This window comes from Vanellus vanellus, assembly GCF_965231255.1.
Source record: "Vanellus vanellus genome assembly, chromosome: 7".
Classification (NCBI taxonomy): Eukaryota; Metazoa; Chordata; class Aves; order Charadriiformes; family Charadriidae; genus Vanellus; species Vanellus vanellus.
Window position 1 is genome coordinate 894124 of NC_138912.1, and position 70711 is coordinate 964834.

General features: G+C 44.9%; 1 protein-coding gene across 15 annotated transcripts; it reads right to left on the bottom strand.

The window, feature by feature from the left end:
- Positions 1–7927: 7927 nt before the first annotated feature.
- JAKMIP3 (Janus kinase and microtubule interacting protein 3) lies at positions 7928–46595 on the bottom strand (the record flags this gene model as incomplete). Of its 15 annotated transcripts, none has more annotated exons than XM_082486555.1 (21): positions 7928–7978; positions 8941–9006; positions 9356–9559; positions 12493–12570; positions 12673–12741; positions 13202–13267; positions 16007–16060; positions 16150–16248; positions 17226–17324; positions 17720–17782; positions 20677–20760; positions 22807–22935; positions 24423–24551; positions 26030–26089; positions 27575–27610; positions 28089–28220; positions 29074–29220; positions 29669–29779; positions 31409–31624; positions 42747–43244; positions 46461–46595. In XM_082486555.1, 21 exons carry the CDS (start codon positions 46593–46595, stop codon positions 7928–7930), a joined length of 2526 nt encoding a protein of 841 aa, XP_082342681.1. The 15 variants fall into 15 exon arrangements, with proteins under 15 accessions (XP_082342681.1, XP_082342680.1, XP_082342682.1 ...); XM_082486554.1 differs by having other exon boundaries at positions 16001–16060; positions 22813–22935; positions 29669–29782; XM_082486556.1 differs by having other exon boundaries at positions 9356–9517; positions 16001–16060; positions 29669–29782.
- Positions 46596–70711: the final 24116 nt, after the last annotated feature.

Sequence of the window (70711 nt, forward strand, 5' to 3'; positions counted from 1 at the left end):
TGATCTGCTGTGCCCGGGAGTACTTTGGAAAATGAATGATTAAATGAATGATTATCTTTAAAAACAGCTCCGTGGCCCAGGCTCTTGCAATGCAACTCTCCGTTCTGTATGGAGCTATGCTGAGTGCGTATTTCGATTATAATTACTCATTTGTTGTTTTTCCCTAACAAACCCCCCATGTTGCTGATAAGATACAGATGCGAAGCGGTCCCTGCGGAGCGTGTCTGCTCGGTGCCGCACGCCAAGAAAGGGTCAGTTTATGCAGAAACGTCTCAGTGGGGATTTGGTCCGAACTCTGGGCTCTGTCGGGAGCGTGCCTGCAGTTTTCTTTCCAAAAGAAAAACACGGGATGGAAGGTCCTGAGCTCTTGAGGGGGAAGCAGACGCGACACGGAGCTGCCGCCGCCGCTGTGCACGAATTTACGGGATGTTTACACTGAGAAAACTCTTTGCTGCTCCTCACAGATCTAGGAACACCCGTATCAATTACGCTGTAGATCAGGTACCCCTACAAGAAAAGAGGAACGGGGGCTTCTTGATTGCAGAGAGAGTAAAGAATTGTCCCGAGTACTGCCCTTTCTTAGCCTGTCCGGGAAGCACAGTGCAAAGTTACTGCTGTAATAAACCGGATGCTCTACTTGGAAGGAACATCTCGGCAGCTCTTCTTCAAACTGTTGTGCTGTGGGAGTTAACAAAACAGACCACAGCGGCCTCTTCATAACCTGCGTCCTCTCCGGGGTCAAGGAGCTTTCCCAGACACGGCTCGCACCCGCACGGTGCTGAAGCTCTCCTTAAGCACCAGTGAAGCTGTTCCTGCCTGAGGACCCCGTCTCATCTCCTCTCAGCTGGGATTCCGACTGACATTGTCATTTCTATGCATTTCACTTTGTGACAACCCCAGAAACATTAAAGCAGAAATATTGTGCAATGACACACTCTACGCTTTTATAGAAACTGACGATTATTAATCTGCCAGAAATCACTTCTTTATTACTGAGCCAAATTCTGCTCTTCACTGAGACCAAGAAAGTTACACCAGATTTACAGGGCAGTGAAAACGAGCAGCCTTTGACTCATTTTCTCTATGTCTTCCCAGGAATGCTGTTTACTCAGTTGCTCAGGCTTCTTGAAGCCTCGTGTTCCCCCTACTCAGTTCACTTTAAACAGAGATGTTTTGGGTCAAAGACTCGCCAATTAGTATTCTGATAACGTAGCTCATTAGCCTTATCTCCGTACCCCTGTGAAGAAAGCCATTTCCAACTCCTTTCAAGACGCGTGAATATATATATGTGCAGAAGGCAGCTGACACAACATTACAGGAAAATTTAAGCTCCAGTAGCTCATCGTCTCCCCTGTGGTTCGTTTCTGGAAAAATGTGCTGCTGACCTTAAAAAAACCCCAACCTCTTCTGACAAGGAAAGCACACCAATAAAAAAGCAATTTGATTATGGGATCAATGCATAAAAGCATTTAAAGAAAATTAATTATCTCCAAAACAACCAGGCTCACGTGGGGCCCAGCCCTGCTGTGGAAGAAGGTGACCCCAGCGGGAGCCGCGCCGGTGTTTGCCGGGAGAAATGCCGCCCGCCCCGCCGCACCGCACAGCGGTCCACAGCCAAACACCGCGGTCACATTCTGAAGGTTTGAAGTTGGTATTTCGCTGCCTATAGTAGGAAACGCACTGTATATTCTTTCTTAAAAAACATTAAGACCACTTCTAAAAAGAATTCATGCTGAGGTAAGACATAGAAGGGCCAGAGGATGTGAAAATCGGTGGGGTTACTGTCTGAGCTGGGTGCCCACGCTGAGCCCAAGGCTGGTTTGCTGCTGGTCAACATCACTGGTGATTGTGGGGGGAGAGACACCCCCCCGCGCTCCTGAAGCACGTGCTGCTCCACAGGCGCCACCGAAACACAGCCACCATCTTTTAGACTGAGGTCCTCCTATCACTGAAAAAATGTAAATAATCTTCTTTTAATATTAATATTTTTGATGTTTTAATTAAGATTAAAATAATTAAGATTGTAATTGCAGTACTATCTTCTATTGCCAACAGGAAACCTTACAGCCGTGAACCAAAGTGGATCACCGCCCAGATGTGATCCTTCTTCCCGGAGGGAATATCTCTCCGTGAGGGTGAGCACAGGACCTGTTCTGGTCATTCCAACTTTTCCTGCGTCAGCCTTCGGTCCAGGGTCACCTGACGTAACGCCTCCAATGTATTTATCAGAAGGAATTTAGTTACAAAAGGTATTGTGTGGTCGTGATGGGCAACTACTCCTTTTCCTCAAAGGCACACATTTATGGACTCCTTCAAGGACCAGTCTCACACCTCTCCGTTTTACATACGTGCGCGCACACACACACACACACACAGAGCAGCTCCCGCTCGGCAGAGCTCACTGCGGCCAACGGCGCCGCGCCAGAGCTCTTCCTTCGTGTTCGCTGAAGTCCCAGGCAGGGCCTGGGGGCGACCGGGACTTTGGGGCTCTCTGTGCCCCCACAGCAAAAGCAGTGTGGGAGGGGGAGAGGACCGAAACTCCCTCTTCCAGGGACACGGCTCCCTGCTGGCTTGGGGAAGCGGGACACATCCCCACTGGCCTCCAATTCAGGTCCTTGGGGTTCCCCCTCCTGCCGCACCAGTGGCCCTGGAAGCCTTCGGGACCACGGGGGTTCCCCCGAGAGACTGGGGGAATGGCACTGTCAGTAGCCACCCCCCGCGGGGGGGTGGATGGGGCCACAGACCGGAGGGGTGCGCGCACCCTGTGAGGGTGAGGGGAGCAGGACAGGAAGCTTCTAGACAGCAGAAAAAACAGAGAACAGGGAAAATTACCTTCTGAAACCCAATAGCATCATGTCCTGAGCAATTCCAAGCGGAGGGACAGGTTCCCTGCTGGTGACGCGCAGGGTGTTGGGGGTTTGCACCCGAGCCCAGAAAGCCTTTGGGCCAGATACATGAAATGTGAGTCTAATGCCGGGATTTAACTCCCAACGTGCATTTAGGAGTCAACTGAATACACGCTTAGACATGTGCCGCTGAATTCCCAAAGCACGTGCATTCAAGTACATGCTCGGGCATCAGGTCCAGATTTTCCTTACGCAAACCGGGGCCTCAGCAAGTGGCATCTCATTTTTCTTGGAACCCCTTGAGATGTCTGTATCATAAAAAAACTAGAAGCGTACATCTTTCTAGCCATAACCTACATAAGCAGAACGGCAGAAGCATTCACGTCCAAGTTTTCAGGAAAATATGCATTTGCTTTAGCTTAGAGCCTAATGCTCTGTCATTTGCATATTTCAAAAAGGAGACATTAATTACTGCATTTGTCAGGTGATGGCCTCTGCAGCAGAACCTACTTCTATGTCTGACGTACACAGAAGAAAGAGCAGGTTTGTATGACAGGACAGTAATATACAGATTCCAAGTAGAATTCTCTAAAAATGCTACTTATCTATCAGATTTTTTTTTTTTAATTAAGAAATATCAAATAGATTTATAATAAATGCTTGGGAAAAATATCAGGAATTTTGGGATGCTCAAGCCCTTCTATAAATGTAAAACCTAGTATCAAGAAAAAATTTCTTAGTTTAACAGACAACTTACTTATCTGGAAATCTGGGAGCGCTACTGACCCCTGGGGGGCTCCAAACTCCAGTGTGACCTAAACACACACTAAAAAATAACCAAGATAACTGCCTAAAGCCACCTCCTAAAACTGCTTAAAACAACGAAACACCCGCTACCAGGGTCCCCACAGTTTCGCAGTCCCCTTTGCCCGCAGCACCCTGCGGTGGCCCGTCCCACCGCCGGTGCCCCCCACGCGCCGAGCCCCCGCTGAGTCCCCACCGAGCTGCAGCCCCACAGCAGCGCTTCACCCTGCACGGAGACTTCAATTAGGGGCATAACTAATGCACACGTTTGGTCATAAGCAATGCTTCTATAAAATATTTGAAACCTCAGCTTTCCCTGTGCTTACACAGATGTATGTATTTATACACACACACACATCAAAACGTTATTAACAGCACGTGGAGCAGTTAAGCAGTCATAAACCAAGAAAAGCCAAAAAAAAGGCACTTACTGAGCCTTGACGGGCCTTCCGTGCCGGTGCCATCTAACGCCACTGTCCTGCGCCGCCCCCCCGACCCTGGCACCCCTATTCCATACTCCCCCCTTCCTTTCCCATTTCTGCGGAGCACGTCCCAGCGCAGCACGGGCTGCCTGAGCCCCCGCAGCCCCCTCCCACCACCACCACCCACCGCCCCAGCCCCTCGCTGGGAGAGCATGCCGCGCTGCGATTCCTGCGGCACACGAGCACCGCTGGACCACGGCCGTGTAGGTGTGCTACAGGTACCATAACGGCGTTATCCTGAAAGCCTCTAGGAACAAGCACGCATTAAGATATACCAAGTCAGAGTCTATAGGTTGGCCAACCCCATGTGTGAGCACCGAGTTTTGCTTTAGCGAGTGTCTGAAACGCCTCCACGGAGCAAGCGGAGCAGTCTGAGACCCGGGGGTTCCCCACCTCCTGCCGGCGCTCCCCGAAGGGCTCACGCCGCGTCTCCCACGACAGACAGACTTGGGTAAGCCTTCCTTCTTGGTTTCAGTTTGCTGTCTTTGTAAATCTGTTCTTGTTTTCAAAAAGGCCTCCCATTGTCACATACGCACCGCAACCATTTCCTCATTTAAATTATTTCCCTCCTTTGACTGCATTAAGGCTCTTTTTTAGGCTACTAAACATATGGACCTCATTGATCTTGCTGCCCAGGAAACAACAGCCCCTCTGAGCCTGGCGTGACACCGACAGCCACGAAGGATTTGGACCCGCTCTGAAAACGAGCAGGGCTGAGATGTACAACCGCAAGTTTTGAAGAAGAGCAGGCACCGTCGTATCTAACCCGGGCATAGACTGCATCAGTGAGCACCGTGTAAGACAAATAATTTCTAAAAGTCCCTGTATGCACCCCTCTGTATGTCGGCATCCCACGGCTGACTGCTAGCAGCAATCCTATCCACAGCAGCAAACCAATAACCTGCAGCCAAACACCTGAAGATCTGAGAGGTGTTCAAACTCAGATTTGATAGATGTTCTGCTTAGAAAAACTATTGGGGGGAGGGGGGGGAGAAGAAAACTGATGGGATGAAGTGCAGAGAGACAATTCCTCCTTTAAAACAGAAACAAGTCCCATGAGAAGCATGAGATGTAAGAAGTGTAACGCTGACAAGTGCTGGGACAGCCCCAACAAAACTGAAAAAGGAAACGGCCTCCGAGCACTGTCACGAGTGCTCTGATTTGCCTCTTGGTTTGCCTGTTGGCTGAGTTATCCCGAGCGTTATCCACAGGAGTGACTGGAAAACAAGAGTTCTATTCCAGGTTGTTATTTTTTGGAGATCTGAGTATTTTCCCTCATTTGGGGAGGGAGATAAGGGAATCCAGCAAGCACTAGTCTTTCTGGGCATGACCAACTCCCCCAGGCTGTGGTAGCAGCAATTTCTCATCAACCGCCTAGCCGGGGTCTGGTCCCCCGTTTAGCGTCCCTGTACTCTTAAAAATGCTTGAAAAAAGACGGCTTCAGCAGTGCTAGGGTGACCACTGCTACTGTCCCCATCAAGTTTACCAGCCCAGTAACTCAGTACCAGCATGAATTAGAAAAAAAGTAAGTGAAATTGTGAATGAAAATACTTTTCTGGATAGTATTTATCTTTTCAATCCAAAATGAAAATTATTGTCATGTATTGCATTTAAAATATACATTTTAAAAGTACCGTGACGCTTGCTGTTCATACAAATTTGACAGTGCGTTTCATTACCTACCTAGTACTTCTCGTTAAGAGTGACCACTGATCTACAGCAATAAAGTAAGCATTTGTGATTATATCATACTGAAATTCAATGCCTCAATTACTAAAGTGAATAAATAACGTTTACATAAAGCCTTTGGTTATTTCAAAATTTTCTCTGCATCATCGTTAACTTGAGCGAGAGGGCCTAGCGGCCATGTGAAGGAAGTTACGTAGTAGTTACGATCATGACACAAGGAGTTGGTTTCCCGTTAATCAGTCTTACCTGCCAGGAGCTCTGCTCGTGCTTCCAAGGGCCGGGCAGTTCCCACCCGCCTCCTGCGCTCGGGGACCCTCACGACACCGCAGCCCTGCAAAGCCGCGGGTGGGAGCGTGTTCTCGCCCTTCCTCGACAGCTGGGGATTTGTGCGCTCAGCTGCAGTTCCCGTTTGGCGACTCACAGCAGTGGGATTTCTTCCGGATATTCCCTCCTTCACCTGTTTTTCTAGAGGATCCATCTCTCCTTCCTGGCTCCCGCGCCAGCCTCCTGGGCTCGCTCTGCGGTACTCGTGCTCCCTTGCCTCAAGGTGGTAAAATCTTCTGTTCCCTTTTGCCGCCTCCCCCTACCCAGAGCGTGCGGATCAGGGATAACGTGTTTTCCATTCACTCTTCTCCAGGGTGAACTTTTTGTTGGGACAATGTTAAGTCTTTTGTCATCATTTGGGGACGGCAAATCATAACTTATTGTGCCATTTTTCTCATCGTGCTGTGGGTCACGGTCTACTGAAAACTTCCCCCAAAATTCCAACTTGATTTCCTGAAGGGTTCAGACATACCTTCACCGTTTTCCCTAAAGCTGGGCTTGCGGGATATTCAACCAACCGTTGGGCATACCCTGTGTTATGAAGAAATACCTCGGAACAACACACTTCATTTTCATTCACATTTATCTTTTTGCAAGTTACTCCTCTGGAACTCTTCCTAAAATCTTCTTTTAAGACAGATTTTTAAATAACTATGAATAACAAATATAAATGCGCGACATATAAAACAGGACACGGGCACTTCTACAGAGAAGCAATTTACTACCTGCTTAGCAGGGAACCAAAATATATTCAGTTTATCTGAATTAGTATACTGCTCCTTAAGTAAAGGTGAGAGCTATTTCAAGCAGCAGAGCCAGGACTTCCACCGAAAGTTAGTTCAAGCAGCAGAGCCAGGACTCTGGGAAGGAGCCCGTGGCTGTAGGAGAGGGAGGGGGTTTTTGGCTTTCTTCTTTGTCGGCTTAGTTCTAGCTTTGCAAAACGCTCAGTCAAAGGTTTCGGCGGTGCAGACACCACCAGTGCAGAAATTTCCACATACTCCAGTTCAGCTTCAGTCTGAAAGGATCAGAAAGATTGCATCTTCCATTGCCAGGAGCAAAATGTGAGGGATATTTGGAGTTTTTGGAATGGCAATGTCTCTTTTTCTGTCTTGGTAATCAGTGCTGTCTTCCTGTTAATAACAGCAGAAGCAATTCGAGCTTCCTCGGGAGGCTGAAACAAGAAAAAGATACAAAAACATAGGTAAAAAAAAAAATTATCTGGGCAAAAATAACATGCGTGAAATTTCTGTAAGGTTTATATTTATAACTATCTGTTTAAAGTATACAACTGATAAAAAAGGGTTCGTGTTGTGTTCTATTGACTTTGATGACCAATAGGGAATGTTCCCCCCAGTGCCACCCATGATGTGGCAATTTCTACCGTCTCTGGAAGCACAAACAGATTGGCATTTTATCTCCCATTTACACGGGGAAAAAGGGCAGGGCTGGGCAAAAGCAAGGGCCCCAAGGCCCCATGCTGGGGAAAACACATATTTATAAATGACGTGCCCCCCCCAACCATTCCGGGTTTTAGCCTGAAGACAGGACTAGCCAATGCAAGGGGTTTAACCCAGCTGTGAACGTGTCAGACAGCCCGGCCGTGTGGGGAGAAGGAGCAGTGCCTTCAGAGATTTCCATTTTCGGGTTATCTGGGGCACCCAGGAGACCCCCCCGGTGCTGCTGCGGCCTGAGCAGCAAGGGGAAGGCTCTGGTGCTTTACGAAAAGAAGAGGGGAGACCAGAGGTGATCTGCGGGCTTACCTTTTGTGTGTGGCCTGAAGGACTATGACCAAAGAATGAAAGCTAAAGAGAAAAATAAGAACAAAAATAAAAACTGAAAAGGGGAGGGAGGAGAGGAAAAAATGGAAGAGAAGAAAGAGAATAAGAGTTTACAGTGTGTTTAGCTGAGAAAAAAGCTGTGGTTACAGACAGAGTGCAACAAAACTCTGAGTTGAAAAGAAATACAAAGTGAGAAGTAAGGCTTGAGGGCTCGGGGTCGGCTCGGCTCAGCCAGAGCCCAACGGCCCTCAGACTGATGAGAACCGTCTCCTGCCCCAGTGGAGCCCAGCCCAGTCGCAGCCAAGGGCTCCGGAAAAACGGGGAGGAAAAAAATCAGCTCAATTCTTCTGATACCAAAAAAAAAACCCCAAACCCCACACCGCTAAGGTTCACGCTTAGTTTCAGGTGAAAGTCCAGCTCAGGCCCTGCTGCACCTGAACAAGTTCTCCCATGGCAATTTCACTAGAAACAGATGGTTTCAGAGGAGGGTACTTATAGGGTAAAATTCAACAGTTATGGCTTGACCAGAGAAAGCTGGATGACATTAACCACGGCGACAGCGACTGCTGTGGCTGCAGGAGCGGAGAGGACAGGAGAGCGGAAGGAGCCCCCTCTGTCCCTCTGGGGAAGGCAGACCGGTGCAGCCGCACGCGCAGATGCTGGAGACGGGAGGGAGGAAAGATCCCCGGCTCCTTCCCCCGGGCAGCTGCGAGACCCCTCTGCCGCCCCACAGCTCTCCAGCACTCCTTCCCGGGGCACAGGGACCCCTCCATCCTTGCCAAGTCCCATGTTTCGGACTTTACTGAAGGATAACAGAAGGAAAGACCCAATTTAAGCTGGTGACCTTTCCTTCTCAGAGGGACTAATGCCAATGCAAGATGGTTTCCTGGAGCACTCTCACGTTAGCTCACTGCACTAACAAACACAGAATTTTTGTAAGATTGCTTTCTTAGCCAAGGTGAAATGAATATATGGTCATGTGCACATACAATAACTGTTTCATCTGCATTACCTTACCTTTTCCTCTAACTCTTTTATTTGTCTTTTTTGGCCTTCAATTCTTTCTTCTAGCTCTTTAATTCTCTGTCAGATTTCAAATAAAAAAATATTTATTAACCAACCAAATACAGATGTACCCAGAAGACGCATTATTTTTGGAGATATAAATTGTATGTGCTGTGCTTCTAAAAAAATTAAATTGGGTTTCAAGCTGTAGATGAGTCCTCCATGAATGTCACTACGCGTGACAAACACACGAAAATCAAAATGCCCTGTTTGTAGGGATTATCCATGGGAAATCAAAGTCTGGCCCCAGGACCAGCCGCTTCGGTACAGCTCTATGAGGAGAGGCTGGTGCTCACAAGTTCATTACATCTCTGTCTGAGGGACCGTCCCACCCCGAATCTGGCCGTGCCCGTGCGTGGGCGCCTACCTGCTGTGCATGTTGAATGAGCTCCATCCTTTCTCGCAGGATTTGGGCGTCCCTCTCCCGGAGCTCACTCATCACCTGCCGCTTCCATTGCTCTACGGCGCTCTTCAGTTTCTCTTTCTCCTCTTCTGAAAGAAGTTCGGAAATTTTGGCTCCAGCTTCTTGCTGCAGGGCATCATAGAGCATGGCTTCTAATTCCAGAATTTGCTAATCAAAAACAATATAAAGCTGTCAGCTTGACCTTGTCTCTGGTCGGATGAGGGTTTTGTGAGGAACTGAAAATCCTACCCAGGTAAGGCAACGGGAGCGGTAGAGGGGTTGTGTGCTGAGCCTCTCGCACAGGACAGTGCCGAAAACTCAAACCAGGGGGGAAATACTCAAGCTGTGGGGCTCGGAGCAGCACTGCAACTGGGACACCCCCTGGGCCCAGCCTAGGCTGCCTCCCAAAAAACACACGGGTCTCAACTCCTCCTTTCTGGAGATGGGGAGATGGCCGTGGGCAGAAAAGGCAAAAAGAAAAAAAAAAGGAAAGACAAATGGGAAAAGGAAAAAGAAAAGAGGTTAATAAAAGACTAATTTTGTGAGTTACAGATATTTTTTAAATGTAACGTTCAGTCTCTCGGTTCAACGTTCCCAGCTATCCTGTTCGCAGCAGCAGAGGGTACGGCAGCACCAGTCCACACTTCTGCCAGAAAGGAATGACTCCCTGTTGTGTGCTTGCAGCATTTTTACCAACAAGCTTAAAATGCCCCATGTGAAGGCGTTTCCAGCACTTCCTCTGGCAGAGCCGTCAGCTCCAAGAGGCTTTATGCTCGCGAAAAATCTGTCTGGTAGCCGGGCTCTGTTCCTGCAGTCTCAGGCTGCAGAGCCTTTGCTTCACTGCGTCAGAAAATGTCTCTTGCACAAAGACACATGTACCCTCCAGATTTATTGAGCTACAGAATTGTGTAGGAAATGCACTGGCAACGTTTCCCCAGGGCCACTGAGCCCAGAACCCTGCTAGGGCAGGTGTCCTTGCTAGAACTTCTTCTGCTTCAAAATCCAAGATGAATGTTATTCCTTCATGCAAGGCAAAACCAAGACAAAATCTTTTTCAGCAAGTTTGATACAGAGCAAGAGACAAAGCAGCACATGATGGCACCTTTGCACACCCTCTCCAAAGCCGGTGGCATGCTGCAGAGCTCTCCGTGGCTTCAGGAGAACAGGACTGCAATAGTGCGGCTTGAACCTCTGGACAGGCTGTTTGAAAATGCCATAGATGTCTGTTGTGACAATTCAGCTCAATTCAAAATGGACAAGGTTTTCCACCTGAGGCTGCTGGTGGTGTTTGCTTACTACGCCTTAGCAGAGCCAGGACAGAAGAACACAAACATTTACAAGAGTAGTGTCATGGCAGGAGTTATGGATACTGATGACAACTGAAAGGCAGCAACCACGCTATCGCTGCGGGGAGGATCAGACCAGATCTCAGAAGACTCTGTTTTCACTTTTATAAATAAAGCCAACATCCTTGCTAACCGTAACTTTCTCAACAAAATGCTGTTATTTGAAACACGGATTTCTGTTGGGCCCCAAACCTCGTTATACAATCGTTATCCCTCTCTGATTATATTGACTTGTGAAGAAAGAAGAGTGTGGGGAAATTCACAGTCTCCAGAGCAGCAGCAGTCGGGAGTCTCTGTGAGAGCCAAGCGCTTCTCGGAGCAAAATCCCCCGCCAGCAACCAACGGGGGTGAAAACCGTGCAAAAAGCTTAGTGGTTACAGCTGGTAATCTTGTTGGCTGCAGTTAGCGGGGGAAGATTAGCGGCTCCTCATCTCAAGGGGCACAAAGGAAACATGGAAGTGAAACAAATTACACAAATAAAAAGAGCTTTTGCAACTTGAATTTCGGGGCAGAAGAAAGTTTTCTTACTGCTTTCAGGCTGCATTTGTGCCTGGGAGTGAAGTCCATCCCTTTGCCTGGGGACATTGGCACGATGCGTTCAAAGAGTACAGGAAAGTGCAAATAACCCTCAGGTGCGTCGCATGGGCTGCAACACATCCATGACACACGTTCCGTCTCCACAAGCGGCAGAGCCAAGGAGCAGGTAGTTGTTGTTGGAGCCTTTGGTAAATTTGGGATCCTGGAACTGGAGATCCATCTCATGGGCGGAGAGCGGGCGGCTGGCCGGGAGCCACAGGGGTGCTGAGTAACTCCCTCATCGACAGCCGTGGCTCCACGGCTGAGTCCTCCTGCACAGCCCATGGCGTTACCAGGAGTTTTGAATGATTCATACGATTTTTCCCACTCTGCTGCTGTTGCAAGTTTCCGCATACTCAGATTTGTGGATCTGTTTCAGAACTTGCCCCAGACCCAGAGGATCACCTCTCTCGGGGCTTATCTTTGAAGATGAATCCTACAGGCTCAGCCTTCAGCTGCACCAAACTGCTTCTCAGAACAGCTCAAGGCTGCAGGAGATAATCTGGTTTTATGGCTGAGACCGCAGGTAAGGGGGAGCTTGTGTAATTTGCAGGGTTTCCACTGTGCATAGGCATTGGTTCCAGATATAGCTCAGCATTTGGCAAAATCAGTCTTGAAAAACACCCTTACAGGACAGAAAATGTACTGAGGAAAAGCTCTCCCAAATGGTTTGAGATACAAATAGATAATAGGTATCCAGAAAAAGAGGCATAAATACTCATTATCTCAAGAATGAGATAAACTGATATGAAAATTTATGCATTTATGTCTGTCATGAATATATATTGATTTTTTCTCTAAATGAGCTTTAATCTAAGATATAAGGGAAAGTCTAGGCTAAAATTTCTATTTTGGAAAGCAAAGAAGTTACTGAAAACATCGTTTTCTTATCAGTCATTTACCAAAACCTCTGCAAAATTAAAACTCCTGTTTAATAAGTTAACGTTCAGGTGCTAATCCTGCAAGGACCACCCAAACACAAGAAACTCTCTCTATAAGGAACTCATCATTAGCGCAGGGTATAGAGGATTTGTTCAAAATTCAGCCTATTTAGTCCTTGGGTCACTCCATGAGCAGTACTGACCAAAGTGCAGTTTTTCTACAGAGAACAGACTACACCTATTGCACGAGGTGAGTTAATCGAGATATCGTAATCTGGGCAAGACGGATTTTCCTCACCTTGTGAGCTTGGTCCAAGGACTGTTTCCTGAAGTCGAGCTCATCATCCAGGTAACCCTTCTGCTTGCTGAACAGCTCCTGCGGACAGAAGGAAGAGGCAGTCAGCGCAACAGCGGCGGCCCTGACGCCACTGCTCCTCCTGCCGCCTCTCCCGCCGGGTCGTTCCCCTCCTCTTGGTACCTTTTCATTCTCAAGATCCAGCATCTTCTGCTGCAGCGCAGACTCCGTCACTTCTATCTGCTGTAGCCACTGTGCACAGAAAGAGAGACCGTGTGCTTAAGCCTAAAGAGCAGAGGCAGCGCGCCCGCGCATTCAGTTTGCACCCTCACGTCAGGCTGTGTCAGCACACACTGACAGGGCTGACTTAAATTCACTAAATAAAAGAGGAAAAATTAACTTCATTATTACATCTTTTCTTTCATATATATTGGTAATGGAAAAAAGCATTATTTCCAAGCCTAGCCAGTTACCTCCTAACGTCATTTTGCTAACTAAGTAACATTTAAAAATAAGCAATGTCTGTCTGTATTGCCTCGATGTTACCTTTATTTTGACAAAAACTACTGTAAGTATGATGCCACATAAAGAATCGGGACATTTTGTGATGAAACTATCATTTACATCACCAGTGTCTTCAAGTGAGCTGTTGTGAGAGGGTCAGCTGCTTTCATGACACAGGTTTACTGATGAGCGATGCAATCGTTATTACCTTTTCAGCCAACGTGAGAACTGTCCTTGCTTGTATGACGACTACTTGCTCTTCGTTGCTCAGATTCTGCACCAAAAGCAGAATATAATTACAACAAATCCCGGTGTCTTGTTATTAATCCACTACTTGGGCTACTGCTGTGTTAAATAAATAGGAAATTAAATATATCCAGGGAACAATAAACTAAGGCAAAGAAAAACAGTATTGCAATGCAATATTGCTGTAAAAATGATTCTAACTATTCATGCTGGATTGTTATCATACATATACTTAATTCTTCTAAAATCCCCCCATTTACCAAAAAAAAAGATATTGATGCAGGATCTCATTTTCCCCCAGCAGGGAATAAACACAAAGTTACACAAGACAAAATCAAGCTTAGCACAAGGTGCCATTAAGAAAAGAGATGCAATCTTAAGTCCTCTGTGTCCATTATATGCACAGTAGGTTCATACACAGTCCTTATTCTGCACGGCCAATAGTCATGATTTTTGAAAACACTTGTTAGGGTGTTTGTTTTTCAATTCATATTTTGGTTTTTGGGTTTTTTTTTGTTGTTGGTTGGGTTTTTTTAAATGAAAATACCATAAGTATGTTGTTCATTTCATCCCAAACCTCGGTCATGCTCTGACCACATCTCCAGTAGCAGAAGTCAGCCCTTCTGGTTCGGGGCCCATATTTGCTCAGACCCAGAGAGCCGAGTCTGACGCGCTGCTCTCAGGTACAGGCGGGTGCGCCGGTCTCCGAGTGCTATTATTCTCGCAGGGTAATTAGGAAGTTGGTCGGAAGGGTGACTATGGTGAACTTCACTTTAATGCGCTGGGGACACTGAAAGTGCTATCCAGCAGGGATGGGAGGAGACCTTTCCTGAGAACCCCTAAAAATTGTCTCTTCAATAAATGTAAGTAATTGTTTTTAAAACAAGTGACGTCACATTAAAAATGAAACCATCCACACAGAGCGTTAGCGGCGCTCTCTCCTGTTCTGTGAGCTGTGCCCTGTCTGTGGGGACGAGGAGGGCACCTGTGCTCCTCAGCCCCTTCTCCGTGCCTGTCCCCAGCGTCCCCGGAGGCTGCAGGGGGGTATTGCCCCCCTCTGAGCTTTGCTTCTGCTCCGCTCCTAGAGGTTCTCTCTCCGGGGTCCGCCTCACTCACAGCAGTATTGGACTCGTGGCAGCCCAGCGGGAAGCAGGTGGGAGCTGCCGGGGCTCTTTACCAGGAATGCAAGTGAGAAAATGCGCAGGAAAGGCCGGAATCACTCGCACATGGGCGGGACACGGGTTCGCTTTCCCACAGCCCCTAACAGCCAGACACGGCAACGGGCACCCGTGGGGCTGGGTCTGCCATGTTAAACACGTGAAAACAAAAAGAAAACCAAGTGATAACAACAGTCTACAGCTATCTGAAAGCTATCTGAGGTGAGAACCGTGAACTCCCCCTTGTGTCGCATCTGGAATTAACTGACTGTATGTAATAGCAAAAAAAAAAAAAGCAGGAGGAAATAACTTTATAGACTAGAGATCATTGATATAAGTAAAGAAGCCGAGAGGAAAAGAAAGGGAATAGAAAACATGAGAAAAGCTAACACTTGCGTTTGTCTCCAAGCTGCCTGTTTGGGACACTGTCCTGAAACACTCCACACGGGACTAACCTGACATTAATAACGCCACTGAAGACAACATTAGCACAGGCATTAACAGATTAATAGGTATTATCTTTCCACGCATAGTAGGGTCAGTCTTAACTCATTGGTCATTAAGCTTATATGCATCTTTTTTTTATTCTTTGCACACAGAAGATTTTAGGATTCTTCAGGTTTCTGCCAGTATGAATATCATTAACTGCAGTGGTGAAGCTTATTAACTGCTTCAGCGTGTTTCAGCTCCTCCACTAACCCCTGGCTTGATTTTGTGGAGCAGAGCATGCAGGCGTCAGAGACTGGGGAGGGCGGAGAGAGGATGACCCAACTGTTCTAGACAGAGAGGTGGGCGAGGGCACCTCCAGGCTGCGCCCCTGGCGCTGAGGATGGCATTTTTGCTGGTGTCCAAACTGTGCAGCGGCAGGGGCAGAGCTGGGGCAGAGCTGGTGAGGAGCTATGGAGCGGTGGGGACCCTTCTGCAGACCGATGGCCGCAGCGGGGTTCCCCCAGGGAGGAGCCCCGCAGCACCCAAGGGCTCTGCGAGACCCTCCGCTCTCCTCTGCCCCGCGCAGCCACGGCGGCTCTGGGGCTCTGCCGGTACATGAGAGTACAGGGAAAAAATACACGAGGGCACATATATCCTCTATATACATGTTACTATAGGTATAATTAATCACTTCCACTTGCTAAAGGAGAAACACTTTCAAATTTCTTATTATTTGTTTCTTCTTTCCATGCTGCTGTTGTAACTTTTTGTTAATATCCTGGTTACTATCCAAGGTTTATGGATTATTAGACAAAATTAAAATACACAGCTGCTCAAATGCAAAAGCAAAGCAAATGCAGAGCAAGCAAATCAACAAACCGTGTGAAAAGCGACCAGAAAAAAACCCCAAAACAAACAAACCCCACACGAAAATTTCAAAATATTTTTCAAATCATTGAAAATTTAAAAGTGATATTGCGGTACCAAGATCCCGCATGGCACTGGTCAGAAGGCTATTAACAAAATCTTAAGAAGCCAGAAAGCGCTTAGCTCGTAGCCCAGGACTTTGACCACGGGGAGGACAGGGTGTGCAGTAGCAGCCCAAGAAGGCTTTGCTAACTTAACATGAGGACAAATATTTACCAAAGCATGCACAATTTATTAAAGGAACATACACTTACGGCGTTATCCCCTAAAATGTCCAATTTCTTCATCAGCTCTGCTACTACTATGTCCTAACAAGAAAGAAATGGAAAACCAGGAGTCAGAACAGAGCGTCTGATTTTGTTTAGGGAAAGGAAAGTACGAAATGAGAATCCCTTACTGTTACACCTTCTGCCTCGCAGTAGACCTGGAGAGGGCTTTTCCCCTCTGTAAAAGGACCGTGATGGAAGTTGATGGCAGGCGATCGTCTTTCTCTCTCCTGAAATGACAATAATTGCCCGGTTACCCACGATGGTATGTCACAAATGGCAGCTTCACCAAGAACTTGGTAAATACGGTCTGGAAAAGGCTCACCCTAACTAAGCACATTGCAAAGCAATGCTACCGCAGAGTGGCTTTGTATTGGGCACCGAAACCCTTCCTCCGGCACTCCAGCCGGGAGCAAGAGCAGTTCCTCTGGCCAGACCAGGTGCCTTTGGGATGGTTCGCAGGGCTGACGGGGAAGACCTCCACAGCTCTGCGAAGCGGGGCAGATGTACACATTAACAGCGCTACTATTTTCCCACCACGCTTCTCCACTGGGCACTCATCATCACCGCCTACCTGTTGTTTCAACTACATAATATATTTGAACAAAATTATACACTTACACCTAGTATAATATAAATAGCATTTAAAATTTTCTTGTAAGTGGCTGTTTTGCTAATGTCTCTTTGGAGAATTTGGAAAACAGTTTCCAAGAGCTTATAGATTCTGTTTATACAGGTAATGATATAGAGAACGGAAGTCTCAGTGGAGTAAACAGCGCTCCAGGCCGTGTGATTCCTTCTCTGCAGGTTTAGCAAGAGGTGAAACACAGCAGTGATCTTTGGCAATGAAAAAGGAGTTCCTTTTTTGTTTTCTTTCACACGTATGATCTCTTTTGGTTTTATCTCTTTGCATTTTCGGAACAGATGGAGTACAGTAAAATATGTATCTACATCATGAGCCAATCTTCTGGATCTTAAAGTTACTTAAGTAGTAAGACTGCCAGAACAACCTAGGAAGAATACCAGTATTGATCCCTGGGGGGTTGTTTGTTTTTTTTTTTCTATTTATCAAACCCTTTGGTCTCGTTCAATGCAAAGCAGCTCTTTAGAGTAAACGTGGGCGAGTTCCCACAGCTGCGGTGCCCCCGGCCCCCGCTCACGCAGCCCAGGGCAGGCAGGCGGGACTGTGGCCACAACGCGTGCTCACTTCAAGCTCCAGGATCCTGAACTCCAGGAGCTCGTTTTGATCCTTGGCGTCCTGGACATCATGTTTCAAGCGAGCTTCCTCAGCTTCCATTTGTTTTATCTGCAAAATAAAGCAGCGCATGTCAGCACTGTTTGCAGTGTCACTCGAGACCCGCTGTGCTTTGACCGTGCCGGGGAGACGCCGGGGCGAGCGCGAGCGCCGAGGGTCCGAGCCCACCCCCTGGGGTCAGCACGAGTGGGGGACGGCAGCACCAGTGCCGGGGGAGCGCGGGGCTTTTCCCCACAACCACGTCCTCACATGGTCCCACAGAGGGACATTTTACGGGGCAATAGGGAATGCCAGAAAACCACTTTTTCTGGCAGGTTTATAAAGATCTTGTCAATATATGTGAATTATTTCCAGTAGAGCTGTGTGACACAAATTAAAATATTGCATGTTCTGCATTCTTAAACTACAAATATTATTTGAATAATACAAATAGAAACATTGAACACCTTTTCTACCAGTTCTTGATTTCTTCTATACAATGCTTGCTTTTCCTCGATCCACTTCATGTCCTTGAAAAAGAAATAAAAACTGTAATTCCATTATTTCCTATGATACAGAAGCTCACCCTTTCTGTCTTATTTTAATAGTCCACAGTATACAAATGGAATAGAATCACTCCAATGACTAAAAAACAGCTTTCAGATAAAAGATTGCACTAACAGGGATATTTCTAGCTATGCAGTTACTGTTAAATTTCAATTATACTGAACATAAATTACATATTTCTGAACACTAGGCAAAATAAACCTTATTTTGAAAGTAATTTCTTAGTTTGATGGATATATAAAAGGCACAAACCCCAGAACATTATTTATCAGTAAGATTAACAATAATAAGAGGTTAAGCCGGAAAGGTGAGGATCAAATGATTTAGTATTATTTTAAAGTTCTCAAAAAAAACATTTTATGTGTCTGGTTGGGTTTTTTTTTCTGGTTTTGGGGTTTTTTTTGGTGGGTTTTGGGTTTGGGGTTTTTTTTTTTTTTGGCTTGAAAAGTAAGACACAGGCTAGAAACAGCCTGGGAACATTTGTTGTATTTCCAGCTGGGGGTTGGATATTTGCAGTCTGCAATATTTCATTCTCAGGGTTGTCCCAAGGCTACAGCTGCGCCTGTTTCTATACCACCTTTGGATGCCAGTGTGCGAGGTGCTTTTAAACTCTGTGCTCTTCCAATTTAAGGCGCGTTTTCCTTTTAACGTTTTCCTGTGTTATGCTACTTTATGCACATCTCCAGAGTGTGTAACCTCAGTGCCAGGACCGACGAGTGCACCCCAGCCACGAGGAGGGGGCGTTGTGTGGTGGAGTAGAGGCGCTTGGCCTGAGTTGCCACCCCGCTGCCAGGATGCTCCCCAATTTCGGTGGAGGATGCATCCGAGGGACCGCACAACTGCGCTGCGAGCATTCCGAGCCAGTCAGCTCTGCAGGCAGGGAGGCAGAAACTCCCAACTCCACAATGCCTTTTCTGTTTGGGGAACATTACGAGGGAGAATTTTCTAACACTAGTTAGGCATAGCATAGGACATATGTGAATGGCAAATATTTGGACCTCAGCACTGCAATCCAAAGGGACCGAAACGGCATGCAGCAGCCAGGAGTATGCTGGGGTCTGTGCCAGGGGCCGAACATGACCCACCGAAAGCTGCAGTGGCACCCAAACCTGCCCAGACCTCCAGCGGGGCTGGCCTTGCCGCGTGAGATCTCAAGCTCAGACCAAGGTGACAGACTACAGAGCCCGCCTCGAATGCGCCAGTGACGCAAAAGCAGACACCTTGCAGTGAATTCAGAAATTAAAATTGCTAAGTGTAAGCCTTAACACATCAAAGCAAAAATAAGACACCTTAATAAGGCTTGATGGGATGAAAAAGGCAGAGCTCAATAGATGTTTGGTTGAATGTGATGTGCTTCATGTTAATCATTTAGACTAAATTTCCTAGAGTGCAGTTTCATAGATTATTGAATTGTATTTCAAATTAATCCTTTTTGAAAGAATGACTGAGATGATTTGACAAGCTATTGCATGAACAGGCTGACTGGTGAGCTACACAAACAGGTGAACCGGACACTTCAAATAGCCCTAATCCACAAATTTACTCTGAATTTAAAGAAAGCATTCACAACAAAGTTTTTCACATGATGAGAACCCCATTGGTTTTGCTGAAAATCCACAACCTGTGCTGTGCACTTCCTCCTCCCCTTGAAATGTTTAACCACTTTCTAATTTAACACCTGCTTTTCTCCTGTTAAGGAAGGAGAATCTTGTGGAGCTACAAGGAAAGTTGCTGGCAAGAAAAGCCAACGTTTACATTCACTGAATAAACATTTCACTAGAAAATAAATATTCTTCCTTTATTTTACCTTCCCAATTTTCTCCTAGGTATCAAAAATACAGGTGGTCTGTGAGATTTTAAAGTACACCAACTTCTTGCCAAACACAATTGTTCCCTCTCTTTACCGTAATACTTTCTCTGTATTTTTATACGTCTTCAAATCGATAAGGGAACTGATCTGTCATTCCTTGATTTAATTTTCAGGAGATGCACAATAAAACATCAGAGGGCAGTTTTAAACTCGGGACAGTAAGGGGCAGAGGAGGCCTAATGGGCGCTGCCGTCAGCTGGATGCCAACCAGCACCCGGTGCTTTGGGACTGCAGTGACGACGAGTGTGGGAATTCATTTCCTCTCGGCTGCGCAGAGAAGTTCTCAGCGCCAACAGACTCATCGCACCGTTTTGGCTGTGGAAATACGGAGTTCAGGCACTCCTTCCCCAGCTGACTTTTGCTTTCCCTTACTGTAACATCCGCCTATCACAGCCCTTTCACGCAGGCACCGTCCGCTGTTCTCTCCATTACGCTGGAGCAAGGGAGGCATTAAGGCTGAGATCAGCAAAGATACGTGGGGCTTTAATGGGTGTTGGTTTCAGGAGCGGCATGTAAGCACTGACCGGGACTCGGGGCTTTGGGGACTGATATTTGAGATACCAACACATGTAAATGTGGAGAGTGGAGTTTTCAAAAGCCCTTGCGTGCCTGACTCTCCTTGAAACCAACTAGGCTGCATGTATTAAGTGCTTTCTTTTCAATTAATTAACACGTTTATTGAAACAGTACTCAGCAGGTTACATTAAAGCCTCCCGAATCAGGAGTGCAGTGGTGATGGGGCTCGTGCAGAGTGGGTCACTACAGCGTCCATTGGCAGGGACGGTGATTGCTTCCCCACCGTGACACTGCTTTGTGTGAAATGAAACAGCTATTGAAAAGTCGCATCAGGATCGTTCTATACATACACAAACACCCACTAGCATCTGCAGTACTACACGGTAACATGACCAGGCTCGTCTCTAGAGCCCCCTCCTGCCCCCAGCACGAAGACTGGAGAAAGGGCCGGTGACTGGCCGCATGCATTACCTGCCCCTGCTCAGCAAGAGCCTTCTCCAGGTCTTCTATCTGAGCCTGAGAGCGGTGTATTTCTGCTTGGAGCTGCTCACGTGTCTGTAGGATACGAGGGAAAAAGAAAAAAAAAAATAAATCAAACTTTCTCTAAAAGATGAAAGCTAACACAGGTACAAAAATACTTAGAACATCAAATACTTTTAACAAATAATTTTTGAAGTTCTTTGGCAGAATAAATTTGCAGGTAAGCATATAACATTAGTCATTAATCATAAAAAGAAGTCTGTAAGATAGGAAAATAATTTTGAGACTGAAGTCAAGATTAACATAAAGAGCATCCCCTTAGGCAGACAGTAGGACAGCAAAATATAAATGCCTTCTTGGAGCGGGTTATGGCAGTGTGCAGCGAGCAGCCTTCCCTGCCCTAGAGTAAAGCGTTTAAAATGCCAGTGTAAGGCAAAGATTCACTTCTCCATAAAGACAAATGAAAATTATCTTGCCACAATTCTGGGCAAATCCAATTCTTTTAAAATTTTGATGAGTTAAAAAGCTCAGAACAGACCCTAGATATGTAATGTTACCAACTGGCAAACTGTGTTCCTACTCATGCACTTAGTACCCTGTCTTATGGTCTTACTCTATTGTGTGTAATTTTTTACTATACTTGTATCTTCACGCTTATTTAAATATACATCATCTTCCTACAAATCTTTTCTGGAGAATAAACATAATTATTATTAGCTATTTTATTTGTTAAATATTGTTCTATAGAACATTTTATTTCCTCAAACCATTTATCTGCTATTTATCTTGCTATTTACAATGAAAAACATCTTTCTTGTTTGCATTACCTGCATTGCTCTCTCTTTTTGTCCTACTATGGAAAAAGTAAAATCGAGCCACTTTTCAAGTGAGGCATGTCTTGTTTCATTCTGATTGTCTTTACCTGTGCAATTCCTGTCACTTAAGAGCAGAGTGACTGCTTCTGGGAAAGTTAATTTTAATGCAGTCTGGGCACTGAGAGAGGGTGAGGCGCCCCGTGATTGCCAAACGGAGAGGTCGCTGCGAGACCGGGGATGCTGCTAAACCTGAGTGGCTGAGAGATACTCACCGGGGAGAGAGCAGTGAAATTAGCACCTGATTCTTTGAATTTTTCAGTGGAAAAAAATCAGGCTAGTTATATAGCTAGGAAAGCCCAAATATTATTGTAAAGCTGGAATTCAGCTAGAGGAATTTGGCCGTTTGTTTTATGTCTAATTGGAGCCAGGGAACTGCCCGCGGTTGGGACCGTCACAGCTCGGTGGTACGCGGTGCTGTGCCTCCGCTGCCGGAGGTGTTCCCGCTGGCGGCACCGGGTTGGACGGTATGGGTATTTCCCAGCATTGCCGTCCTTACCTTGACCTACAGTGGGCATTCCGGGATAACACGCTCACACAATAGATTTAGAGCCAAATTAAGACCTTGCAATTACACTTCTGTTCGACTTCAAACTGTTAGCTCAGAAGAGAATTCGTCCCTTTATTTACTACATTCACCCATGCATTCCGTGCACGGTAAGTCCTGCCAACTCCTTGTAATCTACAACATACTCTCAATAAATGTAACCCCTTCCGCCAGATGTTTGAAGCTGCGCGGGCTGCGTGAGGCAGACAGGCAGGCAGAATAGCATAGGGCACTTTGCAATTTAATTAAGAAAAAGAATCTCTCTCAGCTATAAGCCTTCTAAACAGTTTATGAGGAATCATGTAATCTCACAGAATCCAGAAGGAATTAAATACCAGGCATTATATATTTAAGGCTATCTGTCCTAGATTTTTATAGAAAAAGAGCTTAATTTTAAGGATTTTCCATAAAAATTCTGTCTGAATTTCTCTTCAGCTGATCAGAGGTGAAAAGACTAAAGCATACGAACGGTGGTTCCTCCAGGCAAGCAGCAGGTCGGGGGGATGCTGGAGGGGTGGCTGGAGCTAGAGAGCCCGGAGCCCACCTCGGCTGCCAGCCCAGCCCGGTCCCCTGCCCGCACCCGCCGCACGCTGGCGGGGCTGGCTGACCCCCGCTCAGCTTGGGAACTGCCTGAGCAAGTACAACTGGGAACCCCCACACAATGACAATCCTTTATTTTCATGTAATATAAGCCATTTAGACCTTAACTTCTCGTTCTGCATCCAATGTTCCTCCGACCTGTTCTTGCAATAGGGCGTATGCTCGTTGCAGAGCCTGGTACTCCATTGTCAGCTGCCGAAACCGCAGTTCTGTCTCTTCCTTGGCCATGCCCTGGAATTGAAAACAAATATGCATGGCACCAGTTGCTTTTTTTCTACAATGAAAGTGAAAAATACTGTAAGAGCGAATTACATTTCTCTTTCTCTAAAAAGTGCCAAAATTATTACTTTCAAACTGCAATTTGGGAAGCACAGTACTAAGGATCTTGTTTACTGCCCTCAGACTACTACTTTTTTGTGCCTTAAACATCTCTTGCATACACTTACTTCAAGAAAATGCAATACAGGAAAAGAAAATTAAATCCCCCCACCTTGGAAAGATAACAACCTGCCATCCACACAGCATACTGACAACTGAATTGCCCTTTATTGCTGTAATGGGCGAAGTCATCGCATTTAAAGGTGAAAATCCAACTTTCTCGAAACAACAAAAGGTTTCCAATCCGGAGAATAAGCCAAGCCTGACAGTCTCACTCAATTATTAAAACTCTAATCTAGAGTTAATACTTGTAGAAATGGTGACATCAAGATGAAAAGAGCCCTTCATCTTCCTGACTCCCCTTACAATATCCAGCACTGAAAGCTTTCTTGTCAGGTAGACCGGAATATTTCATTCGACATGAAATGAAATTAGACTGCTGGTTGCATGCATAAACTTCGTACTATCTGAACAGGGAAAAAAATGTCAATACAGGAATGAAAAATAAATAGGCTCATACATATAAAAATACATTCAGATTTCCTGCAGCGCAGCACGCGCCCAGTAACCACTCGTGTATCTTTTATGATGGAGGAATTCTTTAGGCTCCCTTTTAACAGATCTAATTACAACCGTGAAACAGGTGAAATGGCAGATGAAAAATTGCAGCCATCGTACCATAAAAAGGCTGCAAGTCATTCTTAGGAATTGTCTGATTCTTGTTAAACCCAGAAACACGTAATGGTGCAGTGATCTGACACACACTGGGGAATGCATTTGTAGGGAAGCCTGGCAAAACACCAGGAATAATCACTTGTCTTTGTATTGCCAGGTACCTGTGTGTACTCTGCATTCAGAGCCTCCAGAAAAGTCACGACCTCAATATACTGGGGAGGAAACAGCCGTTCCTCTGCAGACTGGTGCTTTACGTGACTGCTCACTCTTCCAGAAGCACAAACCTTACCGCTTAAGGCTGTGCTCTGTGCTGAGGTCAAAACAACAAACAGAAGGACCTGAACTACATGTGCACAAACCTGCAGTAAACCTCAACGTGAACAGTTCTTCTTAGGGTTGTCCAACTTCTCAGTCTTTTTAGACCTCTAGCCTATAAGCCCATTATAAATCAAATATTCTTAGCATATAGTATTTCCAGCTTGGTTAAAAGTTGTGAAATTACTGAAGACTTGAGATCCAGAGATATTAACCAACATGCACATTATTAAATTTAACATCAATTTTTAACTTTGTGGTGAGAGCTGACAGATATAACAGACCAGGAATTTAATTAAAAATTAGTAGCAAGGTTTCAAAACAAAATAACACATATTTTTAATGAATACCTCTTCCAAGTCATCTTCAGGAGTGCAAGGGGTTTGGTCTGTCCGGTCAGTTTGATATGAGATAGAGGAACCATCAGACTCCAAGGAAGCTTCTTCATCGTAGCCGAAAAATGTCTCCACAACCGGCTTCTGACAGAGACAAGGCGTCAGCGAGCGCAGTGCAGCGCAGCCACACCGCGCGGCAGCGGTGCCACGGGCTGCACCAGCCCGACGGTGTCGGGGGCACAGCGGTGACTCTGCACACATGGCTAAACTCTGCCCCTCTGTCGGGTTTGAACATACACACCTTCGGAGGAACCTCAATTCCAGATTATTGGTAATTCTCACTCTATTGGTTTTTGAAAAACGGGTCCAGTGCTTTACATGTGTATACATATAAAGTTTGTTCACCCCACGATAGTGCTCCAAGAATAGCCGAAACCGTTCAAATCCCTGAATTTTCCTATTTGTTATGAGGTATCACTGTGAAGCCTCAAAGCCCCTGCTTTTTCTGAATGTGTTTTCCTCCCGCTGTCTCTAGCTAAGGCAGAGCTCCCTTTTTACTTCCTCGCGTGTTCATCTCAGCATGAGGTGGAAGTTGTGCACCAAAATGTCTTTGTTAATCCATCGCCATCACCAGGATGCCCGTCCTGGCAGCACCACAACTGTCACATAAAAAGTTAGATGTGCAAGAAATATTCTACTTGAAAATTGAAGCTAATCACCACAGCAATGTTTTTACAGTTTGAAGAAATCAATTTTTCCACTCAGATCTGCTTTCTGTTTAAAAGAATGAGGGCAGTGCTGGTAAAAAAACATTTACAGCTAAATGCTTCAAAGTCAAAGATGACATTTCAGACACCACATTTTTAAAGATATTTTTATTGATGATTTAAAAAAAAAAATTCTAGATTTCGGCTTTTTTTTTTTTTTTTGATTTGTAGTGGATAACTTTTGAAGGAGACAGAACATAACTCTCCTTCAAAGGTCTGGTTGCCCTCTGCAGGATGACAGGAGTTAAGGAGTTAGCTCACATTGACCGCAATTTGTTATTCATAGATTCGTTAGCTCCATCACTGCTTTAATTCTTCATATGTAAAGCACAGCTTGCTCTCAGGTCCCTGACATTATACCTAACGATGTTGTGACAGTGTTAATATTTATATTAACATCCTGCCAAGTATTCATTAACTAACATTTTCTTTTTCCCCGAGCTCTAACCATCGCTTCTCGTAACCAGCAATTTTTGCATGTTACTAAACTCCATAATGAATTATTTACGACCTACATATGTTTTCAGGCAGTGCCATTAAAAGATCATTTTGAGATGTGTTAATTCATAAAATCTGTCTCATCTTAAGACAATCACATGTGTCTGAGGTCCCACAGGATTGTCCAGGGTAAATGCAGAGTGTGCAAATGCTCGCAATGCGCAATGCAAACCCCTCCCCTACCAGATCTTTTCTCAATAACTCAATATGGTCTATAAACGTCCTTGAACTATGTGACCTAAATTTAAGATTAGGACCCGTTTGCAGACCCTTGAGGAGACCATCCCCCCCCCACGTGGCTCCGCGGGGCTCGGAGCGAGCTGGGAAGCCGGCACACCCATCAGCAGGTTTTTTTACCTTCGGAATTCTTGTCATTTTTTTTCTTTGCTTCCTATACCTTAACAGCTTATCACGTTCCTGAAAGAATCAGATATGTATGTTAGCTGTTTTCAGAGAGCTGTTATTTAAATTAACTATGTCAGTACTAGTAGTCACTGGGCAATCAAGAAATAGTAACGTCTACGCTGGCCACTGCCTCAAAATGAAATAACCACACTTTCTTCAGCCAGACACTAGTCTTGCTCCAACATCTTCCAAGTTTGCCATATACAAGTAGCAATTGCTCTTTATATTCACGAAATACTCTAGTGGGAGGTGTCCCTGCCTCTGGCAGGGGGTTGGAACTCGATGATCTTCAAGGTCCGTTCCAACCTAAACCATTCCACGATTCTATGAAAATCAAAATAGCAAAAGAAGGCCGATTATAACCAGTACAACGCACTGACAGCTTAGGCGGCGTTTCAGAGCCGCCCCGCGAGCCAGCCTGTGCGTTCCAGCCCGTGCTGTGGCTCTTTGGTAGAGGGCTCCGTCCGGGGGTGAGAGGCAGAGACCGACTCCTGCCCTCGGTCTCGGTGCCGTGGCTGTTAGTGCCCTCGGGAAGGTGCACACACGTAACAGCCCCACTACACCAAACCCCGAGACTGACTGAACTCAGCACTTTCAGTCTCAGCTGACTTCTCTAAGGACCTGAAGGTTCCCAGCACCTCTGAAAAAAAGTTCTGGGCATTTATTGCTGCCAGCATATTTTTCCATTCAGTGGAAACGATGATACTCTTCATAGAGTCATGTCAATTTTTTATAGTATTGAAAAAACTGTCTTTATTCTGGATGGCAAATACAGACAAAGCCCAGGATTGGAGAGAGTAAAGCTCTAAAGGGAAAACCCCTATAATCTCTCATTGTAACCATTCATTAAAAGGAAGCGATGACATTGTGGGAAACTGATAATGTGCCACTGCCATCAGCCCAATGGCAAATCCCAACATCAGCAGCAGGGACAGAAGAAAATTGAGTACTTGTTTTGCTTGGCAACACAAGCTTTGCCGCACCCTTGGCAATGAAGAACACAACTGTACACATTTTATCGATACATATTAGTGGCTTAATTTCACAAAATTTTTACCCATAATAACAGAGATGCGTTGGGCAAGGGCAGTGGCTGAGAACATGCCAGTGTGGGTGAGACAAAGCTAGTGGCAATCAGACTCTAAAAAAAATGCAATTCCAATGCGGCAGAGCTGTCCCAGAGATGGGGACACTTGCCACCGGCTGTCAGGACAGGGTGACCATGCTGACCTTCGCCTCTGAGGTCATCCTAGTGGTGAAAAAAAAAAAGCTTTCCTCTCACCAGAGCTTTCCTCTCCACTATGACTACATTTTTCTCTGGTGAAAAACTTCTGCTGATACGGCCTTTGACAACATCTACACTGAGAAAAACACTGTGTTAGCTTGCTGCCTGAATGGAGATGTAAGTGATAATAAATATTATTATACCCTGCATGCTTTTCATGAACAGCAAGTTAAATCTTACAAAGATGAGGATGAAGTTAACTTCTTTCTTACCATGACACTCTTCACATAGCCAGCAGTTTCCAGGGTCTAATAAAAAGAATGGTATAATGTCAGTAACTGTACAGACATTAAAAAAAAAAAAAGTTATTATCTTGAGGAGTATTATGACTGCAGTATTTGCTCTTTCCAAAGACCGAGAACACAGCACTGCAGAACACCCCCTTGTACACAGCAATCTTTAGCCCTGATGCTGTCTCCAGCTAAAGGAGCTCTGACATTTTCTCTCGCGGGTGCGCGACCCAGCCATCAGCATAGCTACTGGACGTGCTGCTCCGGTTCCATCATGCAAGTATGCTGTAGATTGAAAGGATTTTTCCAAACACTATACCACAGATAACTCACATTCAGTTCAATTACTACTAATCATAGAAATGCCCCCCATGTTCCACTGACGCAAGCTATGCCCGTTAGCTCACGGAACCCCAGGCACCCTTTGCTTAGGCTTCCTCTTCTTCTGCTATGGCCTTCGTTGACCTCTCATAAGAGCGGCAGTATTACATCTTACCTTGGAGAGTTCATCAATGATGTTTTGCTGTTCAATAACTTGTAGCCTCAGGAAATCAACTTCTCTTTCTTCCTGGCTGTGGTCAAGGTCATTCAAAGAGCTCGGTCTCCTTATTGTTCCAGCTCTTTGCCTCTAAAAAAACCAACCACACGGCAGAAGAGGAAATGATCAGAAGGCTTTGCCAAAGGACAGTGTCTGACCCTTCCCTTTACAGCTGGTGATGCATCTAACCTAATGGCTGTTCTGCAAGCTATCCCGCTCCCCTTTTGCTGGGCAATACAACCGGCTGTTCCTGCTCCTCAGACTGCCACGTGAAGCTTGTGGCCGCTGGGGAGGACAGCAGGCAAGCGGGGCCACTGCATCAAAGAGAGGGGCTAGCAGCAGCTCAGCTGCATCTGCTCTTTAGATCTGCCAGGAGCTGTGTGGCCGACTCTGGGTGGAGAAGGAATTCTGAGAGCTGGGGCCAGTGTCACTTCTCCCTGGGTTCCTCTCCTTAGTTTTGATTTGCAGCAGTCCTGGAGCCGCAGCACCCGCAGGGACGACCTCAGCCCTCCTACATTCCTGCAGTGCCACGGCTATTTGCCACCAGCTATTGCCCACTGACAACATTCAATTGCAGAAAAAGGGAAGAGTCGCAAGTGCTGATTTCCTAAGGATTACGAGGTCATTCTGGTACCACAGTCCAAGGTGAAGGGGGGGATTTGTGCTCGCGTGGAAGCTGAGCACCCAGTGACTGAGCAGTCTGATCAAAATGTGCAAAGCTCATGCAACTTCTTTTCTTCAGAACTATTTGTTTTTAAAGCTAAAATTAAACATTTTATATAAACCAAAATGTGTTCAAGTCACAAACCACTCAGTCGTGCACCACAGAACACCTCAAAGGGGAAAGTTTCCCATCAAAGTTGCAAGTTTGGGATGATGTCTGACTTCATCAGCCCTCTGAGCACTAAATTACACATTCGCCCTGGAGCATACAGAGACTTACCATTGCTATATTTTCTTGTGTTACAAATTTTAATTTATTTTCCATTCGTCGTAAGGCATGTGACAATTCTTCATTCTTCCTACTAAGGCGTTTATTTTTGTCCAAAATGGGCTTATACTGACTTTCAGCTTCTCTAAGACGTTTTAACTGAAAGATAAAGAGAGAATTAACACCTCCAGAGCTGTTTTTTTTCATCAAACTATTAATCGTTTTATTTAAGCACCACACTAGCAGTATTTCCTCCTAATGCAAAGCAGAACGGATCAATAATTTGGTATTTTCCATTGGGAAGCAGATCGTTCCTCCTTCATGAGGTATTCAGTCTCTGCAACAAACATAACATATGGGGAATGTATTTATTTTGAAAAATAAATAAAAATAATTCCAGCTAATGCCATCTTAAAAATGCATTGTTATATAAGCAAAGATGAGTGTAATATGGCATATCGCCAAACACAGAGCATAAGGAGGAGCCAGCTACTCCTGCAATGATTTCAAAATGGCATGGGGGAAATATCTCGATATTTTGGGGGTGAGGCATGGCCATGGCAGCACATTAACAGCAGTCATCGCCTCGCTCTGCCGCTGCACTCACCAGCTCGTTCCTCTCCTCCGACAGCAGCGCGTTCCGGTCCTCCAGTTTCCTGATGATGGCACTCAGCTCAGCAATTTTAAGTTGGAAACGCCGGGCATCCTTTTCATCCAACTGCTGTTCCTAAAACAAAGATCAACTGCAAATAACTGTTCATAAGTGTACATGCAATATCAATATTTTTCAAAGCTCAAACTTTTTCTTATCCCAAATCCAAACATTTCAAAAAAACTATACGGCAGAGTGTAAGCTATGTAGCCCAACCGACCACTGAAAGCTGCAGGATGAGACCAACGAAAAGTTTGGAGTGAAAATGTAACAAAGTATGCAAATGCAGAAGTATGTATATGCAAATACAAAGTCACAAATGGTAAACTTGAAAATAGAAAAGAAATTATCAAAAATTAAGGCAATGTTTCCAACGTATGCCACTGTTGAACTGAGTGCTTCAGACACATCACCCACTCTGAGGACTTTGTTGTAAGAAAATGATATTAAAAATACTGAAGTACAAATGGGGAAAATCCATGCAATTATACCATTGCATAAGCTCTTCTTCCACAAAGCTGTGGCCCTTATGGGGTTCTAAAGGGTCACTCGTAAAGCCAAAGGGGTAGCACTTTATCTGAGTGAAAATGCTTAAATCAAATTATAAATGAATAGTAATATAGGTAGACGTGTTCTCATTCAGAATCAGAGAGAAGTTACATCTATTTACAAAAGTGACAGACTTTTTCCCCTTCTCTAGGACTTGTTTTGACATTTGAAGTTGAGTACAAATCGAAATAAGCAAATTAGTGCCCATAGTGCTGGTGGCACTTTGGGAGGTCTCGGGTTCCTCATTCAACAGGTGCAGGAGAGGCTCGGGACAAAGAATAAAATATATCAGTTTGCTCATGTACAAGTATTTACACTTCTACTGAGAAAATTAAGGCTGTTGCAAAAGAAATCTTGATGAGAATCAGCAGTGAAGAAAATTTGCATACGTCAGATATATGAGGTCAGTTACCTGAGGGTTTTTTAATATTAGCAAATTAAGGCAAAAGCAGAAAGGTGCCATAGTCATATTAAACACGCCATTGTAAAAGGGTGACTAAAATTTAATGGTCTGGATATTGCATCGTAGAAGAGAAATAGGAGAGAAGAGGTTAGCAGGCGTTTAATTCACTTTCTGGTCGGCTGAAAGCGAGAGCACTCAGCAGCACCAAACCCCGAGCCAGCAGCAGCGTCCAGGAGGGCCGCGGGAATTCCCGCGCTTGCATGCACCGGTTGCCTTCCCCATTTCCCTTTGTAAACTGGCCTTGTACATCTGCTCACAAACCCCGTTGTCAGCCGTTCCAAAAGCTAGCACACATACATTACTTGGTTAGAAATGCATTTGCATCATTTGTTGGCAAAATTGTGTCAAACTGTCAAATCAAGGCAGGTGGCAGAAGGATGGTACGGTGAGGAAACGGAAGAGAAAAGGAACAGAAAATTTCCCCCCGCTAATGAAACCAAACCAACCAAACCAGGAAACAAAACGACAAAAAAAGCAAAAGCTCTCCCATAACAAGGTTTGAATTTAAATCTTAAAGGTTGGGCTAACGAACGAGAGCAAGAAATCAGTGCCGCAGGGTCTCCCCTGCACGGCTATGGGAAAGCTGTCGCTCGAGGGCGCACTCATCAAGATTCTGTCACTTTGTGCCATTTTGTCACTCTGTCTGCTCGTTTGTGTCGCTGAAACCACGTGAAAGTGCTTACGGGGCTTCCCGAATGATCTGAAGCGTCTCCTGCACCACTTGCATAAGGAAGTTCCCGCTTGGGGCTGCTCAGATGCCGATCAGACTCTTTGATCTGGGAAAGTTGTTCATCTAAAGCCTCTTTTTGGAGCTGCAGTCTCTGAGCATGCCCGGCTTGAACCCCTAACTCTCTCTCCAGCACGTAGACTGCTCTGTCTTTAAATTTAATCTCCTCCATCTACAAGGAGAACAGAACACAATCACACAGGCAGGCAGCGGCTTGACAACAACAGAGCATCTTACGACCCCAAACGCGGCCAGAGAACAGCCGCGCAGAGCCGACACCTCTCAACATGGAAAATACAACAACGCTCTCTCAGAAATAGAACAGCAACGAATATTTGACCGTGAATATACGAACTGAATTCTTAACCAGCTCATGAATATTACTCTTCTGCTGGGGGCTACCCAGAATGAAAACTCTCTTTTCAGCAGGAATTTTTTCATTCAAATGATTGGGAAATAACCCATATTATTAGTACCATTTCAGAATATCTTAAAAAAAAAATTAAAACCTAATACTCATATCACAATTTGGATTCGTTCACATTTTAATGATTTTGCAGCATTTTGCTTGGACATCACCTTTTGAAAATTTGGATTCATAATTTTAAAAGAAAAATATTAAAACCTGAATTAAAACCTTTTAATTTTCAAAATAAAGAAGGAATGTGATTTTTTAAAATTCTTTTTCCAAAAGACTCCCATGTGAGCAATTTGTTTAATTACCCCCTTTCCATGAAAGGTTTTGCTTATGCATAATCATGAAGTGCTTAAACGACAAATGTCCAGCAATATCTAATCCTCTTCTTTCCTCTTTGGCCGCAGCGTTATCACCGAGTTCTCCCTCATCGCCGTTGGATTGGGCACATTGAATCTGCAGCTGCTCCAGGAATAATTTCTGAGGGAGAGCGTACTGGGATTTTTTCGGACTGCTAGCCTGGAATTGAAGCCTCCCTCTCCGCGGAGCCGAGCCACGTTGCCCGTGCGGAGTCCTGCGCCGGGGCCGGGGGGGCTCGCGCTGCGGGCCGGGCACCGGTGCCGTGGCGTACGCCGGGGTCAGACCCCAGGGTCCGGTTAGAGAGTTCAGAGCAGGATGGCCCGTGCCCTGCCTAATGAAAATCACTGAGCACAGCCCCAAATCTTCCTCTGTGCCTGCGATGAGGTACAGCGCTGCAACAGAGGCTCAGGGTCTTCCCAGCTGGACCGCATATGTATACATTATACATGAATATAAAGTATTAATTACACTCACACGCCACAGGGATGCCAAATGTGCCTAATGATAATGATTCTACAGAAAGAAAGAAATCATACATATATCTGCTGCTCTGGTTTCAGACACCATAAATGCATAAGTGTTTTGTCATAAGTTTTTGAGACTTTACACACTTAATTTAAATGATCAGTTTTTAAAATGCGGCCCGCTTGAAATAAGAACATTTTGCTGTATGAGAACTGCGTTTGGTATATTTATCTTTGCTAGCTTTGTCTGTAAACCTGGAAGAAATGACATTGTGAATTAACAGATCACTCAAAGTACTTTGTTTCCAGGAACTGGCCCAGGCAGGGAAAAGGCGAGTGGTGGCAGTTCTCACACACCCCACAACGGTACCGGGAAACTCCCTCCATGAGGTGTGTTTGGGTGGAGGGGTCGATTATAGCTGTGAAATAAATTCCACAGGAGAGGACACAGCGGGTTGGGGCACCATATCCCTCCGTTGGACAGCCTGGAGGCTGTGTCCCAGTCCCGGCCAGGCGAGGTGCCCCGTCACCCCACCGCCCTCCCGCAGCGGGGAAGCTGCGCCGTCCCAGCGGCAGCGGGAGCCAGGGGGGCTCCCGAGGGGCCGCACTGCCCGGGGTGGTCCTGCCCTTCCACAGCCGAAGGGAGGAAGAACCGAACTACAAACCCAGAGAGATCCCGCCTCGTCCCCAGGGGAAGGGCCACCCTTTGCCAAAAGATGAGGTGGGACAGCCCATAAATACCTGCGTGGAAACTGTGTTTCAAGGTTATGCAAAATTTAGATTATTTTAGTAAAATGAAGCAAATCAAATGTACTCTTGTTGCCATATTATTAAAGGTGTTTCAACAATTTCCATTAAGGCAACAGTCTACTAACTCTGAATGAAACAAAGAGGTGCTCACTGAGGTCCTTCTGCTAAGTACCTGATCAGGTAGAAATCTAAATGGATGTATGAATGAAAAGGTAACACATCAGCAAATGATGATTTGTTTAAAATAAGCAGAATATTGGGCAGTTGTTCCCTATTTACATGAAAACAAAGACACGGTACAACATAGGCAACACTTGGAATTAGAAAGAACAAAGAAACTGAAGAAAATAACAAAGATTTCATGGTATTTCACTAATGGCTTGTTTTCTATAAAAAACACTAAACAATCTTCATAAACAACTAAAGAAACATCAGTATTCACATTTCCCTTCATATGATTAAATTCACATTAATGAAATATGTATAACAGTTTGATGTTTGCAGCTCGTTATTGAATAGCAGCATTATAGAAATAGCACGGATTGAAGGAAGCATTTCACTGAGCGTTATTATTTAGCACATTTCTTCCTAGCACTAGTAACGTTAAGAAAACATAAAGACAAGAAACAACTTGCAACTCACTGGAAGAGGCGCCCGTCCCCAGGCGCGCACCCCAGCAGGCTGTCGCACGCTCCGGCCTCATTCTGCGGTGGGTGCGGGACCGGCGCGGCTCCTCCTCCCCACCACACCGGCGGTGCCGGTGAAAGGGCGTCAGCGCGCAGGAGCGCGGCGTCCAACCACCTGGGAGGATGCTCTGCGCTGCACCGTGGGTATTCCCACTTTAGTTCCAGCAGGCTGCCTCGATTCGGGATGAATATTTATGTGGGAGCGCTAATTAATAACCAGCCCGTGAGCACAGCTGATGCCAATTATGCAAACATAATTCCATGCAAAGGTAAATTTGTTATTCCCTCCTTGCGCTACCCAGTGCGGTGCTTAGCACGGTCTGATACACAGCTGGTTTTAAGCCATATGATTCTTTTTAAATGTATTATTTCTGTCATGATTGTAAAACCAACATGTAGTTTCCCTGGTTGGGAAATTTCTCCTTGTGATGCTCCCAGGGCCTCTGCAGCTCTGCAAATTCAGATGCCATAGGGAGCACGGCCACACGCCCCAGAAATGCGCCTTTGAAGCCACCAGCACGTGGTGGATAAAAGCCAGTCATTCGTAAGCTGCAGGTTTAAATGCAAACGAGAAGCCCCTTTCCAGCTGGAGCTGTTCCATGACAAACGCATTTCCCCCCAGGCACGGTGTCAGAGCCAGCAATTAGGACACCAGAGGAGAGCTGCCCTGGGACCCAGCTCTCAGGAGCGGATGAGACTGACTGCCATGCCCCCACTGCCGGGGCTGACAACAGGAGGCCCAGACCAAAGGAGATGGGGTCACCCCTCCAGCGTGATCAACCCCCGAGAGACGGGGTTCACGTGCACAGGCTGGCAGAAGGGGATGTCTGCCCCGTGTGCAGTGGTGCTCATGTTCATATAGAATCACAGAGTGGTTTAGGTTGGAAGGGACCTTAAAGCTCATCTCATTCCAACCCCCTTCCCCGGGCAGGGCCACCCCCCCCCAGCCCAGGTTGCTCCCAGCCCCGTCCAACCCGGCCTTGAACACCTCCAGGGATGGGGCAGCCACAGCTTCTCGGGGGACCCTGCGCCAGGGGCTCACCGCCCCCACAGGGGAAAATTTCTTCCTAATATCTCATCTAAATCTCCCCTTTTTCAGTTTAAAACCGTTCCCTGTTGTCCCATTGCTCCCCTCCCCCATCAAGAGTCCCTCTGCAGCTTTCCTGGTGCCCCTTAAGGGACTGGTAGGAGCTATAGGGTCTCACCTTCCATCTCAATATTCCTGTAGTTTTCCTTAAAGCTCTCAAAGAAATAAATGCAATGTCCCTTGGTCCTGGTGATATATGCCCCTCACCAGCAACAGCCAGCTAGATTACGTCAACCAGTTTTTGCCAAACACTCTACAAGAATAAGTCAAGCCAATGTTCTCATATTGCACATTTATATTAACATCTATGATTGATGTTTTACAGATAGCTTAGGGAGTGGTGGTAGCACACCTGCAGAGTGATACTGCTGACTTGTTAATGTCCCAAATTCAAGGTGTTCAAACTCAGCTAACGTGCTTACACACCTGAGCCAGGCTGTCAGACCACACCGCAGCTCCAAACCCGCATTGATTCCCACCACTGCAAACCACGGGAACGCAGCCGACACAATGCAGGAGCAAGCTGAGGTTTCTCTTTGTTTGACCAAGGACAGTTCTCCCTATTTCAGTACAGATGAAAAACAAAATGCAAAGTGTAATCACCTCTCCCGCTATTGTAACATCTTGTTACAATATACACTACAACCTATATTGCAATAATATGCTGCATGTTGCAAAGTACATGATGTATTTTTAGGAGAGCAAAATGCTCCTTACAGCCACCCGTGTCATCCCCAGACCAACACGATGGCTCTCGGGAACACCCCAGCCTGCTTCACTGACCCTCTTGGCAGAGTGGGGCCAGAAACCGATACATCTCCCTTATTGTCGAGGAGGGAGATGAAAGCTGAGAGCGTTTCATGCTGGCATTGCTGCTGGAGGCACTGCAATGAGCAGCAGCTCCTCAAGAGGACAACTCCTCATTGCAGTTAAGTTGTGACATGTGAGCAGCCCCCCACCCCGCCTCTCCCTCCCAAGCCCTATGCCAGTGCCAGGTCCTATGATAGAAGAATTTGGCTCATCATATTGATTCATGGGAAAACTTCTCTTTTTCACTTCCATGGTTAGTTTTCTGCCAAGGCAGCCCACTGGGCCGGCTCACTCTGTGCACGCATGGCCCAGCGCAGGAGAGGTGGGGTGGGCACGGCGCTGGGGGGAGCACAGCTGGGGGCTTTGGTGGCCTCCTGTGCTCAGCTTGGCTCAGCTGTGAGATGAAAACACACTCTCTAGTCTGAATTTCCTGAATCTCGCAGACTGCAGGGGTTTTTAAGAGTCGTCATCATCAGATGACATTAGAGAAAAACTGTGGCTATCCCATTGCTTCTTCCGAAGCAATTAAGCAACGTGTACGCACTGGCAGCTGTTGGGCACAGCCCTAGCACCACCGCCCTGCAGGACCGCAGTGCCCGCGTTCATCAGCCCTGCAGTGGTACCTCCCAGGACCACCCAGGAAACTTCTCCTCTCACAACTTCTTCCAGAATTAATCCTCATCAAAAAAAAAAAGGTGTTCACTGTCAGCAGTGTGTGACTGTTGTTCCAGTAACCTTGCCAAATCGTCAGACATGAGAGGAGATGATATGTCATCTGTTTTCGGTTAAACAAGGACACGTGCATTTTGTATTACCAAAAACTTCATTCTGCAATGTGATTCTGCTACAACTTTGGCCAAAGAACGATTCTGTTTCAGACTGATTAAATTCCTGTTATACTCAACCAAACAGAAAATGTTCATAACATGCCCAGTAAATGTAACATGTCCACTTCCAGACAACTAACATACTACAGCAGCTCTTACACACCATCACATACTACCTGGGAGCTGGCGGCATGGCAAACCACTCCTCTAGCAGAGCAGCCCATGGCATGGGGCCGACAGCACAGCTCCCCTGGGATTGCACCGGCTCCCAACGCTCCCCCGGGAACAGGCGCTCAAACCCAAGCGCTGTGGCTGCCTCGCCAGCAGCTCCACCGGCTCCAAGGACTGACAATGACGGGCAGGGTCTGGGTCCTCATTACTGTCCTGCAAATCACCGTAATTCCACTGAAACCACTGGAACAATGTTGATGAGATGCAGTGTTAAGCTGTTAAGCATAGAAAGGTTAAGTGGCGCAAGTGAAATCACAATTTGCTGCCCCACTCAGGCTATAAATAACCAAAATATTTCCTTTGCCAGGTGACTAAAGGCTTTTGTTTATGAAAACTGGTTCCTTTTGGAGTGTGAGGTGTGAATTGCAGTATGCAGAATTGGTCACGTTATATGTAAGCTACTCATATCAAATTGGTAGATGCTTCTGAACGTATATTAAGATATATTGAAAAAATTACTAATCAGAGTAGATTTTTCAATGAATAATAACTTGCACGGTTTATAGCAAAAATTCAAATAGAATTAAATTGAATACTGTATTTGAAGAGAAAGGTACTTTGGATGGGAGAAATAATTGTGCATAAAGAAAGACTCAAAGATTTTCCCCACACTTGTCCTTTTTGCATTCCTCCCTTTTGCTCTACCTTCAAATATTCATCATACTTTCCTCACGCTCAGGACATGCCCAACTATTCAGTGCCGCTGGTAAATGCCACAAAATGCAGTGTGCGGTGCCTCAGACCTCCACTGCTGAAAGCAGAGACCTCACATCCAGGGCCAACAGTTTCAAAGCGCTTCCAGACCTCCAGAAGCCCCAAAGCCAAGCCCCGTGTTAGGTGTGTTGCAGCACTACATCAACATGGTTCCAGCACAGAAGAGGGTAGACTTCTTGTTTGGGACCGTAGAGAAAAACATTTTTAAAAACTGGACTGTAAGACACAAAAGGAACAACTCAAAACTAGGAGGTTTATTGACCCTCCAAAACGTAGGAGTAATGTTGTACAGCTTTTAATATACAACAAAATCCTTCAGTAGTCCAGGTGTGGTTGGAATAAGAACTGTTGTAAATGAGGTTCAAACCACAAATGATGAAAAAAATGCACATTTGCAAGAAGGAATTATTCACCTTGAATAATTTGTCTACCTTTCAGTATAGGATGACTGCTGAGATACCTTTATAATACCAAATATGGTAATTTTTCACTGCATAAGGGAATAAAAAAGAGAAGATAAAGACTAAATCAATCACCAATATAATTAATATTTTAAAAGTCAGCTTCCTACACTTTTCATCTGATACCATCCTTTAAATCAAACATCTTCTCTAATTTACCACTGCCTAACAGAGAAATCTCAGGGAAGCGCCTGTAAACACAGAGGTTCAGAGTGATACTGCTGAGATTGATCTTCTCTTTGTCTGTGGTGTTGCATTACCATAAGGAAGCCATGAAGGTCTCAGCGTACAATGGTCTTACCTGAGGCATTACAGCAGGTTATTAAACCTTTTGGTAGTCATCATCAACTAAAGTTTACCTTAAATGGAAAATAAACACTTTCCAGTCTCTAACAAGTCTAATTTCTTCAGTTTTTCTGATTTCTGTTTTACGCCTCTTATAAAGGAGACCAGAGGAAGGGAGGCTGGAGGGCCATTGATCTTCAGCGCTTCTCCTTTCTGACCAATCTACATTTAACTAAAATTTAAATGCTCTTTACCACATTGAATTTTAGTCCCCATTCAGCAAAATTCGAGGCCAGTTGATCTCGGCATTCTCCTGACTGAAGAGCTGTTTTCCCTGGATGTGCACACGCTAACACAGGGTGAGCTGTTGTTAGTGGGAGGCAACATGAATGTAATTAAATACATTCGTGTAGTATTTTAAGCTGTTCTAAAGCGCACAAATTAAAATTTAAAAAAGTTTACTAAAATTAGAAATTCTTTAGAAAGGAGGTCGTTGCCATACTTACTTGTTACCATCTGCAAGGGACTCCCATCTTTTACATTAACATTTCTTAAGCTTCTGAGCCAGGGGCTGCTTAACTGGGTTGGTTGTACTTCTCTGGAGAGCGTCACACTCAGACTTTACAGACACAAACAGCGCAAGCCATATGTGCAAACAGAGAACACGAGGCCAGAATAATTTGAACATACACTTCTGCAAAACACGTTATTTCCTTCCCTATGCTGTTCACAGACGGAAAGATGCTCGGCCCTGCCGGATGGGGTTGGTGCTAAGCCATCGGCATCTACGAGTAGCAGTTACCCTGGCACCTGGAAAATGGCTAGAATACATAGCTAGAAGTTTTATTTGATAAATACTAAGCGGGAACCGTTTCCAAAGAGAGATTACACCTGGTTAGCTGTTAGCAAGTCTCTACGTGCCTACAGAGCAAACCTACCAAAATTAACACCTGCAAATATTACCCCTCTACTGTAACCGCCTGTGTGCTGCTGGGGGGGGGGTCTGCTGAGAACACGTCCTGGCACCAGCGTGCAAACTGGGGAGGAGCCAGCTTGCAGTTGTGTTTGGAATTCTCCTTTTGGCCACAATTATATTTTGGATTTAGTTTTGCTGCTGGAGACGAGTACAGCACACGGGCAGGCCCAGCTGGTTTGAGAGGCTGCAGGGCAGCTGCACCTTCACCATGATCCCTTCTGGAAGAGGGCAAAAATGAAGGGATTGCCCTTAAGAACCTGGCGAGGACAAAGTGCATTCACCGGCACTGGCTTTGGCTTGATGCGACAATTTACCTTCATTCAAATTTGGAGGAAGCCAACAAAAGGGAAAGGTTCATAGTAGAGTTGGTTATTTTGAAAGCCCGAGCATCTATACCCTGCATCTCCCTTGGCAAAATCCGACAGAAGAGGATGATGCTGAAGACCAAAATAAACTCCAATTTGCTTGAAGTAAATTTCATGGCTGTACAGTTCCTTTTTGCATAATGCTGTATCTTCCCACCACATCTGTTACTTTAAAGGCCATCTAATGTTTTTCCAAAAATCTGAGACATCAACAAATGTGTTCCTGTCTGTCCAATAAAGAAAAAAACCCTAGTTTTAATTTGAAAGGAGAATAATGGATTAGTGCTAACTCACCTTTTCAAAACAATCTTTGTCTGACTATGTATGGAATTATTTTCCATAAGCTAAGCCTGCACTTGACTTGGAAATGAAAGACTGTACCCATCAGAGATAAATAACTTCAAAAAATTATGTTAAAGGACTTCACATCATTGCAAAGTTCAACACGAATGAGTACAACTTGTCTTTCTCTTTTCTGACTAAACAAAAAAAGACATATTTTTCAAGGCGTGAAATAATAATTTGCTCAAAGGTTACTTCCCCTCTTGATTAAAATGACTAAATAATGCATCGCACATGAATCACGGAGCTTTTAAAATCCTGATATGACTCCATTAAGCATTCAGGGCTGGATGTCTGCCACAGCCGTTACATGAAGGTGCGATCCCACCGCCCTGCTGCCTGCCTGCACCCGCTCACGGCGGGCTGCGCTGCGTTTCTCTCTCACTGCAAGCCCAGTGAGGCTCCATGACTGTACTGTATTGATGGCCCCTACCTTAAAAGGGGAAAAAAGCACCAGTTTTCAGTAATAGTTTAAGTGTTTTGAGAATTGCCCCATTTTCATAGAGAAGAGAGCTTTTATCATACAACACAGCACCAGCCTTTCGCCCCCGAAACGGCAGGGCCCTCCCCTGCAAGGTGCCAGGAGCCAACAGCTCCCTCTGAAATCAATTACGGTCGAGTCAATGGAGCTGAGAGTACTTAAAGTCATTCAGGAAGCACTCAGGGCTTGGTAAAATGATGGCATCATGTAATTTAATTAGTACAGTTAGATAATCTGATTCTTTCAAGCAGGAATGAAAAAAAAAGTTTGATTTTCAAAGGCAATTTAGCAAACGTAACATCAAACCACTCTATTCCTTATAACTAAGAACATATTCATTTTATAGCTTCTACATTAGAGGCCATTAGCATGGACTTGTCATGTAATGCAGCAAGTTTGTTTAGGATGTACATTAGCCATCCTCTCATTCTGATGTATTAAATCAATGCACCTGGTAATGTAAGTTTAGAGAAGAAAGTACTTACACTGCAGGATATTGGAACTGTATCAATAGATCAGTTGGTTATAAATTATTTTAATATCCTCTTCATAAAAATAAATCTATGAGGGCAAAAAAACTTAACATCCTAAAGTCTGAGAGAATGGGTGGCTAAATAAAGGGTACATAACACTCCACTGACTAACGGAGCAGCCCACTGTCAGCCCAGTCAGTCACTGGCAGTCACTTTGGTGTGTCAGAACACGGACGACGCTGTACCAGCCCCGTGGTGGGCAGGTTCTGCAGGGCCTTCACCGGAGCACGGCTACATTGCCATGCTTTGACTTGGGGCCAGTCTGCAAGCTGATTGGGCATTTTTAGATTTTTTTAGGATTTGGCTAATAATCAAGGGATAATGGCTTAGAAGAAACATGGATGAGTTTATACTGAGACACTGAATGCTATAAAAAAGCATGGCAAGCACGAAAAGATGGTGACTTCAAATAAATACCGAGACAAGACCCAAAACATGCATCATGAGAGTATGGGTGTCACATTTGGTCTCATGTCCTTGGGAAAGGCAGCAACAGTGAAGGGATACAGTCCTGGAAATCATTTGTGCACTCACAAGACTGTGTGAATCATTAAGACAAATGTCTGAGATGGCAGTAGAGAAAAAAATCACCCTAAACCCCAGAAAGTGTTGGTGGCCTGCCAGGCTCTCATGCAAAGGCTTCCCTCTTGGAGGGAGCTCCCTCCCACAGGGAGTTCTCCCCTTTTCCAAGCAAAATGATCCAATTTAATCTCTCCAACAAGTTTCCAAACACACTGGAGGAGTCCCCCAAATCCAGAAGCATGAGGCCTTTGGGACTCAAACTGTCACCCCCGAGACTCAAATAGCTCAAGTAGGTGATTGAAGGCTGACCAGCACACGCAGAGCCAGTGAGGATCAGATGAGCAATGACAGGTGAGGAAGCCCAGTAACCGCCTGAGGTGGGGACCCTGCTGGGACACCGCTGGCGGGGCCACCAAAGGAGGAGCAGCAGTGCCTGTCCTGGGGAAAGCCACCAAGGTGGGTCACGGAGAGGAACTCCTTCCTGAACGCCCTGCAGAGTGAAGGGTGTCTCTGCCTACGGGATTTAGGACTCACTCTGGGATGCAGAAGAAAGAGCACTTTGGGATTGTGTAAAGCTCGTTATGGGATATTTATGGGAACTAGTAAAGGCAGGGAAAGGGAGGGACCAAGGTGGATCAGCAAGGAACAAATGGTGGGGAAATAGAGGCATGGGCTGAGAAACATAACTGTTTCGTAGAATTCCCTTAACCAGTTAGTAACCCAAGGCCTCTTCCTGATATCTGAAATGTGAACAATATTAATAAGCACTGACACAGATAAAAAAGCTCCTTACAAAACATCCTAATAATTTTTAAAGAACATTTCGACATCTCTAGTAGTAAATGTAAAACAGATTTGAAGCAAGCTCCAGACGTTTGAATGCCCATCCTTATGCATTCATCTGAGTCCAGCACTGAACTTTCATTTACTTATTATCAATAACATAAGCGTTCGTAAAAACATAGATGCAGACAGCAACACGTACCAGTCTACGAATTTCTCTCTCACACTCCCGCTTAATTCTGTTGATTTCCTCTTGATGCAGGTGATACACACTCCTTATCTCCGCCGCTTTAATTTTGTCAGCTTGGATGACCATAGTTAAAGCCTCTTCCACTTGTTTCTTAGCCCCCTTCAGCTCTGAAATTTCTTGCTGCATTTTTATTTTCTCAACTTCAAACCCTTTCTTGGCCTCCTCCTTCGCCTCTGTGAGCAGCACCGTTTTGACCTTGTCAGGAGCCCCATCGCGTACAGCATTGAGAAGGGTCTGTAGTCTCTGGATTTCATTATCTTTAATTTTTATTACTCTAAGTAGTTCAGCTTCGTGCTGTCTCAAAAGTGCTTCTCGAACAGCTTGGAGCTCCTTCATTTTCTCTTCATGAAGTTTGACTTTGAGCTCTGTTACCACCACTGTACTTTTATGCTGTTCGTGCTCTTTGATCTGCTTAACTTCCTGATTTTTCTCTCTTTCCAACTTGCTGACCTACAAGGAAAATCAAAAAAGTATTTTTAATTAACGGAATGATTAATACAAATTATGATATTATCTAAAACCGGTACGGATTACTATACAATATTAGACCTTAATGTTGTATGTCTGTGCCTTAGAGCGAAAGCCCAGCCCAGTAGCATTACCCCACGCAGAACTACATATTAGGCATTTTGTTCATTCTTTATGATCAAATACTTTATTACATATTAAACATTGCTTTTTTAAAGAGGTTCCGGGTAAAACTAGGGTCACTGAGCTCTGCCGCACAGCCTTCATGCTGTAGACTTGCAAAGGAGAAATTTCCTCTCTTGAAGCATTTTGTGTGAAGAAAATACACGTTACAAACCCCTGTAAAACATTTTCACAGGGAAAAGGTTTTTTACAATTTATGGTAAATACTTTCAATGCGCTGTCACAGCTGTCGTTATCTTTAGTGACGCAGCTAATCTGGCAATGCAGTCAGGAGTATTTGGGGCTGCAGAAGTGACTCTAAATCAACCACAAATACCCTGGGAACAACTCTGCCTTAGCCCTGACCGGCCCGTCCTCTCTCCAGGAGTGTGAGCGGGTGTTCCCCCCGCATTATACGGCCACTGCGGCTCCACGTAATCCAACTCAACGGTGGCCACAACTACAATCCTTAAGACACAACCTGTCCCCTGGGTAGCTATGGCTACGAACCGCTGTGCTTAGGCACTAACATGCAGCTTGCTGTCCAGGACTCTGTGCACTGCATGCACCGGGGGCTCTCCGTCCCTGCCCAGGAGGGTACACGGGTGCGCACACACCAGGAGAGCCCGCAGAGTTGGCAGGCGGTCATCAGTGATTTTCTGGGCTACAAATGAGAATCACATGTCTTAGGGGAAAATACGACCCACCCCAGGTTTTTATTGAGGCGGTTGGTGCACAAGGGCGGGAACTGCACTGGGAGCTGGTCCCAGCGCGCATTTGCAGCAGCACGTGCAGTGCTCGCAGGGCTGACCCTCTCCTTTGGGCCGGTGCAGCCAGAGGCAGCGAGTGCCCGTCTGTCTGCTCTGTCTTTTCTGCCCTATGAGGTTTCTCGGAACACCCTGTGCACTTCTTTAAATGCTAAAATTAAGAAGTGGATATTCACTACATTGCATTTAATTACTGAAGCGTTTGTTGGGAAAAACGGTCCGGTCAATTCTGTTCAGTAAAGATGCATTTTCCTTCCTCAGTTGACATAATAAGGTTTACAGGCTAAGAATATGCCAAAGCCTGCCTCACAAATGAGAACACTGCAGAGCCAAACCGTGCAGGCGTAAAGAAAAAAACTGACATTATGGAGAACTTTGAGAATTCTTCTAAGGAAAAAGTAAGTTGTGAAAATAAGAAAAAGAACCCTGGAAAAATTGTAGAAAAAAACCTTCTTTTACTGGAAACCAGCATAAGCAGAAATATCTGCACATTTAGAAAAAGAGAAAAAAAATGTATAATTATCGCTTTGCCAATTATTGATAATGCAGATGAAACATTTCAGATGAAATATTCAGAATATTGAGAAATATTGCAGATGAAAATTCTATTTTTATAATTAAATAATAATCCCTTGCAATCTTACGGACTCTTCAACTTGCCCAATTCAGTGCCCTAAAAAACATGAATTAAGACAATAGAAATGAGTACCATAAATGTATGCAAGAAGCACAAAACCCAGCTGAATTAACCATCCATACCCAAACACTACAGGAGGTGTGTGCTCAGAAACTAGCCTTACCTCTGTGTAATCGGTGCTAGAAACAAAGTAATGTTTAAGATAAGACACATTTAGGAACTAGACAGTATCTTGTGGAGTAAGTCTGACTTCTTCCTTTATTTTTCAGCTCGATAGCTGCAGAGCCTCTCACACCGCATCCCCAGAAAGATACGTGAGAAATCAGATGCTAAACCATTATTTTGGCACACTCAGGCACACAGATCCAAACTGCACTGTGCGCACATGCATACGCAGGGCATAAAAAACTCTGTGCAAGCTACTGTGAAGCCCCAAACAACTGCATTTTATCAGATGCTTTTTAAGCAATGAATTATGCATTACAGATAACTAATTACATCTGACCACAGAAGGGTCAAATGGCGTTTCAATGTAAAACCATAGCATAAACTCAAAAGAAGCCACGATGAGAAGTGGCTGGGGAGGACAGGTTCCTCGTCTCAAAACTGCAAATGCTGCTTCACAACAAAAGGATTAATGAATGTTCTTTTTTTATATATACACACACACACACACACCTTAGAAGCTTCCATAAAATTGGATTCATAGTCTACAATGCCTGATAATGATGCAAATTAATGGAAAAATGCAGAACATCTTTCTGTTCCTGCATGGTAATGCATGTCTCTATTAACATTCTGGAACCAAAAAACCACCAACGTTTATCAGCAGAAACTAATTTGGGGGATTAGGGAAAAGCAAATAAATTTTTCATGCCCTCACTGAGAAGTGGGCTGTAGGCTGTGGCTGAAGGCTCTTAAAGCTGAGGCTCAAGCTGCATCAGCCACACTCTCAAAGGCTCAGGGCGAAACTATGGCTCTTTGAACTTTGGCAATCAGAGCAGAAGGCAGAGCTGAGGCCTGTTACCATACATCTGGAAATTGTAAGCAACCAGTTTGAAGGATTTTGAGCATAAAATCCAAGTGAAATTGGTGTAAATGTTAAAGAGAAGAATCAGCAAAGAGCATTTCTGCATTCAAAACCCTCAGTGTAGCCATCCTCATAAATAGCTAAATGTTTACTAGAAAAAGTTGCAGTGAGAAAAACAAAGGACGAGGACAGCTTTCAGCCCACCACTATGAGTATGCCATCTGTTTTGAGCAGATGTTTGTCTTTCCAGATCTTTTGCTGGCATTTAGCTAGGCGATTTTTTAACTTCATTTCTCCCTGGATGGCGGGAGCAAGCGTGCTGCCTGCAGCGGAGTCCTGCCTGCCCAGGGACCGGCCCTCCTCCCTGCTCGGCTTTCCCACCGAGAGCCGTACCACCAAAGCACCCTCGCTTTCGGAGGTCTTTTGTACCATATGCATGTTATAAATACAAGGGGAACGATTTAAAAATCTGCAGTAGAGGGGCTGCCTCTTGTTTCCAAATCGTGTACAAGTTAGTTACGAGTGGGGCAAAGAGTGGTTAGCATTCAGAAACAACAGACTTTGTTTTAATTAATGGCAGAAGGAAAGGAAAAGCTGCACACCTTACTCTTTTCTTGCTGGAGCTCTATCTGGATGTCGGTGAGCTTGGCCCTGAGCTCCTCGTTGGCAGCCTGCAAGGCGGCCAAGGCGTCCGGCTTCTCCCCCCTGGCTCGGCTGCTGGAGCCCTTCTTGGACATGGTGAGGCCGCGTGGCAGCGAGGGGAGTCCCGCCCGGAGGCCCTCGTCCCAGCGCTCGCTCAGAGCTTCTCGTCCTTGCCTCTGTCCCACTACATTTTCTTATTTGCCTGGAAGGAGAGAAATCACACAACCACTGTCAGAGGGCCAGAGGCGGCCAGGCGACGTGCTACCCACCAAGAGCACAGTGAGACACAAGACATTTCTGGGAAGCATGAGGAACACATCACCCAGCTAAAGGGGCTCTTCCCTGGATTAAGTAAGAGCTAGACACATTGTCAGGTGTAATATATTTTTTTTACAGCTGTTGAAAGCAAAAGATTTAAATCACAAATTATAAACGTTTTTTGTCACTTCATTTGCACTGGAATTCACACAGCGCGGAGGATGTGGGTGTTTGGGAGGGACATCCAGGCGCTGTCCCCCAACACTGTCATGGCCTAGAGACAGCAACAGCTCAGAAAACTATTTTCAGTATAGGCAGAACACTTTTATGTTCTTTAAAAAAAAAAAGTCCTAAGAAAAGCAGTGTTTGGTTTCCTACAAATAGTTTGCAGATATTCATGATGAAAATAATAGAAGCAACAAAAAAAAGTACTGGTGCAAACAGAGATTACCCAAAGGCAACAGAAGCTTTCTATACAGGAGTGTGCAGCGTATCACGAAAACAGCAATTAAGATCTATATAGCTTTATCTAAGTCTGGTAACAATGCAGGAGTTCCATTTACTCTCAGAGCCTTTGAGTCAAATCTAAGCAAACAAACCAGACAAGCAAATTCATTCTATTAAACAGTGGAGAACCAGGAAAAAGTGGACCCAGCTTTACAGCATTCAAATATTAATATAGTTTGCATTCAATGCCTACCAGTTAATCCCAACACATTCGTAAACTATACAACATACACAATTTATAGTGCTAACTTCAGATTTGTCAACAAAACATATAATATTAAGTACAGTACTAAAAGCGACATGCATTTGTTGCTTTTTATTTCCAAATTCTCAAACACTTTGTCCAAGAATAAACTGCAGCATTCTGGAATGGGTAAGCGTTATTAAAGCTTGTAGAGACTGTGCCAAATTTAGAATGTCAAATTATCAATGAAACTCAAAGGTCCTTTATAATCAATACTGTTAAGGAAAGAGTATAAGAGATATTGAAAACTCATATCCTTGAAAAAATATATTCTAGCTTAGTATAACCGTCAGGCGTAGGCAGCCTAAGAGCAAGACACAAACTCACTCCAAAGGACTTGCAATCTGAGACAGACAGATAAAAGTAGGGAGAAAGATAGTATTTTTTTATCTGTTAATGCCATTTTTATGCTGAATCCATCCTGTTGGGGGTTGGAACTCTACGATCTTCAAGGTCCCTTCCAACCTATACCATTCTATGATTCTATGATTCTATTGTTCAAAAAACTCTACCAGAGTTCTATGTAAAAATAAATAATTAACCTATTCATCAAATCAAATGAAATCCTTGTGATCTGTGAGTTGCCTGCAGAGGTGAACTTGACTGAAGGTATCACAATTTGTCCTTATTTCATTTGATTTGTTTCTTAGAGCTGAGATGCAGACAGATGGTCCATTAATATTATGCACTCGGTCCCTTTGTGCTGAACTAGTCAGTAGGAGGGTGTTCAGGATGCTGTCAATCCTTTCCCTGATCAGTATTTAACTCAGTGTTTATCAATCGTATGAACAGATTTAATTTAATAGAAACTTGAAGATGGCAAGAAATTCTGGGCAAAATGGTTTGTCCTGGAGGCTTTGTTTTGCTCTGGAGCAGTAGAACGTAGGTACTGTATGCTCCATCCCAAAATACGGATATTTTCCCAATGTTTCTTTCACACTTTCTATGTTTTCTAAAGGATCTTCTCTTATAATAACATTGTTTGGTCAAAGCACTATGAAAGGAGAATGCCCATGCTAATGCACAAGCTCCTTGATAATTATCCCGGGCAATTTTTTCAATCTGTGGATATAGACTACGGCTGTGGAAACCCAGTTCACACCCATTTAAATGATAAACAGCGATACATGCAAAGAAACAGTTGCCTCTGTTTCTCTAGATAAAGCTGGCTCCACTATCAAAGTTCATTTTAAAATAGTCTATGAAAAAAGTTAATGTGAGCGAAATCCCGGATGAAATGCCTAGAGGAGCAGCTGACAGCTCACGGTAACGCAAAATGGGAAAACACCATTAGCAAAGAGAAGGCTCAAAATAACATTCAGAGAACTGGATGGTCCTAAAGACTGCAGTAACAGAGGAGGTACGAAATCCAGTGGCAGAAAGGCTCTGACTTTCAAAAAAGGTCTCCAACAAGACTTGGGCCAACTTCTGACCCAAGGATGAGTTCAACATGGTGCATTGTTTTGGAGCAAACAGGAGAACAGATCAGGAATTTTACAGCAATGTGTAAATTTACAGAAGAATGTAAAATCTAATGAAAAAATGTTTCACTGGCAAACCCTGACTTGCTTAGATAAAACTGTATCCTGAAGTGATTACATGTGTTTCTCAGTCCAAAGCTTTATTTGGATTCATTTTTAACTGTCACTACAATTCCAGTTTGAACTAAACCCTTGTTTTAAAGATCTGTTTAATTTATACTATAAAAAAATACACAAAATCCCAAATTTGGAAAAATATTTCCAACCTTGTTAATACTAAGCTTATGAATGTGGATAACAATCTTTTTGGACGATGACCTTCAATGCATTGTTTCATTCATCCTGACTCATAGTCAAAACCACAAGAGAGCAGCACTATTCCCTGTTCAAGCATGAGTCAAGATGCTTAACAGTACAGGGCAGCTGCAATAATAGAATAACAATAAATAATAATGGTAAAATATCAATATTAAATAATAATAGTAATAGAACAGCCTGACTCAAACTCTAAGAGCAAAACCCTGCATCCATTAGGGAGAGAGAGCAAAGGTGGATACAGAAATGGGATATGATGCTGTGAGAGCGCTGAGAGCATCTGGGAAACATGGTGGGAGTTTGGGAGAAACCGAGCAAAGCTGCTGAGAGCCGGGGAAATCAAATAGTGCAAGCAGTCACTACAAATCTACACTGGGTCAGAGTAACAGTGAGGAGGCTGAGACGCAGAGAAAAAAGTGGGAAAAAAGAATAAAATTCCTGATATTAGTTGACCAATCCAAGGTAGCACAAGCAGTCTTAATTCTGCTGTTTCTCAGTCCGATGCTTGACTTTGTAGCCTTGAAGTTTCTGTAAAAAATGTGTTTGGTTGGTCGATGAAATAGAAATAAATAAAATTTTACAGATATTGCCTGAAAAACCTATAAACAGGAGTAGACGTTCTTAGCATTTAAGATTCTTGCTTCTTTGTGTAGAAGCTGCAATACATCAGTGATTGTTCTACAGTGGAGGTCTCAAAAAAAACCCCTTTCTTTATAGATAAAAAATCGGGGCAGTCTATAGCCACAGGCACGGAATTCTACCTACTGTGATGAATGAAGCGTTTGTGCATATTGCAGTTATTTTCTTAAATGATATGTTACAATGATAGATGCAGTAGGTGAGTCAGGTTATTTCACAACCTGAGGAAATGAGAAGCAGCATAACACAAGCTTTTAACTGCTTACATTTGAATGTCAGACAAATAATCATTTGAACAATACAGGCGTTTGTGAAAATAATTCAAATCAGAATGATTATTTTTGACAGGCAAGGGCTAAAAGAATTTTTATTTGTTTGCTTGCAGAAAATAAAACTAAGGAACCAATACAAGGAAACTGAAAGGCAAAAATGTTATTAGAGGCACGCGAGGAGGAGCGCAAGCCCAGCAGCTGATTTTCTGGGAGACAGCACATGGTAATAGTGCAGTGCAGTCCGATACCCTGGGCACACACTCCCCAGGCATCCCTGCGAATCCCAGTAGCAGAAGATCAACCATTTCTCTACCAGGTGCTGGTATTGTCTCAGAGGCCCCTCGGAAGCGTGGTGCAGAGGAGCACACCACCCTGGCATCGCCCCTGCAGACCTGGGGACCTAACGGTTTCTAAGCACAGTTCGCTTGATGGGAACCCTGTCTGAGGTCGATTTGTAGCACTATATGTCCTCATATGTTCAGTTTTTAAGCTTTTAACTAAGGTTTAATTGTATGAGTTGACCATTTCATGTCAACCATCTGCCTAAACCTGATTTTCTCTACTAAAAAAAAAAAAAAAAATTAAAATTGGTTAGCTTATTCCAAGAAAGGCAGGCTTCCACTGCAACGTTTGCTCTGGGTGGGTCTACAAAACCTTTAAAGATGACGTGAAATATTATCCGCAAGGTGTTCCCTGTTGTGCCACAAAAGCAGCCGCAGCGCGGTAAGCCTGCCAGAGGCTGCCGTTGCCCACCCTCAGCCAAGCTTCGCCAAGGCTGCACCAGCCAAAGCCACCGCCTCTATCCAGCATCCGTCCCCCCCCAACACCAGTGCCAGGAGACCTTCTCCTCTGCGGGCTCAGCTGGGGCTCATGTCTACATGGCCCACAGGAGGTCTGAGGTGCCAAAGGAAAGGGGACAGAAGTAACTTTCAGATCCTACTCGCTCCCATCAGCACACTGTGGGCAAAGGGGCCGACGTCAAAAACGTCTTCCAGACTGGAATGCTGAAGCATTAATGAGATTTTCCCAGAAAAAAATCAGCTCCCTTGCCAGTACTTAAAGTAATAAGCCCGCTTCAAAAAACTATGCCGAAATCAGTGGAGGGCTCTTTCAATTAAATCTTTAAGGATGAAAAGGGACATAATGATAAAACTTGAATGGAGCCAAGAATAATATCGAAGGATTAAGAGATTCAGATAACAGGAATTTGATCAGCCTTGGTAACAGTCTGTCTGCACAAATGTACTAAGAGGGAGACCTGCAGAACAATGGAAGTCTGTTCCGCACACCGCGCTTCCCAGCACAAAACCCTGCGGGGAGGCAGGGAAGGTTTCTCAGAGGAAGACATGCGAGAAAGGAGTACGCTTCCCCTTTCTCATGGTAAAAAAGGGCTACGTTCATTGTAGACTTGCTCATGCAGAGTGGGAAGGAGCCTGCGGAGGCAGTGGTGGTGGCCTTTCCCCATGCATTTAGAAACTGGCGGGGATGTAAGCACTGGTCAAGAAGGGGCAGTGCCCATCAGTGATGCTCCAACTGGGTTTGTTCCTGGATACATCAGAGCTTGGGCCCTGCTGGCAGCTGCCCCAGCTGGCAGAGACGCCCTGCGCGTCCCTCCTGAAGCGGAAAAGGCACACGCTGGAGAAAGACAGAAAAGGAGGTTCCCCCGCTCTCGCTGGGGTCCCTGCGGAGGCCCAGGAGGCTCCCGCTTCCCCTCCCAGCAAGAGTGGGACCAAACACCTCTGTGCTTACAGACCCGACCCGTCCTTCCCAGGGCAGGAAAGGAAAGTCAGCCCAGGACTGAGGAGCTTCAGTGTTACCAAATGCTCACTTCAATAGTTTACCTGTAGTTTTACTCTATTCTATGCAAATTAACACATAATTAGCAACAATAAAAGATATTTAGATAATCTACATTCACGAAACTCCATTGGTTTCAAAGATATTCTGAAAACTTAAACTAACGAAGCCTACAGGCTCTTGAACTTCTAACTATGAAAAGACTAAAATGCAGCGTGAGCAGTACGTGTTATTATTGACCAGGTTGATTTATCCCTGGCAAATCAAGAAATATAATTGCACCTGCAAGAACATGGATTTTGAAGGCAAAACCAGCAAAAAGCAACCATTATTGTCTGAGAATAAAAGCTTCAATAAAGGCGTTACGAGTACCATTCACATATGAGCGTTTTTCCACACTAAAGCAAGCTGCAGGAAGGATAAACAAGAGGAAAGCAGGGGGCAGGCAGGTACTCGCTGCCTTGAGGTCTGACACTCGACCTGTGACTTACTCCCCAAGAGCAGACTGATTCTGGCGGGATAATTCCTCTGCTGCTCTGCCTTTCGTCTGCACCGAGCGCTTTGCCTCCTGTCCCCCTGCCCAGCTCCTGCCGGGCAGCACCAGTTTCTGGCTGGGGGTAAGGCACCTCTGCGGGAAGGAGCAGGATGGGTGCAAGGGGACATGGAGGGAGCAGGAGCCCCTTCTCCCCAGCACTCCTGCACAGCCCAGAGGGCTGTGGCTTCCTCATCCTTAAACAGGGACGAGGAAGAGAATGCAAGGCTAGAGAATGCAAATACTGCCAAGAATGGGCACAAATCAGAGAGAAGGGAATCCCAACTCCCTTCTCCCACCCACAGACACCCCCCCGGCTGCAGGTACACATCACACAGACACAGGCTGCAGCCCACAGCATGGGGAAATTACTGCAGAATTGTTTGCAGCCAGGACTCCTGAGCAAAATTCCTCAAACGGCCAGGTTGCGGTACAGATTGAAGGGGAAAACCTGAGATCCATGGTTTGATTTTCAAGAACCGGCGACACACACAGAGGCCCCCTCACGTACTCACCATCCTGCAGACCATAAAGGGATTTACAATTTGGAGCCATCAGTACATTTGGTGTATGCTGGGTTGCTATTCCCAGGGATACTAATGAGAAATCAGACTGGACAGGGTAAGACAGCTTTCCAGCAACAACCATGAGCTTCTGTGTGCGCAATGGGACAAGCCCCATTGTTGGGAACTGTGAGAGTAGTTATTTGTATTAATAAAAGTGCCGCTCTTGTCATACAGAGACAGTGGTGTCTGCTGGTGCATGCCTGTGCACAGAAAAGCCATCTGGGCACTGGTGGACAAATGCCAGTCTTAAAAGAATATTTCTACCAAATACTCGGAGAAAAAATTCCCACAAAAACATTTCCAAGCCACCATCATTGTGTGGATACAGGAGGCAGCAAAGAGATGATGTGTCATGCTGGCAAGGGAACGCAAACCCACCGGTCCCAGGCTGCTGCGTGCTCTGCTCCGGCAGCCAGCTAACGGGCCGTCAGCCCAGAAGGCTAACGCTGAGCTGCCAAAACTGAGCATAGACCCTTAAAAAGTGCAGTCCCTACAGCTAACTGACCAGCTCAGTGGGACACTGCCGCCGCAGTGCCGGCAGGAGTGGGCAGGGAAGCCATCGTCTATAAAACCTGTTACGTTGCCTTTGTATTTTTACTTTTTTTTTTTTTTTTCAGTGAGTTATGAGAGGGGGACATCTATAAGACACATCATCTTAATAGAACAGAAAGGTCTTCCTATTTTTGATTCTGGGAGAATATATTATGCATATGATTCCCGGCATGTTTGATATTGAAAATAGCATTAATAATGCATCATAAGCTGCCTTTAGCAGGGCTCATCATTCTTTTTGCCTCCTGACTTGCAATTCAGACATCAAGGCTAATTGGAAAACGTGTTTTCTAGATAGCAGTTTCTGAAATCAATGTTTCACCGCACTTACAAATAAATTAATAAATCCCTACCCAGAGGACCAATATTTTAAACAAAACACTATTTTTAAAAATACTGAAAATTTCAAATGTGCGATAGAGCCTTGTGAACACTATTGTTTTCTATCTTTGACAAATGGTTAATTAGTTTAGACAAACCTTTTAAATCTCTGGTGCATCTCAAAATATTATAATAGAAAGAAAGCGTAATATTGTCTATGGCTGAGTTCCCAGTTCCTCATATAGGGAAGCTCGTCTTGAGTAATCTCAATTTTTCATTTAGGATTTCAACAGTCCATAGATCTGACTGCAAGAAAATGAGTTTTCCTCTGAAGAGGTATTTCATGCTAAGCCAAAGTGCTCTGCCAATGTAATCTCCTCACATGCTGTTTTTGTGTGTGTTTTTTTTTTTTCCTGTACATACATTTGTCACAAACACTATATTATTCACTCAGCTGCAATGTGAGGAAAAAATCTGTTGGAAATTACATGGAAAAATACAGTAAGCAGGTAGCAAGTCTTGAAAGCACTGGGATCAAGAAATAATTGCCAAGACACGTATTGCCATGTACATGCAGTTATGCCGTATATTTCCTGTATACACCCCACGAGGATTTTTTTATCAGTGCTGTTTAGATAATCATTAAATTGAGACTAGTTTGATAAAACACTTTTTTTTTTAAATACCACCAAATGTGGGTAACTCAAGGCAAACTTCCAAAGGAGCGTGCTTGTCTTGACTGCGCTTTTGCTGAGAAAGTTTCCAGTTCAGAACAAAACTTCTCATCAAAACTAGCAGGAGACACCAGCGTGAGCAAAGCCCGGGTACACAGGAGACTCATTCAGGGTGCAAGAGACTTGTGTTCGGGGCCCTGCTTTTAATCAAGTGCCGTGCTCCCTGGGAAACACTGTCTGGTCTTGAAGGTTTCCCCTCTAAACAGAACGGCCGCGCGCTACCATATGCCAGCAAACCCCCGCTGAGCTACCCACACGGCAAAGTTCATGCACTCCTTTATTAAGAGTTGGCTGGTTTAGAGCAAATCTCAGTTTCCACAAGGGAAAAAAACCCAAAACAACCAACCGATGTTTCCCGGTGTGAAATAAGTTCCAAAACTTATCTTTGATGAAATAATACCCAATTTAAACACAAAATAACAAACATCCACCCCCCAACCCCACCATCCAGTAATAAGTCTCTGCAGATGGAAGTCTAGCCAAAGTTTTGCGTAGGATTAGATCGATTCCAACAACAGCTTTAACAAACACATGTCAAATCCTGACTGACCTGAATTTTTCCTGAAGGATTAATCCTTCAACCATCGTTAGCTTTAACTCATTGATGGGTGGACCACGTTTACAAACCCCAAGCAAACACACATATGTATTTTCCAGAGATTCCTATATGCAGGCTTACTCTGCGTGTGTATCGTCACCTCTTTGCATCACACACATACATATCTAAATCCCACCCACTGATTATTCATCATAAGTTTTACACAGTTTGTTGGGGTTTTTAAAATGCAAAACATAGCTGGGCGTCAGTTATGTGAAGAGTTATTAATTAATAGCAAACCAGAAGAGATTAATAGAATTTCAGTACTGGAAGACATAACTGCTGCTAAATCTCGACATGTATGGTTTCAAGCACGCCACCTGTTGAACTTTTACATCTCTTACAGCTAAATTACAGAAAGTAGAAGAATTAGTTAGAAACAGTGGCTATTACATAGGAAGCTAATTTTTCTTTTTTCTCAAATACTCCACAACACTTGAGGTACAAAAATACCTCGGAGTTATTTCAATAATATTATAATAGTACACCTAACCTAATTCTCAGTTAAACTGGAGCAACTCAGAATAATGCCACTGATTCACGGAGGATTATTAGCGAGGAATGCATTTCAGACTTAATTCCGTCAGTTTAATATTGTGTCATTCCATTATCTTGATCACAAACAAACTGTTTGAGTAATGCCATCCATTTTCCCAAGGAATTCATGCCTGTATAATTAACTACAATCAACTGTAACACAGATGGCATCGTATGATCCAAAAGCACTTTATGGAAACATTTTAAGCATGTTATTAACATCCCTAAATAACTATTTAATGCTACCTCTCCAACCCTCTTCTGCATGAACACACAACACAGCTGGATTTGAGAGTGGAAAAGGCAGCATTTAACTGCAACTCAATTCTTGGATTTATTCAATTTATAAATGAGTTTGAAAATAACAGACTCTACTGTAACAACAAAAACATTGCTTTTTAGATTTCAGAACTAATTTCCAGAATGACTCATCCTCATCAAACTCAGCTTTGAGGAACTGGGCAGCATGGAAGGATACTTAATGGGACGAGGAACCTTTGTTTATGCTGACCATGGTTATCCAAAAAAGACATTTCTATTTGACAGTTGTTTTTTTTTTTTTCCTCAGCAGATGTGTGCCCAGTTCTAAACAGAGATAAAAAGTTACATTTAACAGCAACAGACAGGAATTTGTGTGAAAGTTGATTAATCTTCCAAATGGAAACAGTTGCAAGTTGTTAGATGCTCATCCAGCCCTAATGAAAAGCTGCTCCTCCAGCATGAAAAAAATGAGGATCAGGTTATTTGAAATTTGATTTTTTGTTACTAAATATCCTAGTTTAAATAAGCTTTTCTTGACAGTTGCTGAGATTCCCCTCCCTAATTTCAGCCCACCTCTGCCCATTTATTTAATAGTGAGCAAGTCCCTTGGCCCATAAACTGATTTAGAAAGAAAGCAAAAATATGATCAAACTGACAGACTCATTGGAGATTTATTGATGTGACGCTTTAGGGGGATGGGCTGCAGTACCCACCGAAGGCGACAGCGCTGGGGATTAACACCATTTCTCTCCCACAAACATCTGCTTGACGAGGGCAGTCCTGGGGGGGGGTGGAGGTCCAAAGTCTCATGGAATCACGTGTGAGCCCTCCAGCATGATCTCAGATGGGAAGATGGTCCCTGGGAAAGACCAAGAGAGGTTTTGGTAAATTCTGGTGAAAGGGAGATCTTTTGCATTATAATAACCAAAGAGACAACGTGCTGCTCTTCACGCCGGGCAAGCTTCTGGCAAGAACATTGCTCGAGATGATAAAGCCACAAGAGAGATCCAATTTCGAGATGCCAAACAAGTTCAGAAAACAGCCGCTGTTCAAATATCACATTACTATCACTTAAGATTTAGGGCTCAGTATCACACAATGGGGCTTCCAACATTTGAAGTGGGCAGCACTAAACGAATACTCGATGCGAGAACTGGAACTAGGGTGGGAAAACCGTAATGAACGTAACAGTCATTTATATGTATTGTCACACAATTAGCTGGAATTATTTTAGATACACAGATTTCTGTCACACAATAACATCATAGCATGTGGAAGGCAAAAAAAAAAAAAAAAAAACAGTTCTGGAAACGTGCTCTGGGGGGTTATTAACTCAGCCTTATATTCCTTCCTGAAGGAAGCTGGCAATTCAGTGTACCGGAGCTCTGCAGGAATCAGAGAGAGCAGTGCTTTTTAATTACTGGTGTTCATCCATGTATTTGTACAATCTCTCATAACAAATAGGGAGACAAGACAACAGGGTAAGGTTTTGTCTTCTTAAAGGAAAGCACTGCAGACACGCACACATAAGAGGTGTAAGTTATACACAGATACAAAAGACATAACAAGAGCGTTACTACTGTCAGTTTTAGTTAAAAAGCCGGAAATTCTAAACCAGAGGAGCACTAACTTCAGCAACAGCAAGTCATCACTGTTCTCCTGTAGAACTGGGGCTTCCCACTGCCCCATGGCAGCTACAGTAGGCGAATTTACTGAGTGTACCATTATACAAATAGCTTGACTCCCTCGGAAAATAATCTTTGGCATGGGACAGGCCAGGTGTCCCACCTGACCTCAGGCAGACGCTTGATGACAGCCAGAAACACCTCCTGAGCCTCCCAGCTGTAAGTCAGCAGCCCAGCCAGACCAGGCTTCCCTCCGTGTCTCACCCACGTGATCTGGGCAAATTCTCTCTTAGAAATTACTAACGGAGACACTAGGAAAAAGAAACAAAGCAAACCTTCACTTATTTGTAAATCTTGCTGAGGAGATCAGAACTGCATTATTTAGCTTATACACTTGGCTACAAAATAACAGAATTCTAAATTTTATTTATTTTTTTAAACATCAGAAAAGCTATTGAATTTACCACTAGTACCCTTAGGGACACCAGATCACTGTTTAATATGAACTCCTGCATATTCAATTATTTTGTAAGTTTTCACAAATTTCACAATTCACCCAATAATTGGCACTCAAGCAGTGTCTTTTCACAGCTAATAAATGTTATGAAGAAACAAGAAGTCAAAATAGCCAGGTCATCGATACTGCACATTTTAAGTTTTGCACTGAATAGAATACACGCTAAGAGAAAATACAGAAACATTTAGCAAGCAGAAAAGGATTTGAAAAAAAAGGAAAAAAATACTGTTAGCCAACTTCCTACAAGAGCTCCAATACAGCTTTAGAAAGAATGCGTCTCTGCAAGGAATGAGGATGCTAGAGAAGAACGATGGTGTTGGGAAGAGCCATATCCCCTTGCAGCCTCACCGAGTGCCCGTTGAAACCAGGCTCTCTCCATCTTTTCCACTGGGTTACAAATGAGGCACTTGAGCCAAGTTCCACTTAAGTCAGTAGGAAACTTTCCATCCACTGTAATGATCCAGTCATTAATATACTCGGAAGTCAAAAATAAGTGCCTAAAAGCCACTTCTCCAGAGCTTCCATTTAAAAGCAAAAGATTCTTCAGAGATGGCCCAAACCCTGGATGGTGTAAATGCTGGAGAGGAGGAGGAGGTGCCAGTGAGGCACAGGAGCGAGGGAGGCGATGCACCACTGTGCTGAGCTCGACGCAGGAACAGGACCATCCCCCAGCAGCTCTCTTCTGGGCAGGAGCAGAGCCTCAGCCTTGGCAAGGCAAGGCGAGAAGCGGTCCGTCCTGCTGACGGCACGTGGCCCGTTTGTGGGAATGCTTGCTGGTCCTCGTTCATACCTGTGCCCTCCTTGTGCCTTGGAGAGGGAAAGGAATGAGACACAGCTGTGTCGGGATAAATGCTAGAAAATAAACAAGTGATTATTATTCCTCAGAGCTAGAAATAGGATGAGTCACTGGAGCCAGCCATGCCAAGGTCGCTGCTCTCTTCCTAGGTGTCTCTTCCAGTTTCTAGGGGCGGAGGGATGACAGCCCTGAACCACACACAGACACAAGTCAGAGGGGCCTCCCCTTGCCCACTCATCTCCAGGGTAAGTGCAGCTGAAATGTTAGGAAAAACCAGAAAAGTAGTCAAGAAGAATTAGGACAGCAGAGTTGGTTGAGTCCTTTGAAGAAAAGCACTATGTAAAGTTTTAAGCATAATACTCAATCCTTCTAACACTGAATAAGATGAGTTTTTGTCTAGATGACCATGAAAAATATTGCCACCTTGAGAGAATTCTGCATTTAGCCATATCTGTATCAAATATGAATAAGTTAATACCCCTTTGATAATGGTTTTTGTATTTCCTGTTTATATGTACAGTGCCCATTCTGATTAACCATTTCTTCACAAATAAACTGTCATCTTGGAGAGCAGAACTCACACTCCTGTAAATCACAGTCTGACCCAGGCAGAGGTGCATAGAGAAGGACCCTGTTGACACCTGTGCTATGAAGCAAACTCTAAAGCAAGAACCACTGGATCCTATAAACCACGACAGGTATCAAAGTACTCATTGTTTACATAGAAAGGGAGAAGTACTCCGATTTTACCTGGTTAAGTACATATGTCCAACTGTAAATGGTTCCCAGTGACAGGACGAGGGGTAATGGGCACAAGTGAGAACACAGGAAGTTCCGTTCAAATACACGGAAACACTTCTTTACGGTTCAGGTGACAGAGCACTGGCACAGGCTGCCCAGGGAGGGGGTGAAGTCCCCTTCTCTGGAGGTTTTCAAGACCCACCTGGATGCAGTCCTGAGTGATGTGCTCTGGGCAATCCTGCTTTGGCAGGGGAGTGGGGCTGGATGGTCTCTAGAGGTCCCTTCCAACTCTGAAAACTCCGTGATACTGTGATACTGTAAAGATCTTTTTAAAAGATTTTAAAAATAAAACAAACAAAAGCACCCATCCCATCCCATGGAAGATGACTGAATAAAATCCTAAGGGCAAAATGCCTTCCCAGAAAACAAAACAGAAAAACTAAAAAACCTTGCAGTAACAAAGCTCGTGTTTCTCAAAGGAGAGGCAAAGCAACAAGTAGGAAGGAAAATGCTGAAGGCATGTAGGAAAGCAGACACTGAAGAGCAAGAAATGCTGGTGGGACGTGAACAAACCCTCTTGGCTGTGAGGCTGATATCCGAGTCTCTGCTGAGCACACGCAGATGCCGTGGTGTTTCACCGCTGCTGACCTTGTCAAGGTGATTTCTGTTAGTAGGTGGCTGTGCATTAACCAGATGTACACGACCGAGAATTTTTAAGCTATAATCTGATTTTTTAAAGCTGATTTGATTTGAGATGCTGCATCAACCTTTCTAGTCAATTTGCTTGCCGTGCAGATATCCGTTTCTCTGTAGTTTCACAGAACAGATCAGTGAGGGGGTTTAAGACTTCCTTTCAGCGTGGCAAAACCAGACCCGGACTTAAAAATTTCAGGCTTTTAAGGGGGATAAAAGGGCAACGGTTGTTTCAACCTAACTTTAACATTGAAAGTCAAAGGATCCATTCCTCTGGCAAAAATCTTACTTTCAATGCAAGAGTTCTATAATTTTTTAACCAAGACTAACAACCAGAAGACAGGTTGACTTTCACGGAAATCCACAGTTTGTGTACATAATCATACTCAGGATATAATTTCAGTTAGTAAAAAGCATACATAAATCAATCCCTCTAATGCTACACTAAATGTAATAAGCATTACATTGAATATAATAGGATTTTTTTTTTAAATGTAAAATTGGAATGAGCAACTTGGAAGGTGAACCACCCAAACCAAGTGTGTGTGCGCGTGTATGTGATGAGAAAGTTAACAGAAGTTATACCATGTTATAGAGCCTCCTACCACCAGCACCAAGAATGACAAACGTACACGGAGGATTAAATCTCCAATAGCACCATGTGTCTCATGTGGTCTCTACTGACCTACAAAAGACATCCAGGGACCAATATACAAATTATCTTTAAAAAACCACAACCCCCCCTACCTCAACAGCAACTGCATAACTGCTGTCATAAGAGTTTCATGGCACTGACTAAAACCGAACAGCAACTTTGAAAGCTCTCCAGATCCTTGCTGCTCGCCAGCTGTGAGATTATGAGGGATGAGACGTTCCAGGGCAGCACACTGGCACCAGTATCAGCTGGCACCTGCAGAGCTGAAGTTCAGGTCAGTTTGCTGGTTCTGCTAAGGGACAAAACCGGGGCAATCTCAGGATATGTAAGCGTATGGAAAAGTCTCTCAGTTCTCCATTGCAGGGAAAAAAAAAAAAAAAAAAAAAGAGGGAAAAAGGGGAACCTCAGCAGCTGCTTCTGCTCGTGCTCCCTATTGTGTCACTAAAATTTACTTGCTGGAGTTCGCTTCTATGGCCAAGTCACTCCTTCCCAAGTAGTGGCATCTTCTGGCAGCAGTTCCTGCTGACGTCTTACCTCAGGACAACTTCGTGCAGGTATCTCCCTCTCAAACTTGTTCAGGTGATTAGGAAAAGCGCTAGCCTTGCTTTTCATTGGGAAAAGTGCTATACAAAAGAACTAGGGAATCATTTGCACAAACATCTCCATTTACAGACACAAAACAGCTAGTGAGGAGCTCTTTCCAAACTATTTGTTTCGTGTGGCATCTGGGTAATCTGGGATTTGAATTCAGGATTTTCCAATCTTTTAGCCTTCTGCTCTTACTCCTTCAGAGAAAGTTGCTCCTCGCATGGGCTTCACTACACTGATCTTTAGCTAAGGGGATGCATCCATCTGGCTTCTGACTTTCTAAGTGATCATCGCTCTTCAAAGCAGGGAGTGGCCGGCACTGGGAGTGGAGGCACCGGATTCTGCCCGCAGGAAACCAGTTGGGGTGCCCACGGGCACAAGAAACGCTGCCTGCTGGGGGCTGTGTCCCTACCAACTGCTGGCATCCCAACTACACGTCTCCAGGAGCCTGGAGATGTGCAACATAACATACAGCAATAGCTGTGGCTGCTGTGCTCCAGGATAGCCTGAGTTTGTTAAAGTTTTGACAAAAAGTATGTAAGAACTGTGCAAATACACAGGGAACATTAAAGCCGTAAGAGAAGTCCATGCCCAAGCAGACGTGCTGATGCTCCTGCGACCACCTGCACAGATAGCTACGCACCAGCAGGCAAAACAGTTTCACAGCCTAAAATGCAACCTGCATTTGGGCTGGCAGACATGACCCCAATGAAACCTTGCACGGCAATGTGTAAAGGATGTGAGAATGTAAACCTGAATCCTAATTTCACAGTGTACACTTAAGGGTCAGATGCTTATGTAATTAACTGCTTAAGAAGACTTTGTAATGTGATGTGTAAGAAAGTCTAATCACAGCTGGGGGACAGAAAAAAAAGGAGGAATTACTGCTAAAATGGGGAGATTCACAGCTGTGAGCTCCAAGGACCGGAGCTAGGGCTGGCGGCGTTTGATATTCTGCTAGTGACCTGTAAAAAAGGGTAGGATATAAAAATCTGCTGATAATAGAGGATTATTTAGGTCAATCAAAATGAGAGAGCAATATAAAACAAGGAAGAAAAAATAAAACAATAACCTCAAACTAGAAAACTAGGTAACCAAGCAACATGAAATTCGATATGGGAAAGTACAAGATAATCTATATTTAAAAATACAATTTGACATATCCTGCACGCAGAGATTTAGAAGAAAAGATCGAGTCATCACTAAGGACATCTGTTGTGTATGCAGCTAGGTAAATAAGATATTAGTCCGTAATAGCAGGAGATGGGAAATAAGATGAAAAGCATTATAATGTTGCAGAAAGATAAATGGTAGGTACTCATTATTACACTCCTGTTCATCTAAAAGGAACACAGTAGGTACAGCTAGGTAATAAAGGAATCGGCATCTGTGATTTTTTGAAGACATTAAACAGGCAGTTATAAAATGATTGATATTGTGCAGGCAAAAAGGATGTTTCATTTACTTTTTCCACAGTAATGCAGGAACAAGAAGCCACCCTAGGGGGCACTGGCAGGAGGTAGTTACATGATTTTCCCAGTGGAAAGATGAATCTTCCATTTTATACCACACACCACAAACCCTGGCAGCAGGTCTCTGTCATTCTGCTGCCCCTGGGGTCAAACTACCACAAGCCAAATCCAATGTGGGAGAAAAACGCTGCCACTCTGAGTTACAAGGAGCAGGGCAACAGCGGCACAACTGGCAGCATCCAGCCCCAATGAGACTTGTAACAGCATCTGCAAAAGGTACAACAGCAACTCCACTAGTAGTCTCCTCGGGTTTAGTTTCAGTAACTAAAGCAGCAGTGCAACAGGTTTTGCTGCAAGTGCCTCCCAAGTATTGTCAGGAGCAGAACCATATTGCTCCAAAACCCTCGCTTTGAATATGCATTGCATAAATCCTTTGCAAATGAGGAATCAGAGCATCCCCTGGGCTGGTGTGGGGTTAGCAATGGAGACTGCTACACTCATCGGAAAACATCCTGCACCACAAACTCTCTGAGGTGACCTGCTGGAAACAGTAAAGCAGAGACAACTGTTGTAATTTTCATCAGCCCTAAAAGGCACAGTTTTAGGAGATCCTTGCTTCCCCAATCTGTTCCAGCTTTTACATACTCTGACTGCAGAAAGATGCTAAAAGAAATAAAAGAAACATCATTAATATTACTGTCTCTGTAGTGCACAGGGTTTGCTTGCTTGTTTTTAAGAGGTCTATAGTAAAAATGACTGCAGTTTCACTTTATTTTTAGCCACATATAATTAGTAAAAATCCAGCTTCAGTTCTTATAGTTAGCTATCATTTCTGCACAGGTCTGGACATACAATTAAACTTCCACATTGCTTCAGTTCTTTAAAGCATTGCCCCTACGTAATCAAGAGTTCTCCAGAAACTGACTGAACGCAAAGCTTGTCAAGGTGCTTCACCTGCAGCCTCCCCCATTGTTTCCATCAGGATCATCATTTCGCTCTTAATTCTGCTTCTCACCCACCACAGATGAAGCACGACCACCCCCTGTTCAGCGTCAATGTGCGTGGATGGACAATTGCCCCTCTGACCCAAACGGACTCTCAGCCTGTGGAGCCTGTGCAGGGTAATATTCTGCTTTATTACAGTCTATAAATAGGACTGTGGAGCCTCACAGTCTAACCACAGCACAACGAGGAGGATGGTGAGATTGTCCTCATTTCTGGTAGTGCCTCACCTCAGTCCCCGCTCGCATCAAGTGCATGTTACAGAGCTAACATGCCTCTACATCTGCTTTTAAACTTGTATTCGGTTAAATCATCCAACAGAAGAAACATTACACTACATCTCCTTTGTGTTGTCCAGCAGCACAGAAGCATCCCAGCTGCAGTCGGGTTGGATCGGTTCCTTTTCTGACCTCCAACTAGCACAGACATCGCCTCAGAGTTCCCCGTCCAGATTCAAACAAGTGTCGACACTCAGCATAGCATTTAAAAACATTTGAACTAAAATCTCAGCTGTTGGACCCAAGTACAGGCTGGATGTACGTTTCACCTTTGGGCCGTGGAGCTCTGTGACAGAGGGGAGAATGTGAATATGAACACAGTTTACAGGTATTTAAGCCCATTTTGTTTTGACAGGCTGACAGAAAGGAGCCACAGGCACAGAATCAGGCTCAGAAGTATACCTCAACACGACCCTGAATCAGGCTATGATTAGGAAAAAATTAAAATGCTTACATGGCCATAAAGAATATGTACACTACATCCCAGACGATATTTTATCCTTGACAGCTGTTTGCTACTGAAGTTTAATTAAAATTACGATCCTGTTCCTACTGAAGTCAGTGACAAATCCCCCCCCCCCCCCCCAAGTAGGCACAATAAAATAAATACCATTGTATTATGAACATAACAGCCCGGCAGAGAAGGAAGGAGCGCGTGCCCCCGTGACACAGACGTGGTCAGGCCGTGCAGACCTGTCCACCCCGAGCTCCACGCGCCCTTCCCACACCATTCCCAGCTGCTCCCTCCGGCAGCACACCACTCTGCCTTTGCTTTTGCTAAAATCGATCAGCTGTTTTAAAAAAAATTTAAAAAAAAAGCTAGGCAGCACACCACTCTGCCTTTGCTTTTGCTAAAATCGATCAGCTGTTTTAAAAAAAATTTAAAAAAAAAGCTAGGAAATTCATTTTAGCAGCAAAATATACCAAATAAATCTGTCTTCAATGAACTTTCAGAGAAGGTCACAATTCCCAGTCCAAAGCGGTATGGGACCTCCACTCTGCGCAGCAGCACCATGTTCCCTGTTTGGATTCAGCCTTCCCTTGCCCAAACTGCATCAGGCAGGGTGAGGCTGGCGTTAGGACTGAAACAATGAGGTGTCTCAGCCCTTCCGTTTAATGAGAATATTTGCACTTCTGGTTTACTTTTTTTTTTTTTTTTTTTTTAATTTCTGTATTGAAATCGCACAGTTTCTTCTTTCGTCTTGCTTTGTGTAAAAGCCAGCGGGAGAGGACAGACATCGTGGTGAGACGCTGGGAGCAGAGCCGCCGGGGCGAGGAGGAGAGGAAAAGGTGCACAGGGGCAGAGGGCTGGGCTGGGAGGAGAGGTGCCAGCAGCGCGGCAGCACCAGCTCGCCAGCGGGGAGCAGGCACAGGCCGAGCAGAGGAGCCGGGCAATGCCGATGGGCAGGCGCAGGAGATGCACTGCATCCCACCGGCACCGATTTGATGGGCCAGGCCAAGACCTGGCCGGGGAACACAAGCGGAGCTGGGGCACGACACAACTGCAGGTCATAGGGAAGAAAGAGTAGAGGTGCAGGTTTCCGTGGTGCAGCAGCTGCAGCAAAGTTTGTTCGCTTTTCCAAACACTTGCTCTGGGTGCAGACGGGTTCCAGCCCGGCTGCCTCCCTGCTCTTCTGCCTGCAAAGTGCAGGAGCCCAACGCGCCTCTGCTGCCTCCCGTGCTGATGGCAACTTCTGCTCCCGCCTTCCGGGGATGCCAGCTCACACCACAGCGTCCTGCACAGCGGGTAGGGGCTTTGAGCTGGGCTGATTACCTGTGCAGCAGTAAAACCACAGCCCCTAAAGATATTGCAGAGTTCTTGTTTACTTTTAGAAAAACTATTAAAAAGTATATGGAAACACATATTCACTCATAGCATCTTAAGTTCAATATTTGCTTTTGAAATGTTCTTATTCTTAAAAAACAAAAACAAATCTGCAATTTACAAGTAAGCTGACCACGAATTAGATGTGGACATCTATATTTGAAATAATAGCCAAAGATTATTTTTCTATCTAGATAATATATATCAGCATCATTTCAACAAAACCGGAATTACTTTCAAATGTCAAGTGCTACATTTTAGTGGCGATCAGTACATGCTCCCGTGTCCCTGTGCTACCTGCAGCTTCTCTGTCGGAAGGAAACCGAGATGGCTTTCCTCCAACAACCCTAACTCCCTCCTCCCCCTATAAACTTGTTCTCTGGGTTTGACACCCGGTTCTGTAGACATAAGAAGATGAAAATCTTCAGAAAGCAAACAATCTTTGTGCATCTGAACCACGGTATAGAAGCAAGTATAACAAGCTTTATAAGCTGTTACAACTCCAGCAAATAAACAACAGCGCAAAGCCTGGCAAAGTACCAGGCCTTAGCTATGGAGAGATTTATAAATGTGAGGAAAGCAGAATAGAATCAGAACACTAAGAGAGGCTGCTCCAACAGAAAATCATTAGCTGCTTTACTGCAAGGTAGATGCAAGCAGTGGGGGAAGCAACGCACATGGCTACCTACCACCTCACCATTCAATCTGCCAGAGGAAAACTAACAAGATTTCCCTTTCCATCAAGACGACATCTTTCCAGTGATGCTGGCCGCTCCTTCCCTGCAGATCCGCTCCGTGTGCTGCTGCCCCTCCTGCTCCCCACCCTGCAGGTACAGGCTTCCCTGACCCGTCCTGCTAATGCCCATGCCAGGGGATACGGGAAGATGCAGAGCTGCATCCAGAAGAAGTCCCTACAAAAGCAGGGACAGCCACAGCCCGTTTCCGAGGCAGGACTGCGCTCTGCTTTCAGAGAGGGAAAGAGCTACCACCGGGATTTGCCCAGCATTTGCCTTAGAAGAGCCACGCAACACCAAGTCCTGCAAGACAGGAATATATCTGTACACTTCTAAAGACTGAACTGAACTTACAATATACTTTAACGAGATTTAAAAGTAATTTCAGACAAGAAATGCACCCGAGAAGGATTCTGGACAGCCTTTCCTCACCTTTGCTTCAACTCCAGCCGCGCAGCGTCTCCCGGCTTGTCACAGCTCCAGCTCTGAGGGGGCTGTGACTCAGCAAAGGGAGCAGCTTTTTATTTTTCAGATGGAACTTACCAAACCGTGCCAATATTACGGGGAGGATCTGCTTCCTGGATCGACTTCTCTGCCTGTCTCTCCTGAGATATTTCCACTGAACCCTCCCCATCTGGTTACGTTATGACAACAGGAAACAGTTTCTTTGGGAAAAAATCAAATGCAAGCTTGCATGGGAATCAGGCTGAGCATGAAAGAAAAAAATCCCAACCTCTATCTACACTGTATTTAAAAGAAAAGGTGGCGTCTTATTATTAGTCTAGGAGTTACGCTGCTCCTAGTCAGACATCCTTAGATCTGCGAGCATCTGTGATGCAGCTGAAGCTCAGCAGAAGAGCCTCCTGCCCAAGAAGCCCCCGGGGAGGCTGGCTGAGGTGGGAATCGCCCTGGGTGTGAGGCAGCTGCCTCCGCTCCTGCCCTGTCGTCCCTGCCCACGGAAAGCACCCCTCTGGTCCTTCCACAGACACGTCAGCTGGAGGGTCGGTAGTCACCTTGTACCCTGTGGCTGGGCTCAGCATGAGCCCTGGCACACGGCAGGGCAACGGGGTGCGTGGGGAAAAGAGCTCTTTACCCCAGCCACAGCCCCTGATCCTCCCAGCCAGACCCCGCTGCCTCCTTTGGCTCTGCACTGCCGAAATCGTGGTGAAATTGTGCACCGAAATCTCTGCATAGTATTTCAGGAGAGGTGTGCAGAATGAGGTTGCTCTCTGTTAGGCTGAGCCTACATAAGGCAGCAGTACCTCAGCGGTGCTGCGAGAACAGCGGGTACTGCCCGAACAGCGGGTACTGCCCCAGCTGTGCAACCTGCTGCTCTTACAGTTAAGAAACTGAACTCCAACAGCTCAGGGACAAAAAAAGCTAATCAACACTTAAAAATCTCAAGCCTATTCCAATGTAAAACCCAGTCTCTTACACTAACTGAAGCAGCCCAGCTCATCATCAGGCACCACAAGGCAACATGTATTCAAGTATGGTGAACTGTCTCCAGAAATGCTGAACATCCACAGCTCCAGGCCAGCCCCAGTGCCAGCCGTTCATCAGGTCGGAGACACAAACCCGATTACCATCCATCTCAGATTTGTTTTCCTCTCCCTCGATGGTCCCTGCCAAGAGGATGCTGCTGTATGGGATGCACAGGACTCCCCTGAGCCCCATGAACCCATGGCAGCTCCCAGGCAGGATCTGGGGTGCTCCCAGCAGCACTGTATGGCTCCTACAAGATGATTTTCTTTATACAAGATGTCACAGTTCCCCATTACATCAGATAATAGCGGAGTGACTGACTTTTTTTCTTCTCCAGGGTTATTTTCCAATATTTTTTTTTACCATCTCACTTTAAACCAAAGATAAGAAAGATGCTGTCACTGCCACTATAATCTCTATTTGCTAATAATGCGCAAAAGCAAGTGCAAGAGAGAAAGCAAAGGGTTCAGGTCCACCCCCGTTCAGCTCTGGGCGCAGTGGGCTGGGGGTTTCACAGACGATGCTCAGCACAGGAGATTGGGAAGTGGCCGCAGGGCCAGGGGTGCCTGCAGCCCCCGCCCTGCGTCCACCGCTCCCGGGGGAGCCCTGTCCCTCCTCATTCCCTGAGACCTGGCCTGTGGAATTTAAACCCATGAGTAAGAATAATTGTTCAGATGAATGATTAGCCCGTTACTATGGAGAACGAAAGCTGAAAGTTTACTTCCAGAAGCATCTAATCAAGAAGTGCTTGAGAGCTCAGCCTGTGAAAAATTAGCAAACATACTTTAATTCCATAAAGTCTTTCCCTTCAATTTTTTAATTAGAAGCAAGAACGTGGATGCCATTTACATACAAGGATTTTCTTGTTTTTCTTCTACTGCTAGTACAACTGAATCCCAATCGTACCCTGCAAACCTCCAGGGATTTAACAAAGTCCTCAGGTTTACAAAACTTCTGACCACCAGGCTTTTGAGATACAGGGCACTCCAGCAGCAGTCAAAAATTGGTGCAGAAAAGATAACTCTACAATTTTTACATCTATCCGTAGCCATAAATCTGTTTAAATAATTAAAATATTAAAGATCACCAGCTATAGGTTGGCAGGTGTCCACCAGTGAGAGCTTCAGATATTTCTTCTAATAAAGGGCCTTGACTCAGTACATACCGTGGTTGAGGGATGTGGGGTAAAAAGCAGCAACAAGGAAAACTTCACAACCTGCCCCCCTGAGACCTGTGGACTTCCAAAAACCTGCTGCTGTCCTGGGGCTGGGCCCTGCCTGCCGCCGGGGGTGAGTATTTCCAAACGTGGCACTTTTCCCCCACAACCCACATCCAACACCCTGTCAGAGATGACACACCAGTGCCACAGGGCATGAAGATGGACAAGGGGGTAGCAGGAAGCCATTGAGGAGCATCTGTCCACACCAGCACACTATCACAGAGACCGCCCAAAACCACATACAGCTGCACTGCCACCAGTCTCACACTTATGAGTGTCATTTTGCAACGAGAAAAACAAGAGGTGCCTGTTGGTGGTGACAGGACCTTACTGGGAGGGGAAGTGCTGTCTGGGAGCGTGGTGCTGCAGCGCCTGTGCCACATACCCAGTGCCGCGTGGGGCAGGCTGCGGCGCAGGCACTGTCACCCACTGTCTTTGGTGAATGTAACACCCGCCTACAGCCACGGTACATCTACTGTTATCGTCACCAGCATCTATAGATCTAAACAACCGTGCAGATGGAAGTGCTGGCCCAGAGCTGATGCAGTCATCAGTGTAAAATGAGAAATAAAAGGTATAGCCGAGAGTTTTAGAATGGATTAAATAAGTGAATGAGTAAGAAAATGGAATAATAAAATTTTGATGGTGTGCAGGAGACCATAAGGTGAATACTTGAATAAAAAAATACTTGAATAAAAAAAAAATAAATAAAAATCAATATTAGTTTGAAGTGCTATAGAATCACAATTTAAAATAGCAAGACTCAAAACGCCCAAGGAGACCGCAGGAGCTCTCTGGGCAGCCTGTTCCGCCCTGCCTGGCTGTCCTCCCACCGCAAAAGGCTCTGCTCGCGGCCGGGCCATGCATTGGCCTTCCGTCACAGCGCGGGGAGGCACCAGTCTGAGCCCTCCCGCAAGGAGAGAATCCCACCAGATTGACCCTCGTTATATACAGTTATTAAATACAA